The sequence below is a fragment of the Haliotis rubra genome, unplaced genomic scaffold (assembly GCF_003918875.1).
Source record: "Haliotis rubra isolate DU_JTF1 unplaced genomic scaffold, ASM391887v1 Scf249, whole genome shotgun sequence".
NCBI classification, from domain to species: Eukaryota; Metazoa; Mollusca; class Gastropoda; order Lepetellida; family Haliotidae; genus Haliotis; species Haliotis rubra.
This window is the reverse complement of record NW_025766547.1, coordinates 565,400-637,488: the sequence shown is the minus strand read 5'-3', so window position 1 is coordinate 637,488 and position 72,089 is coordinate 565,400. Positions and strand designations below refer to the sequence as shown.

The following is a 72,089-nucleotide window of genomic DNA, read 5'->3' as shown; positions in this document are numbered from 1 at the left end:
TGATTGTACATTTGTGTGACTATGTCAGGTGTATTACAGTTGTACGATGGTGTTTGTAAAAAATGGAGTCTGGGACCATGTGATACGATGACAGGGCATATGTTTCTGTGACATGCAGTATCGGCTAAGGTTAATGATTTACGCTTGCTTCTAACCTAACCTTATCGGCTATCTTTCAGACGCCACGATAATGAAGATGGGTGGTGTCAAGGTGCTCAATGGGATTTCCTTGGATCTTTGACTTCTCCAGCCCGGAAGCGCCTTTGTTGATACGTATTACTTACATAGACATGGAGGTGATGTGTCTACATTGACTGAAACACGGTGTCTCCCGAGGCACGTTTACAATCTCTGTATCTCTGATCCCGCTCTGTTTATACCTGTAGATATGTGTTTAGATCAGAAACACTGCCCTGACCACAAACCTTAATGCTGATGGGTTTAGAGACTAAACATTGAACTCATTCTAGAAAGCTTTAAAGAGGGCGCTCTTTCTTATACTCGCTTGCCTTTTAGGGCGAAATGGAGATATATACGTTCGGTTAATTGTGACAATTTGGAGGTCGAGAATAGAACTGAAATACTTTTAGATAATGGGAATACTGCTTTTAGGTTGCATGTAAACTGTGAGACATTAGCTATTTCATGTATTTAGGAGCCAAATTAAATGTATTAAGTTAATATTTCCCAATTTCGTTTTGTATTCCAAAACGTGTTTAGATCTGAACATATTTTGTATGTTTTTCTGACATTTTAAACGGAGTGTTACAGTGAAGGATAGATGATTAAGAGAAACTTGACATGTAAGAGGAGGTTCCCATCCTTCCACCAGCCCCGGCACCGCTGACCCGGTGGGGAAGAAATGTGTACAAATTCGCTCTGACTATTATACCCTGAAAGATATTCAAAATTTTCTTCGACAACAAAATCTTCTTGAAAACAAAACTAAAGTGTGAAATACAATCAGGATATAATCCTCCGTCGTATTTATTGTCAAGACGATGTTCGGTGAGACAAGCGTGATCTTCCTCCCCCTCGCAAGGCGTTGGTGGATCTGATACATAATGGTCACCATGCGGTCAAGGCAATCTGTGAACGTGACCCGGATGTCAGGGGAGGTTACTTTTGTCTCCAGCGCGGTCGATTGAGACGCTGTAGACGTTGTCACGGAAGGCGCCATCCACCGGGACAGTTTCACCAGTAGAGCTGCTGTACTGATATTCTACATGTACAAATGACAAAGACGTAACCTGATACATATCAAAATAATATCATGTTATTGTTTACTGTGTCATAATGTGCGTGCTTACCGGCTAACCAGGACCAAAAATAAAGTCATTTATATTCAAAGAACGCTCCTTTATTTAACAGACAAATAACGAGGTAACATTAAATGATAGACAAAGGCAACAAGTGATAACAACAACCCCAGATCAAGAATGATAACGCTCCACATGACAAGAAAGATCAGTAAAGCCTTCTGTTTGTGTCAGTGAATTGACTCCTTTTTCCGCACATGTCGGATCTTAACACACAAGTTACAGTCTTCAGCTGATAACAACGTACTTACACTCTGTACAACGTCACATTTCAAAACGTATACCGGTTTTATATTAGGCCAAACGGACCAGCCAGCTCAAGGCACATAATGCAAACTGCAAACCAAATTTGGTTAGGACTCAAATAAGGTTTTAATTTGTCAAACGATAACTATGCATCTGCTCATATGTTTGGGTAATGGAAAAGTCGTGTCTGGTTCCAACAAGCGTTCGACAAGATACTCATACAGGGACTGAACAAATTAGTGTTGCACTGAGTAAGAGTAGTATATTTGTGGCCGCTTATAGCAATATTCAATCAACCACGGTGGTTGACACGAGATATGGTTTCACTCATTGTATGAATGTGGAGAATCGAGACCAGGACTTCGTCGTGACGGGCGAACACTTTAACCACAAGGCTACTCTCGGTACTGGAGTCGTTTCACTCTGATAACAAAATTACAAATCTGCTATCATGTGAAAACTGAATGTTCACGAATGAATGTTTGCAGAAGCTTTTTAATTATTTGTTTTCACATACATAAGACATATAGATACCCAAGATTATGACAGAAACGATATCATGCTTTATTGAACATAAAACCGCACGGTTTGAACAGATAGGGACTTTGTTATGATTTATTATGGATTTTGAATGTTGGATAATATATATCTACATTTGCATCAGTGTTACTGGGTATCCCCATGTGTAACTGATAACAAATATAAATGAAACATTGTAATCTTAAAACACTCGGTCATTCATACATCCTGGATTCAATTCAGTGAAATATTAAATCAAATCAAACTTTTATTTTGAAGAATGATGATAAATATTAGTTTTATAGCAATATGCATTTATTTCCAGATTGAGGTTATTTCATCTCAATTTTATGAATTCAATTCAGCCTTGGAAAGCCTTCAGGGGTTTGGCGGGGGAGAATCAATAGTGAATATTTGAAATGTATCATCTGAAAGAATGTTTCTTTGACAAGTTGACACTGTGAAAATAAATACAAATAGATAGAGGATGAGATTCCATAATAAAATGTCAGACTTTTGTGATTGATACGATTGCTGTGGAAACTTGCGATTTCCGATACCAATCTCTTCTCATATAGAGTATCAAGATCACCCTATATATGATTGTCAGTGACAAATTCGATTTACGTCTACTTTCCCGCCATCTAACAAATGTACAAGGTTCAACAAACAACCGTTACATTTTTGTGATTTACTGTTACAAACATGATATAATCTTGTCCGCAGTTACTGGTATCAGATGATTGGTACAGATGAACTTATGAGTGGGTATTTACGACGCTGTTACTAATTCCCGGCCAATTTCTCAGTTGAGAAATAGCTCTCACCAGAAATTGATTTTAATTGTGGCACTCTTCTTGGGAATCGAATCGAGCGACACCTTTCATATTAATCCACACGTAATGGGAAGCCTACATTTAACTGTCATGACAACGCATGGCATACGTAACCAGAATCATTACATGTAACTTCGAATATGTATCTGCACTAAGAGTGTGACTGTCCTGTCACAGAATACATGGATATATGTCGCGTCTTACAAACAGTTCCAGAGAGTTCCAGAAACCACCAAAATGAGAATTATCTCTCCTAAACAGGCGAGGGGGTGTTGGGAATAGAAGCGACAAAACCTTTCCACATGCATAAGAAATCTCTTCTAAGAGGAGAGATGATTGTACATTTGTGTGACTATGTCAGGTGTATTACAGTTGTACGATTGGAGAGATGATTGTACATTTTTGTGACTATGTCAGGTGTATTACAGTTGTACGATGGTGTTTGTAAACAAATGGAGTCTGGACCAAGTGATACGATGACAGGGCATATGTGTTTGTGACATGCAGTATCGGCTAAGGTTAATGATTTACGCTTGGTTCTAACCTAACCTTATCGGCTATCTTTCAGACGCCACGATAATGAGGATGGGTGGTGACAAGGTGCTCAATGGGATTTCCTTGGATCTTTGACTTCTCCAGCCCGGAAACGCCTCTGTTGATACGTATTGCTTACATAGACATGGAGGTGATGTGTCTACATTGACTGAAACACGGTGTCTCCCGAGGCACGTTTACAATCTCTGTATCTCTGGTCCCGCTCTGTTTATACCTGTAGATATGTGTTTAGATCAGAAACTCTGCCCTGACCACAAACCTTAATGCTGATGGGTTTAGAGACTAAACATGGAACTCATTCTAGAAAGCTTTAGAGAGGGCGCTCTTTCTTATACTCGCTTGCCTTTTAGCGCTAAATGGAGATATATACGTACGGTTAATTGTGACAATTTGGAGGTCGAGAATAGAACTGAAACATTTTTAGATAATGGGAATACTGCTTTTAGGTTGCATGTAAACTGTGAGACATTAGCTATTTCGTGTATTTAATAGCCAAATGTATTAAGTTAATATTTCCCAATTTCGTTTTGTATTCCAAAACGTGTTTAGATCTGAACATATTTTGTATGTTTTTCTGACAGTTTAAACGGAGTGTTACAGTGGAGGATAGATGATTAAGAGAAACTTGACATGTAAGAGGAGGTTCCCATCCTTCCACCAGCCCCGGCACCGCTGACCCGGTGGGGTAGAAATGTGTACAAATTCGCTCTGACTATTATACCCTGAAAGATATTCAAAATTTTCTTCGACAACAAAATCTTCTTGAAAACAAAACTAAAGTGTGAAATACAATCAGGATATAATCCTCCGTCGTATTTATTGACAAGACGATGTTCGGTGACCCGAGCGTGATCTTCCTCCCCCTCGCAAGGAGTTGGTGGATCTGATACATAGTGGTCACCATGCGGTCAAGGCTATCTGTGAACGTGACCCGGATGTCAGGGGAGGTTACTTTTGTCTCCAGCGCGGTCGATTGAGATGCTGTAGACGTTGTCACGGAAGGCGCCATCCACCGGGGCAGTTTCACCAGTAGAGCTGCTGTACTGATATTCTACATGTACAAACTACAAAGACGTAACCTGACACATATCAAAATAATATCATGTTATTGCTTACTGTGTCATAATGTGCGTGCTTACCGGCTAACCAGGAAAAAATAAACTCATTTACATTCAAAGAACGATCCTTTATTTAACAGACAATTTTTTTATGAATTTCACAAAAAATGGAAGATTCCCTTCCACTCCAGTGCTATGAGGTAGCTGGAGGTGTTATTCCGATTGTACGATCACATCTCGATTAGGGCCGAAGTTTGTATTCGGAACCAATCGTAACCATATGCCTGCCATTATCAGAGAGCATGCCCTGTGTTTCCCCTCGTCGCTAAGGCCTCTTGACCACGTGATACACTTGATGAATGTAAAGATGATCATTCAGTGAAACTGAGTGACACGAGTGCTTCCGAATGAGATTCATATCCCATTTATCACGGATTACTGTAACCTTCCGACAAAATCTGAATGACCCGCCAATTACGACGAAAGGCGAGGATTGACGAACGACTTTTGTGTCACCGTGCTTAGCAATTATTACTCTGACGTCGTGCATGAAGTGCATTGCTACAACGTGGGCATCGTCATTACCGTCGTATGTAACCATATCCTGCACACATGCACCGCTTCACCAATCCAAGCATCCAAGTAATGGCTCCCAATGGGACAACTTTCAGTAGAAATATTTTTACAGAAGCCATTACAAAGTTTGAAGAGCTAATGTAATTTCAGAGGTACCTGATTATGAGAATTTGATGTCAACGCAAGGAAAAAACAAAAATACACTTGCAGATTAATGTCATTGGAACCATGTGTGTTTTATCAATTTCGTTTTATTTCCAAGTGTTTGCCTTAAATGTCATACTTTAATTACTGATTGACGAGACGTGAGATTCCACAGTAAGGGCAGTTGGTGCTAGATCACTGACAATAACACTTTAAAAGGAAACAACTGACGATTGAAACCTGGCAATTAAAGCACTGTGTCAAGCGCATTTGTCAGCTTCTTACTCATTTCTCTTGTTAATGTGGGTTTTGCAATCAGAATGTATATTTACATTTTTATTGTACTAAAATGAATTTTAAAGTTTGATTACAAATATCAGATATATCATGTTTGTCAGAGGACAAAAAGATGGCTAGAGTAGTGGTTGACGTGTCCGTTCGTCACACTGAAGAGCAGGATTCGATTTCCGTCAGGGTACAATGTGCGAAACCCATTCCTGGTTTCTCCGGCCGTAAGTTTCACGCACTCACCCACTCACCCACCAACCCAATTTCTCACTCACTCACATGTCTAAAGACATGAACTGTGCATTAATGTTCTCTTTCGAAACAACCTCTGTCAATTTAAAGATAGGTGATCTGTTTGACTGACTGACTGACTGAGTTTGGTTTTACGCCGCTTTTAGCAATATTCCAGCAATATAACGGCGGGGGACACCAGAAATGGGCTTCACACATTGTACCCATGTGGGGATTCGAACCCGGGTTGATCTGTTTGAAATGTAGCAGAGTTGTGTCTTTAGTTACTCACGTTTTGTATAATAAAGCCACTACCTGAGGTGATCTGAAATAGTGATTAACGTCACGTTCAAGGTCATTACACCCATTATAATGCATCTCAATACTGTTATGTACAGAAGGTTTGAGCTGCCTTATCGCGCGCGTGAGCATGCGTGCGTCAGCGTTCCTGTACCCATTCGACTGCCTAATTATTAGTAATTAATTAACATTACTTGGAGAATTACATTTTACAGTCATCCTGCTTTCATAGTTTAACGTGTGGTTTTATTTCCTTAATGAGTGAGTGAGTGAGTTTAGTTTCACGCCACTTTTAGCAATAGTCCAGCTATATCACGGCGGGGGACACCAGAAATGGGCTTCACATATTGTACCCATGTGGGGAATCGAACCCGGGTCTTCGGCGTGACGAACGGACGCTTTAACCACTACGCTACCCCACCGCCCCATTTCCTTAATGAAATGTTTAACAAATTGCACATATTATTTCTTAAACTATTTTGTCGATACTGCAATACAAATGACGTGTCTCTCGAGTGAAATACCACAACAATATGTACTTTCTTTTGTCTAACAGTTTACTGTCAGTCCGTCCCCACTGAAACTGTCACCAAGATCAGTAACTGAATACTATATAAGCATTATCTCGTCAATATCATGTACAATTCACCCGGCATCATCAACAGATCACTTGAAAACACACATACCTTTCTTCTATTGTATGACAATAAAATAGTTCCATGAGAGCAGTAAGCGTTCAGCCAGTAGTACATTGTGTTTCAAGACATTGGTGCCATGTCCTATCTCCGAGGCACCGCTGCAATCACGCTGTATGATGGATGGGATATTATGAAGGCTGAACATGCACAGAAATATGAAATCAGGATTTACTGTAACTACACCATGGCTGAATGGTTCCTGATACGGCTCTGACCATTATTCTTGTGTTCGTTACACCATCTTCCACTTGACTGCCGCGTGGGATGTCCCGTGATGATGAAGGATGGTACTGACATCAGTCCATCCGTCCTGGAATATACAGAGAGGGGGAAACTCAAACTAGGTTAGTTTAAATTTGATAACAGTGGGACTGTGGACCATGTTCGTGTGGATTCCGCTGGTACTGGGTTCGATCCCAGGTAGAACCTGACGTATGGTCTGCTGGCGCCATCTCGTTTGCTTCCCCAATTTGTTAGTGTCTAGGAAACGAGTCAACCCCAACCCCACACCCGCACCCCCACACACACCCCTCACTGAACAGCTGAGTGAGTGAGTGAGTGAGTATAATTTAGTAATTTAGTGGTGTTGGCATGTGTCTATGAATTAGTGATAACGTCGGGGGATCGTAATATGGTGCCCCGAAGGTGTCACTTATACACCAGGGGCGGTATTCATAGAGAAACTAAGATTTTTCCTAAGTCAAAACTTAAGTTTTTTAAAACTGACTTAGCTAAGTCTGAGACTTAAGATGCTATTCATAAAGCTACTAAGTCAGAAACTTAGCTAAGTTTCCAAAGACAAACTAAGTTTTTTTCGTAGTGCATACCCGCGTGATCACTAGGGTGAATCCGAGTTATTTTTAGACTTCCGGCGGAACTCTTTATATAAAAGGTGTGAAAATGGCTTTCGTTGGGATCTACCTAATTGGACTAAAGACGAGGTCCTGCTTTTGACAGAACTCGTGAAAACAAACGCCAGAGTGTTGGAAGGAAGTTTGGTCCGGGCGTGACGTCGGCGAAGCGGCAAGAGGCGTGGCAGGTAATGTAAACATTGGGTCCGACTGTCAAGGTGTAGTCAAGAATACAGAAATGTCTTAGACTACGTGCCACACATAGTTTTTATTTGTTTTGAATAAGTACGATTTTCTGTTCTCTTTTCTGAATTACATTGGTACGCCTATGAAACAGCCCAAAATGCATTAAACACTGGAAAAATGTAGTGAGTGTAGGCGATGATTAGCCGAGGTCACACGACGAAGGAAAGGAACATGTATGAACGAAAAAGTTTTTTTAAGCGAACGTGACCTCATACAAATAAATAGTTTGATGAGGCTACAGCATGTAGTGTCAGGAATATTTGTAAAATTTCCTGTGTTTTGTTTACTAACAATGGAAAATTTTAAAAAATAGGAAATCCTACTTTATAATATTTTATAGGAAATCCTAGTTTATAAATATGTGACTACATATGAAAGCTTTGAGTGATATCTATTAAAGGTATTATCATCATAAGTGTAATCAACTTTAGAACAACTGATTTCAAGAATATATGGGAAATTAAAAAAATAGGAAATCCTACTTTTTATAAAATAAAATAGGAAATCCTATTTTATAAAAATATCCTTTCTCCCAAATGCTGGCGACGAATCTAATGCCATTCCCATCTAGACGGTATCGCCGAATTAATTCTTCATCGCTGTATTCAACGAGATTTTGTCTTCTTTGGTGAAATGAACGACGCCTCAGCGCTACGGCAGCCATATTGTTTACTGACTTAAGTCAAACACCTTCCAGTTAAGCCTACCCCTGCCCAGTCTTAAGATTTAAGTCGGAAATCGCTAAAACTTAAGCCTAAGTTGCTTTATGAATATGACTTGAGTAAAATCTGAAAACTTAAGTCAGAAAAAGTGAAAAACTTAGTTTTTTCAAAAACTTAAGTCATATTTCAGACTTAAGTTCTTTTATGAATACCGCCCCAGTACACATGCGTGCATGTGCAGGTCCTCACCTTGAAAATTAACATAACTAACGTCACTTATAATGTCATCTTCAAGTAACTTTTGGGAAGCTTGTATGACGAAGACGTAGTTTTATGGATTGGCAACTTCTTTATAGCAATAAAAGCATCATTTCGGTGTAGAGGCTAATACTGTGGTGAAGCACTGCGTGTTTCATTCCGCTCGATACCGTTGCTAGCATCTACACCCAATCGTCGCATCTATTGGAATGAAGAAGTTGGTCTTCACTTATAATGATGATACTATATGATAGCCATGGAAATCGTAATTGGGTAACAGACATAAAACACTTGTTATCATCTGTCGGTTTTGACCACAAGGAATTATAGATAGTCACTGGCGAGATTCCGCTGCTCTGCGCATGATTCATATATTGAAACTGGAAGATACCAAGGAATTACGAAAGAAAATAGAATCTGTCAAATGTGCAACTTAATTGATGTCGAAGATGAATTTCATTTTTCATGTGTTTGCCCAGCATACTTATCGTTAAGAAATAGATATACGAAGAAGAAATAGTATAATGTACATCCTGAAACTCATGTAAGTTTATATCACTGATGAATACTTCCAGTAAAACACATTCAAAAAAGCTTTTATTCTCAGAAAGAATGTGATACTACCCACACATAAATTATTGTATTGTACTTCATGCATGTGGCCTTTCAGTGTGAAATAAAGATTGATTTGACGAACTTATGATGGTTTAAGTTCAGTCAGTGACAAGAGATAATACGACAGGTACAAAATGCTTTGAACAATGTGGACTTAACGTTCCTGTAATGATATCAACTATAAGATGTGTTTTGTTGATCGTTCACCTCTCTGATATGCTCATAATATCCTATTTCGGGGCCAGAAACGGTGGGTGCCGTTGTTTAAACGTCGCGTTGGACGTTGAATATACACAACCCATTGACATGTTGCACATCGACGTGGAGCTGATTCCCAGGGCTAACTGGTGGTATCATCAGAAATGACCTGTCTTTAACAGGTCCGACGCCGGGGCGCTTTGAAGCCCGATTTGACCCGATTTACGGGAGTAGTTCACGCTGCAGGTGCTTGTTATGTTTCGTACATCGACCACAGGGTTTTGTTGTTACTATGGATCGAAAGCTCTGTGTCTTGGCTTTCACGTCATGTGCAACACGTGCGGATGTCGTCACGTTTTCCCACCCTTAAAGCCCCCCGAAGCTAAGCCGCATGCATGTGACGGGAGCCAAAACAGCTCAGATTTGATATCACAAGGGGTTTGATCTCTGTATTCCGCTTGCACTAATTGTCTTACACCCGGAGAAAGAAACATATGCACGCATATCATATATGAAAATGTTGCCCGTGGCATGAAGCACCTCAGATTGTCACGGGGTCGACGTGGGGCACCTGGTTGGACGTCCACTTCCATTTGGCCATCTGTTATAGACACAATTGCTTACAGCAGTCTGAGAATGATTCAATCACAGAGATTGGCGTTTGATTTAATTAAATTTACAATTAGTGATATTTCCATTTCTTAAGTTCACTTCATTCATCACTTTCTAGGTTAAGTGATATCGGGAAACTCGGTCTACCAGGGCTGAATAAAATTAACATTTATCATCAACAGACACTTGACTGACCATCAAGAGCGTGGTTGACCTTGGACACGTGGATGTCGATTGTGACGTGTTGGAGTCCACCACTGACGGGAGATCAATCAGAGGTCACGGTGACCGGTCAGTCAGCTGGCATGGACACGAGACGCTACTTCAGTCCTGTGTTGGACACGTGGCGACTTAGCTACATAATGAATATCAATTACAACTATGTAAAAGATTAATTGAATAGTCATTTCAGTCAGGAAAAGACACTCACTCACTCAAACTCCACCCACCCAGCCATCCACTGACTCACTGACTCACTCTCTTACTCACGCCCTCACCTTAACACTACTTCGCTTGAGAATAGGCTAGGTCTTATATATGATCGATAAAATATCAAGTTAGTTTCAATATATAATATATATAGTTTTATACGTCGAAATACATAATTATTACATTTAAAACGTCAATCATGATCTTTATTTTATTAGCATACTCAGATTATTTTTCACATAATTACATGGATATAAGCATTAAATATTATTTAATAACTGCAGTGATATTATCGTTTAATTATGCGTTTTCCAAAGTAATGATAAGTAGCTATTACTATATCACCCTCTTGAATTCAGATTCATAGCGATCGAGACCATTTATTTTCATAATATTTTTAAATTTGATTTGAAAGTTCATCACAGATGCAGACTCACATGTTTAAATACCTTTTCCAGCAATATGTTTGATATATAAATACTTCTACTGCTGCAGCAACAGCAATCTTCCCGAGACAGCTACAAACATTTGTTTAAACCACCCCATGCATCTCATGCAGAATATCGCCCAACACACCTCCAAACTGTTGTACAAACACTTGTTTAAACCACCCCATGCATCTCATACAGAATATCGCACAACACACCTCCAAACTGTTGTACAAACACTTGTTTAAACCACCCCATGCATCTCATGCAGAATATCACACACCTCAAACTGTTGTACAAACACTTGTTTAAACCACCCCATGCATCTCATGCAGAATATCGCTTAACACACCTCCAAACTGTTGTAACCCCATGCATCTCATACAGAATATCGCCCAACACACCTCCAAACTGTTGTACAAACACTTGTTTAAACCACACCCATGCATCTCATGCAGAATATCGCCCAACACACCTCCAAACTGTTGTACAAACAAACACTGCATGATGATAGGCCTACCGATACTCCGCCCGATTCCAGTAACTCAACGAATGTTTGGATTAGGCAGATATTTGGAAAAATTCCACTCAATTTTCCGGAGGAAAATCATTTTCAAGTTACGAGAGACCTATTCACAAAAGAAGCAGTTTTCCGAACATGACTGATAAATGTTTTTATCACCCAGCTTTCGGCGTATAATCGATATGCTATTTTCCTGTTTAATGTAATGTAAATATCATAAAATTACTGCTGGTTGGTTGTCGTTTGGAAGGGTCGCTTTTGACTCGCCATCACTGCAAGGAGCACTTAACATTATTTGAAAACGATAGCTTTTGTGATAAAAAAGTGCTTTTGAATTGAAGTAGTGCGTATTTTGGCTTCAATGTAAAACCCATTCAGTAGTCTCACCGCAATGTTCATTATGATTCTATCACAACGATTGAAAAAGTCCTCAAAAGAAATATGTCCTTTTAATATTCCTAAAATGAAACTTATGAGTGCTATATTTCACGGTTCTATGAGTTTAGTGTGTTTCAACAGCGACACATTGCTCCCACAATTTAATAGATGTCGGTCTGCTGTTTGGGTTATTCAGACTGGGCAGGGAGCTCCTCGAGGGAAATGGTTCAGCTCTGTTGATTCCAAGTTCTGCAAGTCCCCAGAGATTTTACGTAGCGGTCGGTCTGTGGGTTGCTTTTGTGACTGTGTCTGTGCAACACGACAGATGGAAAGTTCTGTCCATATCTCACCCACGCTTACCCAACATCTTATATCAATTGTTACAAATACCTGATGCATGTCCATTCTGTTATTACAAATACCCTGATGCATGTCCATTCAGTTATTACAAATACTCTGATGTATGTCCATTCAGTTATTACAAATACTCTGATGTATGTCCATTCAGTTATTACAAATACTCTGATGTATGTCCATTCAGTTGTTACAAATACTCTGATGTATGTCCATTCTGTTGTTACAAATACCCTGATGTATGTCCATTCTGTTATTACAAATACTCTGATGTATGTCCATTCAGTTGTTACAAATACTATGTCCATGATGTATGTCCATTCAGTTGTTACAAATACTCTGATGTATGTCCATTCAGTTGTTACAAATACTCTGATGTATGTCCATTCAGTTATTACAAATACCCTGATGTATTCCATTCAGTTGTTACAAATACTCTGATGTATGTCCATTCAGTTGTTACAAATACTCTGATGTATGTCCATTCAGTTGTTACAAATATGTATTCTGATGTATGTCCATTCAGTTGTTACAAATACTCTGATGTATGTCCATTCAGTTGTTACAAATATGATGTATGTCCATTCAGTTATTATGTATGTATGTCATTCAGTTATTACAAATACTCTGATGTATGTCCATTCAGTTGTTACAAATACTCTGATGTATGTCCATTCAGTTGTTACAAATACTCTGATGTATGTCCATTCAGTTATTACAAATACTCTGATGTATGTCCATTCAGTTGTTACAAATATACTCTGATGTATGTCCATTCAGTTATTACAAATACTCTGATGTATGTCCATTCAGTTGTTACAAATACTTCAGTTATTACTGATGTATGTCCATTCAGTTGTTACAAATACTCCTGATGTATGTCCATTCAGTTATTACAAATACTCTGATGTATGTCCATTCAGTTGTTACAAATACTCTGATGTATGTCCATTCAGTTGTTACAAATACTCTGATGTATGTCCATTCAGTTATTACAAATACTCTGATGTATGTCCATTCAGTTTCATTTACAAATACAAATACCCTGATGTATGTCCATTCAGTTGTTACAAATACTCTGATGTATGTCCATTCAGTTGTTACAAATACTCTGATGTATGTCCATTCAGTTGTTACAAATACTCTGATGTATGTCCATTCAGTTGTTACAAATACTCTGATGTATGTCCATTCAGTTATTACAAATACTCTGATGTATGTCCATTCATTCAAATACTTATTCAGTACAAATACTCTGATGTATGTCCATTCAGTTATTACAAATACTCTGATGTATGTCCATTCAGTTGTTACAAATACTCTGATGTATGTCCATTCAGTTTATTACAAATACTCTGATGTATGTCCATTCAGTTGTTACAAATACTCTGATGTATGTCCATTCAGTTGTTACAAATACTCTGATGTATGTCCATTCAGTTGTTACAAATACTCTGATGTATGTCCATTCATACTCTGATGTATGTTATTACAAATACTCTGATGTATGTCCATTCAGTTATTACAAATACTCTGATGTATGTCCATTCAGTTGTTACAAATACTCTGATGTATGTCCATTCAGTTGTTACAAATACTCTGATGTATGTCCATTCAGTTATTACAAATACTCTGATGTATGTCCATTCAGTTGTTACAAATACTCTGATGTATGTCCATTCAGTTATTACAAATACTACTGATGTATGTCCATTCAGTTGTTACAAATACTCTGATGTATGTCCATTCAGTTGTTACAAATACTCTGATGTATGTCCATTCAGTTATTACAAATACTCTGATGTATGTCCATTCAGTTGTTACAAATACTCTGATGTATGTCCATTCAGTTGTTACAAATACTCTGATGTATGTCCATTCAGTTGTTACAAATACTCTGATGTATGTCCATTCAGTTGTTACAAATACTCTGATGTATGTCCATTCAGTTGTTACAAATACTCTGATGTATGTCCATTCAGTTGTTACAAATACTCTGATGTATGTCCATTCAGTTGTTACAAATACCTGATTGATGTATGTCCATTCAGTTGTTACAAATACTCTGATGTATGTCCATTCAGTTGTTACAAATACTCTGATGTATGTCCATTCAGTTATTACAAATACTCTGATGTATGTCCATTCAGTTGTTACAAATACTCTGATGTATGTCCATTCAGTTGTTACAAATACTCTGATGTATGTCCATTCAGTTGTTACAAATACTCTGATGTATGTCCATTCAGTTGTTACAAATACTCTGATGTATGTCCATTCAGTTGTTACAAATACTCTGATGTATGTCCATTCAGTTGTTACAAATATGTATATTCAGTCTGATGTATGTCCATTCAGTTATTACAAATACTCTGATGTATGTCCATTCAGTTGTTACAAATACTCTGATGTATGTCCATTCAGTTGTTACAAATTCTGATGTATGTCCATTCAAATAAATACTCTGATGTATGTCCATTCAGTTATTACAAATACTCTGATGTATGTCCATTCAGTTGTTACAAATTCAGTTGTTACTCTGATGTATGTCCATTCAGTTGTTACAAATACTCTGATGTATGTCCATTCAGTTATTACAAATACTCTGATGTATGTCCATTCAGTTGTTACAAATACTCTGATGTATGTCCATTCAGTTATTACAAATACTCTGATGTATGTCCATTCAGTTGTTACAAATACTACCCTGATGTATGTCCATTCAGTTGTTACAAATACTCTGATGTATGTCCATTCAGTTATTACAAATACTCTGATGTATGTCCATTCAGTTGTTACAAATACTCTGATGTATGTCCATTCAGTTGTTACAAATACCCTGATGTATGTCCATTCAGTTGTTACAAATACTCTGATGTATGTCCATTCAGTTGTTACAAATACCCTGATGTATGTCCATTCAGTTGTTACAAATACTCTGATGTATGTCCATTCAGTTGTTACAAATACTCTGATGTATGTCCATTCAGTTGTTACAAATACTCTGATGTATGTCCATTCAGTTGTTACAAATACTCTGATGTATGTCCATTCAGTTGTTACAAATACTCTGATGTATGTCCATTCAGTTGTTACAAATACTCTGATGTATGTCCATTCAGTTATTACAAATACTCTGATGTATGTCCATTCAGTTGTTACAAATACTCTGATGTATGTCCATTCAGTTGTTACAAATACTCTGATGTATGTCCATTCAGTTGTTACAAATACTCTGATGTATGTCCATTCTGTTATTACAAATACTCTGATGTATGTCCATTCAGTGTAATTACAAATACTCTGATGTATGTCCATTCAGTTGTTACAAATACTCTGATGTATGTCCATTCAGTTATTACAAATACTCTGATGTATGTCCATTCAGTTGTTACAAATACTCTGATGTATGTCCATTCAGTTGTTACAAATACTCTGATGTATGTCCATTCAGTTGTTACAAATACTCTGATGTATGTCCATTCAGTTGTTACAAATACTCTGATGTATGTCCATTCAGTTGTTACAAATACTCTGATGTATGTCCATTCTGTTATTACAAATACTCTGATGTATGTCCATTCAGTTGTTACAAATACTCTGATGTATGTCCATTCAGTTGTTACAAATACTCTGATGTATGTCCATTCAGTTGTTACAAATACTCTGATGTATGTCCATTCAGTTATTACAAATACCCTGATGTATGTCCATTCAGTTGTTACAAATACTCTGATGTATGTCCATTCAGTTATTACAAATACTCTGATGTATGTCCATTCAGTTATTACAAATACTCTGATGTATGTCCATTCAGTTGTTACAAATACTCTGATGTATGTCCATTCAGTTATTACAAATACTCTGATGTATGTCCATTCAGTTGTTACAAATACTCTGATGTATGTCCATTCAGTTGTTACAAATACTCTGATGTATGTCCATTCAGTTGTTACAAATACTCTGATGTATGTCCATTCAGTTGTTACAAATACTCTGATGTATGTCCATTCAGTTATTACAAATACTCTGATGTATGTCCATTCAGTTGTTACAAATACTCTGATGTATGTCCATTCAGTTGTTACAAATACTCTGATGTATGTCCATTCAGTTGTTACAAAATACTCTGATGTATGTCCATCCATTCAGTTGTTATGTCAAATACTCTCTGATGTATGTCCATTCAGTTATTACAAATACTCTGATGTATGTCCATTCAGTTATTACAAATACTCTGATGTATGTCCATTCAGTTGTTACAAATACTCTGATGTATGTCCATTCAGTTATTACAAATACTCTGATGTATGTCCATTCAGTTATTACAAATACTCTGATGTATGTCCATTCAGTTATTACAAATACTCTGATGTATGTCCATTCAGTTGTTACAAATACTCTGATGTATGTCCATTCAGTTGTTACAAATAGTCTGATGTATGTCCATTCAGTTATTACAAATACTCTGATGTATGTCCATTCATTTTATTACATGTTGGCAATATAAAGCCTGTTTTACCTTGCATTGTCACCTATTTAAACTGTTTTAGATTTAATACTCTGATGTATGTCCATTCAGTTGTTACAAATACTTATTGTATGTCCTTCGGTTATTACAGCTTTTACAATTTTCAGTTTAATTACTCTGTGTATAAAATTAATTGTTCTGTCATGTCCATATGGCTGAAATATCTGCCGATGTGACAATAGTTTAACTCACGTACTGTATGTCCATTCAGTTGTTACAAATATTCTGATGCTGTATGTCCATTCAGTTGTTACAAATACCCTGATGTATGTCCATTCAGTTATTACAAATACTCTGATGTATGTCCATTCTGTTGTTACAAATACTCTGATGTATGTCCATTCAGTTGTTACAAATACTCTGATGTATGTCCATTCAGTTGTTACAAATACCCTGATGTATGTCCATTCAGTTGTTACAAATACTCTGATGTATGTCCATTCTGTTATTACAAATACTCTGATGTATGTCCATTCAGTTGTTACAAATACTCTGATGTATGTCCATTCAGTTGTTACAAATACTCTGATGTATGTCCATTCAGTTGTTACAAATACCCTGATGTATGTCCATTCAGTTGTTACAAATACTCTGATGTATGTCCATTCAGTTATTACAAATACTCTGATGTATGTCCATTCAGTTATTACAAATACTCTGATGTATGTCCATTCAGTTGTTACAAATACTCTGATGTATGTCCATTCAGTTGTTACAAATACTCTGATGTATGTCCATTCAGTTGTTACACATAGTCTGATGTATGTCCATTCAGTTGTTACAAATACTCTGATGTATGTCCATTCAGTTGTTACAAATATCTCTGATGTATGTCCATTCAGTTGTTACAAATACTCTGATGTATGTCCATTCAGTTATTACAAATAGTCTGATGTATGTCCATTCAGTTGTTACAAATACTCTGATGTATGTCCATTCAGTTATTACAAATACTCTGATGTATGTCCATTCAGTTATTACAAATACTCTGATGTATGTCCATTCAGTTATTACAAATACTCTGATGTATGTCCATTCAGTTGTTACAAATACTCTGATGTATGTCCATTCAGTTATTACAAATACTCTGATGTATGTCCATTCAGTTGTTACAAATACTCTGATGTATGTCCATTCTGTTATTACAAATACTCTGATGTATGTCCATTCAGTTATTACAAATACTCTGATGTATGTCCATTCAGTTATTACAAATACTCTGATGTATGTCCATTCAGTTGTTACAAATACTCTGATGTATGTCCATTCTGTTGTTACAAATACTCTGATGTATGTCCATTCAGTTGTTACAAATTTTCTGATGTATGTCCATTCATTTATTACATGTTGGCAATATAAAGCCTGTTTTTACCTTGCATTGTCACCTATAGTTAAACTGTTTTAGATTTAATTGCTAGTTTTAAATTCGATTCTGTGATAATCTAGTTATTTTACTGTCCTTCGGTGACAGCTTTTTACAATTTACCCTTAATTACTCTGTATAAAATTAATTGTTCTCGTCACGATATGGCTGAAATATTGCCGATGTGACGATAGAGTTTAACTCACGTACTCACTAATTTATTACAAATATTCTGATACTGTATGTCCATTCATTTATTACAAATACCCTGATGTATGTCCATTCAGATATTACAAATACTCTGATGTATGTCCATTCAGTTATTACAAATACTCTGATGTATGTCCATTCAGTTATTACAAATACTCTGATGTATGTCCATTCAGTTGTTACAAATACCCTGATGTATGTCCATTCAGTTATTACAAATACTCTGATGTATGTCCATTCAGTTATTACAAATACTCTGATGTATGTCCATTCAGTTGTTACAAATACTCTGATGTATGTCCATTCAGTTATTACAAATACTCTGATGTATGTCCATTCAGTTGTTACAAATACTCTGATGTATGTCCATTCAGTTGTTACAAATACTCTGATGTATGTCCATTCTGTTGTTACAAATACCCTGATGCATGTCCATTCTGTTATTACAAATACTCTGATGTATGTCCATTCAGTTGTTACAAATACTCCTGATGTATGTCCATTCAGTTATTACAAATACTCTGATGTATGTCCATTCAGTTATTACAAATACTCTGATGTATGTCCATTCAGTTGTTACAAATACTCTGATGTATGTCCATTCAGTTATTACAAATACTCTGATGTATGTCCATTCAGTTGTTACAAATACTCTGATGTATGTCCATTCAGTTGTTACAAATACTCTGATGTATGTCCATTCAGTTATTACAAATACTCTGATGTGTATGTCCATTCAGTTGTTACAAATACTCTGATGTATGTCCATTCAGTTGTTACAAATACTCTGATGTATGTCCATTCAGTTATTACAAATACTCTGATGTATGTCCATTCAGTTATTACAAATACTCTGATGTATGTCCATTCAGTTATTACAAATACTCTGATGTATGTCCATTCAGTTATTACAAATATGTCCTGATGTATGTCCATTCAGTTATTACAAATACTCTGATGTATGTCCATTCAGTTGTTACAAATACTCTGATGTATGTCCATTCAGTTATTACAAATACTCTGATGTATGTCCATTCAGTTGTTACAAATACTCTGATGTATGTCCATTCAGTTATTACAAATACTCTGATGTATGTCCATTCAGTTGTTACAAATACTCTGATGTATGTCCATTCAGTTATTACAAATACTCTGATGTATGTCCATTCAGTTATTACAAATACTCTGATGTATGTCCATTCAGTTATTACAAATACCCTGATGTATGTCCATTCAGTTATTACAAATACTCTGATGTATGTCCATTCAGTTGTTACAAATATCCTGATGTATGTCCATTCAGTTATTACAAATATCTGATGTATGTCCATTCAGTTGTTACAAATACTCTGATGTATGTCCATTCAGTTGTTACAAATACTCTGATGTATGTCCATTCAGTTGTTACAAATACTCTGATGTATGTCCATTCTGTTGTCACAAATACCCTGATGCATGTCCATTCTGTTATTACAAATACCCTGATGTATGTCCATTCAGTTGTTACAAATACTCTGATGTATGTCCATTCAGTTATTACAAATACTCTGATGTATGTCCATTCAGTTGTTACAAATACTATGATGCTGTATGTCCATTCAGTTATTACAAATACTATAAACTATGATGCTGTATGTCCATTCAGTTATTACAAATACTATGATACTGTATGTCCATTCAGTTGTTACAAATACTCTGATGTATGTCCATTCAGTTATTACAGATACTATGATACTGTATGTCCATTCAGTTATTACAAATACTATGATACTGTATGTCCATTCAGTTATTACAAGCACCCTTATGTTATATCTCCAGTCAATTATTTCAAATACCTTGATGCTATATCTCTGTCCAAGTGTAATGAGTAAACTACCCGTACACATCTTCGTTTCATTAAAGTAAAAGCGCACGACTAGTCCAGTCGCGTGAGGTATAGACACTCCAGAGTTGCCTCCCTTGAGCACGCCTGGAGCCTATGGTGGTGTGTTCGAATCCTAGTTCGCCTCGTGTATGGTTCAGATTTTGTCAGCATGATACCAGTGCGTGTGGGTTCCCAAAAGTGGTAACAGCTTAGATCTGCATTACTCCGGGACTTCCTCCCCACTGAGCAGAGATGTGTTGTAAGTGGAATACTGATCGAAGCGGCGTAAATATCCTAAATCCAGTCAAATCACTCACAGTCTCCAATTCGACCATCTGGCTCAGCGTATTATTGCTAAATTTGCATGCACATTCGTCCTATTTGCTGCAACGTTAACGTTACACAAAACCAAACAAACAAACACAGTACCTTCCTGGCACCTCATGTTTTTGGAGAATGTAGAGATACCGGAAATCCTTCAATACCTGCCTCAGTCTAATGCCAAACATCCATAGAGCACGTTCACAATTGAGGTACACAGTTACAATTTCAATCGTTTGGATCTCACTCACTCGCTCCTAACATGCCATCCGTATCGTAATACGGCAATACATCAAAATATGTCGAATTCTTCGCTCGGGACAAGCTGATGTCTCCTCGAAACATCCTGGAATATTTGTCCTATGAATGATGTATCAAGAGAGTTTGGTGTATATGTGGAAAAAACATCAGTGAGAAGAAATCTGAAGATGTTCTCAAATTTCATATTGAACAGATTGGATTAGAGTAGTTCAACGTTACATAGAGCGTTTCGAATAATGTACAAATGGAAGATTATATCTGACACTTCTTCCGTTTAAAATTAGTATATTGGAGTACCAAAGTTACCATTCGAAATGAGCCTTTAGCCTTGTGTACACTGGTTTCGCTACTGATTGACTCCGCTGGTTCAGCGATTCGGCCGAACCAAGTCAACCAGCCGGGCAGGCTTCAGTGGTGCCGAGAAGCAGTGTAAGGGAGATAAATCTTACTTGACTCTCGAACTGACTTGTCCCTCATGCTGGATTCCATCGTGAGTGTGACTCGCACCATGACTTGTAACTGGGATGTTCTGTAACTACCTTGGATAGAACTGATTCTCGGACATACCGAATGTATAACTTATAACACAGTTCATTCACATGCTTGATTTACATTAGAACATGATAGCAACTCTTGCCCTTTTGTATCGTCCACACGTAACTGTAGTCTATCATACTCGCCCTGGTCGTAACACTAGATTTCCAACTTGTTAGATAATGAGTGAGTGAGTGAGTATGATTTTACGCCGCTTTTAGCAATATTCCAGCAATATCACGGCGGAGGACACCAGAAATAGGCTTCACACATTTTGCCCATGTGGGGATCTGAACCCGGGTCTTCGGCGGGACGAGTGGACGCTTTAACCACTAGGCTACCCCACCGCCCCTGTTAGATAATGTGGTGCATAGATAGGAGTCTAGATCTGTCAACAACATGCACACCTTCACCACAACAGGGTCCGATGACATATTTATTTTCTTAGTTGGTTCAGTAATGCAACTTCTTCCATTTAACTTAATTTGTATATGCAGATATATATCGTCATTACGTTTCCATTGATATCTGTGTATATGCAGATGAGGAGTTAGTGTACGTGCGTGTTGGTGATCACAACATACCCACTGTGTGACGGAGGTCTGTAAACTGGACCAGACAATCACCTGACTGGAATTTGGGGGACCAATTCTGACGAGGAATCTTACGACCAATGGATTCTCGATGTTGTGTGAACCGAGCTAATTAATGAGATAACATTCGCAGACGTATTTTGATAGTGCGTTCTAAAGACAAGGTAGTTTGGTTTGGTTGGTTTGTTGTTTAACGCCGCACTCAGCAATATTCCACCTATATGGCGGCGGTCTGTAAATAATCAAGTCTGGACCAGACAATCCAGGGATCAACAACAATGAGCATCGATCTACGCAACTGGGAACCGATGACATGTGTCAACCAAGTCAGCGAGCCTGACCACCCGATCATTTTAGTCGCCTCTTACGACCAGCATGGGTTGCTGAAGACAAATTCTAACCCGGATCTTCAGGGGTCAAGACGAGGAAGTGAAATGTACACGGTGAAACGTGTGTTTGTCGTGACAAAGTTTGCAGCGTGTCGGCAACAGCTGGAATATGTCAGTAGTAACGATACGTACATCGTGTGACACAATCAGTGGCGCTCGTTTATTTTTTATCAATAGATTTGATTTAGTTATGAACATCACTAGTGCTGTCATGCATTTGATGCAACACTGCGACGCAGGTGCAGCAGCTACCGTGAATGTCGTAAATGACGGCCACGCTCACCGAGTGGTGTTATTATCGTTGTGATCGATGTGTTCTGCGTCTGACGTTCTGACGTTAATGGAGCTGATGGGTATGACGTTCACTGTATCCAGAGTTGATGGGTATGACGTTTGATGTATCCAGAGTTGATGGGTATGACGTTTCCTGTATCCAGAGTTGATGGGTATGACGTTTGCTGTATCCAGAGTTGATGGGTATGACGTTCACTGTATCCAGAGTTGATGGGTATGACGTTTGCTGTAACCAGAGTTGATGGGTATGACGTTTACTGTATCCAGGGTTGATAGGTATGACGTTTGCTGTGTCCAGAGTTGATGGGTATGACGTTTTCTGTAACCAGAGTTAATGGTTTTGGACGTTCTCTATATCTGTTTGTGACGTCTTTGACGTATACAAGTACAACAAGTTCACATTTGGCAGGCATGATAACATAAGTAAAAACCAAAACTAGGTCGCACATGCATATGTAATCAGTTACGAAATCACTGCTACAGTGACCTTGACCTTGGCATGTAATCGTCTTCCGACGACCTGCCCGTATTCCATACAGACAGACCAGACATGCTGTTATCTACGTCAGGTCATCTTTGAACTCTCAACGTACACACGCGTCTGTCACTACTGTAGACAAAAGATCAACATATCTGTAGACAATAGATCAACAAATATGTAGACAATAACACGAGGGATATTGACACCTCCATCACAGGGTGTGCTAACGACCAAACCCCCTGTGTCACTCGCGTCCGCTTGTTATATAAAATCTACGGAAGAGGAAGCTTACAAAACTCACTATAGACAAATCTGAGTAACGAATTCCTGCCAGTATAATTCCTTTGTAATCAGTGCAGAGTGAGTGTTGTTTTACGCCGCAGTCAGTAATAGTCCACCTGTAAATCATGGAGTATTTTCGAGACAAATCGATAATGCGATGAGCTATGCAGGACGCCGATCACACACGATGACCATCCAATACTCATTTCCTGTACTCTTGTGGCGGAATTGACTTGTCGAGTGGTCCATGGGGCACCTAGTACTGTGAAACTATGTGGAACTATTGAACTGGCATTCACGACGTCCTCTACAGCAGTGACAAGGGAAATTGAGAAAATAGGAGAAAACATGTCTCAGTGGAAGGCTAAGGTGGAATGTGGACAGAAAGGGAAAGCACGTAATCTTTTATTGTCATTTGGTATGACGGGGCCGGGGATCGAACTACCGATCTCCTGGTGTCCGGGCAGTATCCACTAAACCACTAGAGTGAATGAGTGAGTTTAGTTTTACACTGCTTTAAGCAATATTCCACCAAGAACAGAACTGGGCTCCATATATTGTACCCATGTTGGGAATCGAACTCGGGTCTTCGGCGTGACGTGCGAACGCTTTAACACTAGGCTACCCCACCGCTCCTGAACCACTGGAAGGCGATCTGTAAATGTGTATGACTGTGTACGTGGGAGCGTCAGATGGGTGAGTTATGCAGGGAACTGGGATGGGGTACAAAACAATGAAGCAAACTAGTGGAAATCAGAAAAAGGGATTAGTGAGTGAGTGCTTAAGTGAGTTTAGTTTTACGCCGCACTCAGCAATATTCCAGCTATATGGCGGTGGTCTGTAAATAATCGAGTCTGGACCAGACAATCCAGTAGTCAACAGCATGAGCATCGATCTGCGCAATTGGGAACCAATGACATGTGTCAACCAAGTCAGCGAGTCTGACCACCCGATCCCGTTAGTCGCCTTTTACGACATGCATAGTCTCCTTTTGTGGCAAGCATGGGTTGCTGAAGACCTATTCTACCCCGGATCTTCACGGGTCAAAAGGGATTAGTAAACGTGGGGGTAGGGGTTTTGAGCGGTCGGGGTAGGGGTAGCAGATGCTGAAAAAAGATAACCAAGGGATACATTCAGATAAAAAAAAATGCCCAAGTCATTGTTTTCACAAAACTACAGTTGATGTACATATATTCACATAAAAAATATATAAACAATTCTTATTTAAACATTCACATAGTTTTCCATAACATCTGTGCCAGTTTCCATTCTGGGTCACATATAAAACCTTCAACAGATGTGTCTCACTCCGAGAACTGAATTGGGTCCAAAGGTTAGGATATACATTGTATGTACAGACTGCACAATATACCACGGTCCAGTTGTCATTTCCTTCCCTTGTCTCTTTCAGTCATATGATTCACATCTGGGTCAGCTATTCTTGATCGCTCTGTCTTACCTATCCGTGAGTTTAGTTTACGCCGCACTCAGCAATATTCCAGCTATATGGCGGCGGTATTCGAGTCTTATATAACAGAGTTGATCTGCACATAAATGACAACCAGTCAGGTACCGATCCCGTTAGTCGCCTAACGACAAGATAGTCGCCTTTTATATACTGACCTATTCTACCCCGGATCTTCACGGGTCTTAATATATGCACATAAAACAACCAGTGGGTAGGATATTAGGGATATTGGTATGATTGATATTTTATCGGTGTGTCAATAAGTAAATAGATCATTATTCATAATTTCAAAATGTACATATATCCCTAACTATTTTTGTCCAGTATATATAAATTCAAAGAAAAAAACGGGTTTGACGTATTTGTTGGAGAAATGTGTGGGTGTTCAATGCTTCACACACCTTGATTCATGTCTATTTCTGCGGTCTAAATCGTGTATATTTCACAATGACAGCGCGTATATTGACAAGTTAAAGAGATATTGTGCAATCGCCCGCGGCAAACATAAAGCAGTCACTCACTGCCATTTGGCAATCATCCACTTAGTCTCTGAAAATATATAATATTGATGGAAACAAATTACTTCATTTAAATTGAAAGGAGCCCCTGTCAGATAGGATATTTAGCACCCGATGAAAATCTAGATTTCACGCTTCATTTAGGGTTTCTAAAACACAGGAAAAGCTGTAAGGGGACGTGGTATGGTTGAGGAACTGTGAGACAGACTTTCCGCAGTCATATGCACTTAATCAGTACTCAATAACCCGACTCTAAATAAATAATAATAATAATAATTGGCTTGTATAGCGCCTAGTTTCCATCATAGATGCTCAACGGCGCTGCATACATCGTTAAAAACACAATAAGTGTGAAAAGAGTTCTATTCAGAAGCCATATTGAAGAAGTAGGTTTTGAGCAAGTTCTTGAATTGTGAATGGGACTCAGTTCGTCTGAGGGTGACTGGAAGATAAACCCTAATTTATCGAATTATCGCATTTCTATGTACTCTCCTATGGAGGAATAAAAGCGTATATAACTGCGGAGAGCGGAAGGTCGCGGGTTCCATTCCCGACCGCGTCATACCCAAAGACGTTAAAATATGGTACTTGTTGGTCCCTGCCTGGCGCTCGGCAGTAATGGGTACAAGGACTGGTCGCCTCGGAGTCAGTATAATGTGTCTGAGTGGGGTATTCATGCTTCACTGCGGCATGGTATCTCAGTGGGCTAGCACTATAAAACCAGCTTCAGTCTGGGCTAGTACAAGCAGCCGCACATACACATACACACGCATGCACGTCGTCATATGAGCGAAATATTCTCAAGCACGACGTTAAACCAAATTTCACCTCACCTCACCTCACCTCTTTACACAACTGCGCGTCACTTATACTCTGACCTCGTCTGGGTATACGGCAAAGTGCGTAACGTGTCACGTGACCGTTTTGGTCCAATTTATACACGATTACATCACGAAGCGCCCATTTAAAGGTGGTGTTGTCATTACACAGTGCTGTATTACAGCAACATCGCCGACGCGTTCAGTAATCCAGTAATTTCTCTGTGTTGTGAGGAATTCCGATACAAAACACCTGTTGCATAGAACTCTCAACAGCGCAGCTGACGTTCTCGTATGTGTTTACATTCTCAGGTAGATTGTGGTGGTAACACGCAGTGCCAAGAGCATGACCAGGCGTGGGCGCTTCGTGATATAATCGTGTATTTGAGGGCAAATTGGACAAAAACGGTCACGTGACACATTACGCACTTTCCCGTATACTTAGACGAGGTCAGAGTATAAGTGACGCGCAGTTGTGTAAAGAGGTGAGGTGAGGTGAAATTTGGTTTAACGTCGTGCTTGAGAATATTTCGCTCATATGACGACGTGCATGCGTGTGTATGTGTATGTGCTTGTACTAGCCCAGACTTAAGCTGGTTTAATAGTGTGTGAAGCTGTGCTTTCTTGTTCATTTCCTGAAGTTGTTGGACCATTGCATTGACCATTTTCACTCACTCACTCAACCACTTGACAAACAATTACGCATTAAGCATAATAATTATTGAATGATATACCGAGGAGTAAAAGAAACTATACGTATCAGCTGAGTGTAATGAATTTTACAACTCAACTGAAAAAAAACTTAAGTTAGCGATAATATATTTAAAACACGATTTAGTTAGTCATGATTTGATTTAAAACTTTCTCTAATTACAACAAAACATTTTCTTATACAGCGCACATATCCACGCAACTAGTACATGCTCAAGGCGCTGGTATTTTTTCCCTCGATCATTGGATGTCAATCTCAACGGCACATCGTATTATCAATCTCAACTCCCTGGGGATCATCTACCAACGGATTCGTGGGTTCTTTTAAGTGCACAGGGTTGTGTACTGTACGCTAGGGGTTGTGACAACACTGAAAGAGTCTGCACACAATGTTGACTCCAAGGTTTACACCCGGTGACAAATGCATAATACAGAATGATAATATGTCACATACTCACACATTCACACACTCACTCACTTCGTTAAGCCGAAAGCGTAAGTTATACACCTCGTATGTTTTCAGCGTGTGAAGCTAAATTCTAGTGTTTATTGCCGTAATATTGCGTGAATATGGAATATTCCTGAAAGCGCCATTGACCACTCTCATTGACTCCATAAACCACTCGATAAACAAGCCACCCAACCATCCAACTATCGTCGCCAATATAAGTACACAAGGACCCAGTGTGATATCTTATCACACTTCGTTTCAGGCCGCTTACATATACATAACGGCACATTAAGCACGGTATGATTGAATGTAGACATGCAAGTGACCTGTCGTTGACCACCAGTCACGTGACCCCAGACACACAGCAACCAGCGTCAGGTCAGTCAGTCATCGTCAACACGTGTGACCTCATTTGTAAGTCAATACATTCATAAACCTCATAGTACCTTCAACATTTATTTTATGATGAAACTGCACTAAAATATAATTACACTTAACGTTTTGACAGACTCTTCGACAAAAATCCAAGTTCTATATTACAGTGATATTTGAGAGCCCCAAAAGTATTGCTTTCCTTTTTAAAATTTTAATGCAATAAATTAGAATGAGTTGCTTTATTTAAAAAGAACTATGAATTTGATGGCACAATAAAAAATATTGTATACACTATTTCGCAATGCATAATTTTTGGGTTAATGTAGATCTATACGTATTTTGTTTGAAAAACACAAATGTAATGTTCTGTCTTATTTATCTAGATAAATAAAAATAACACTGAAAAAAATATTATTATCTACTTTTCAAATATGATGTGCTATTTGCCACTCCAAATGCTTGACATGTATGAGTTTCTGAATCTGTAACCTTCGTATCCCATGACCCGGAAGTGTGACGTCAGCGCACTGTAAACATGGCGTCGAACGGACCCGTTCAGCAGCCAGGAGCGAATGGAGATGTAAAGAACGCGGGTAAGATGATTTTTCAAGTGGAGAAGATTTTAGAAATGGAACGATAATACTTACATACATCAAATTACCATCATCAAGCAAGATTTGACCTAAAACTATCTTCCGGTAGTTAATAAATTGAAGGTAAACAATGAGCAGCGTGGCACAGAGTGTTCTAGTCCAAAGAACATGTGTTGCTGTCTGTCAATGTGTCTGTTGACAGTGGCGGTGTCACGTCTCTCACCTCTGCAGAATAGGATTCTCGTATATTAGAATATGTGTACATTATTGCATTGATGAGTGGCTTGCTGTGTAGCAGATGTGTCATGATTCATAAACCATATTGCCGATCATTGTTAAATCAGTAGTGTTGAATAGCTCATGTGTTATCACCTGTTATCACACAGGGGCCCTCACACAGTAGATCTATATTTTACGGTTATCATGGTGATTAGTGGTTTATCATGTTTATTAGCTTATTAGATTTTTATGAGTGACACATTTAGAACATTTGTTTTATTCTTCATTTAAGAATGACAGGTTAGGATGTGCAATATGGTTGGGCCGAGTTGATGGCATTGTGTATATATTTGTGAATGATGTATTTTGGACTGGAAAATTACAGAAATCTTTAACAAATTTAACATGTTTATACTGGTAGTATTAATCACAGAATTGGTTGTATTCAAACTTAACAAAGCATTCAAAGTGTCCAGGCCATGGGTGAGTAAGTTTAGTTTCACGCTGCTTTTAGCAATATTCCAACATTCTACCCTTGTAGGGAATCGAACCCGGGTCTTCGTCACGATGAGCGAATGCTTTAACCACTAGGCTACCCCTTCGTTCCTACCCCACCGCCCTGTTCTCCAAAAGACTTTGGAAGGTGGTGCTGATGGTGTTAACATGCCTGACGCTTGGCATAAATGATACAAGTTCAAAACAAATAGTCGATCTCAGATTGTTTCCGCAACTAGTATCTTAGTGGTGGTCCGATTAATTGAAATAATCGAAGATTGGTCGCAGTGACTAAACAACCAAGCAATCAATCATGTTTTCTCATAATCGAACACAAACAATTCTGGAACACTTTTTGCATTAACAATATTTTTCACAAGGTTGGTTTTGTCTGTTACATTTCATGAGCACTACAAGCTCGTTCCAAGTCATGATTGAATTTATCTTTAAGACCCCAAGAAATTTATGTTCCCAACATACTAGTCATCCTTTAAAGATGTGCAATTTGCAAAAAAAATAACCCAAAGAACTACATTGTTTTTTCTTTATGTTTTTGTGCAAAGAAAAATAACCAGGAAAATTTCATAAATGACGCTAACCAATTATTTTCGATGAATGATCGGTTGTAATAAACCAATCATCAATTATGAGATTTTCACCAATTCCCAACACTATAGTGTCTAGCATACTGACTCTGCTGTTCTCTTATCAGCAAATAACCATGTTCCATGCCTGTGAAGAGGGCATCTGTTTTAATAGTGTTTTGGTTCTTTCCCCAACATGAACAGAAATAAGTGATGAAATTCAGATAATATAAGGTTAAACAATGATCAGTATTTGAAGTAAAGTGGGCTCCTTAGACCTTTTAGACTTTCATCAGTGAATTTTTTAATCCTTCAGCCCTTGAAAAATAAGTTTTTATGTTTTGATTATAGCAAAGACCGTTTGACCTTCATGCTAACCTCAGATGATGATGAATCATGCTGTAAAGTGAGTCAGCGGGTGTTCGATATCAAGGACAATTATCATAATGACTGGTATGTTAGAAATACAAATGACACCACAACTTAACTAAAGTATTCAGTCATGCTCATCATGTTAATGTAAACAATTAATGCAGGAGAGGGACATCCTGATTCATTGTCACATGTACATTTCCACACAAGTTGGGGTTCTTTTTGGGGGTTGGGGGTGGGGGTTGATGCCGCACTCAGCAATATTCCAGCTATACGGCAGTGGTCTGTAAATAATCGAGTTCGGACCAGACAATCCAGTGATCAACATCATGAACATTGTTCTACACACTTTGGATATGATCACATGTGTCAGCAAGCCTGACCACCCAAACCCATTAGTCACCTCTTACATCAAGCATGGGTTACTGAAGACCAATTCTAACCCGGACCTTCACGGGTTGCATCACATTGATTCATGTGCAAGAGAGAAAGTTTTGAGCATGACCTATCTGGGTTGTTATTACAAAGATTTGTGTGACACATGCTAGTATTGATCTGATTGCTGAGTCATGGTTTTCAGTCTACCGTGCTTCACTGACGTGGTGATAACTGATTTCTGCTCTTAAGTTTCCTAGTCATTAGCACATTTAGCAATAAACAAAACTTTGAAAACATCAGTCTCAAATCCTGTTTCCTAATCAGAGTCACTGACTTGGTTGACACATCACTTCATCCTAACTGCGTAGATCATTGCTCATGATGTTGATCACTGGATTGTCTGATCCGGACTTGACTGTCCGCCACCATATTACAGCTGGAATATTGCTGAATGTGCCGTTAAACAAGCAAACATACAAAGCCTGTCAGGGGTGGACATAACCCATTGCCCGACGCCCGAGTCCAGTGGTTTTTTCTGTCGGGCAAGCAAATTTGTATATCACACTGTACTGGTGTCCAGTTGATATTCCAATATTAATTATGTTGTTTTTTTTAAAAAATCAACAAGAAAACGGCCGGTATAGTGGAAAAATTATCAGGGCAAGTGATTTTACATGTGCCACTGTACCGGAGTACACTAGCAATTTTAAAGTTATTTCCACCCCTGCCTGTACCCTAGAGGGTCAACCACTAAAGTTACTTGGCGAAGTATATTCACCATGCGACTGGGAATGTACAGAGTGACAGGGTCGGGTCACCATGACCTAAAACAGAACATCGACCCATCGACAACTAGGTGCTAACTACTGGCACACTATGTAATATGAATACAAGATCAAAGACTTATTGTATGGGTCAGGTTATAATTGATCTTCCGTAACCCATGCATGTCGTAAGAGGCGACTAACGGGATCCAGTGGTCAGACTCCCTGACATGGTTGACACATGTCATGGTATCCCAATTGTGTAGATCGATGTTCATGTTGTTGATCACTGGATTGTCTGGTCCAGACTCGATTATTTACAGACCACCGCCATATAGCTGGAATATTGCTAAAAGCGGCGTTAAACTAAACTCGCTGAACAGAATTTTAAGGCAACCAAATCTACGAGGGAAGTTCAAGGTCACCTTGTTTAAGGGCAGCAATGGCAAAATGCATATTGTCAGATTATTACCACAGAGATCAACTACGAAAGATGTATTTTATTGAAAGGGTTGTATTAGTCTGTCAACCTGGTCAAGGACTCCTGCAGGGGTGGAAATAACCCATTGCCCGACGTCCGAGTCAAGTGGTTTTTTTCTGTTGGGCAAGGACATTTGTATATCACGCTGTACCGATGTCCAGTTGACATTCCAATGTTAATTATGTTGTTTGTTTAAAAAATCAATCACAAAGAAAATCGTCCGGTATAGCGGAAAAATTATCAGGGCAAGTGATCTTACATGTGCCACTGTACCAGAGTACACTATCAATTTTAAAGTTATTTCCACCCCTGTCCTGCTGTGATAAACTCTGAGCTGGTGTTGTCCACCGTCAGGACAAGGTTCCAGTTTACACTGGTCATGTTGCCATAGCAGCGGTACTGGAATGTCGACATGACCTTCGACCTGTCAACCTTATTCACCAGATCTGGCCTTTACATTAGCAAGCACCTGTTCCACATTTGAAAACCCCACTCGCATATGTTTGGTCATTTGTTTATCAAGGACCAAGAATTGATACATGCTATGGCAGTCTGCTTGACCAGGACTTGACCTACAAAACTGACCAAGAGAGAAACTAGAACAAATTACGGAAGTGGGTGGTTGCATTGGAGGAAGGGTAACAATGGTTAAACCTCACTACAGTTCTGTCTGTGCAAAACTCAAACTCTTCAATACGATCTTGTATTTACTGTATCTACTGTTTCTGTTGGAATTTAACATGTGTAGTGAGCGAGTGAATATGGTTTTACGCCGCTGTTAGCAATATTCCAGCAATATCACGGTGGGGGACACCAGAACTGGGCTTCACACATTGTACCGATGTGGGGAATCAAACCCGGGTCTTCGGCGTGACGAGCTAACGCTTTAACCACTAGGCTGCCCCACCACCCCTATGAGTATTGTAACGTCACTAGATTTGATGTTAGCATGTCACAAATTGTTCAGTTTCATCGATGTCCACAGCAGTATGCACTTTGATGCAGTGGCATTTGTTTGCTGCACCAGCTGGCGGTTCTCGCCTCACATGCCACAGATTTAAATAGGGAATAGGTTTGGTTGAAGATTTTTTGTACTTTGAAACTGCATATAGCAATATTCCATTTATTATACGGCAGCAAGGAAAGAAACAAGTTTTGATCTGACAGTGATCTATAGTTTTAGCATCATCTTGTGTTGTAGCCAGGTCACAGAGCCTTGTAATCCAATCGTTAGCTGTTATGTTGCTTCTTACAAGAAACACGGGGAAATGTGTGATAGGCATCAATGGTCCGGGGAAATATGGACAGATGTAAATGTAGCAGTGAATACGTGGAATCACTATCCGTCAATACTTGTTATAAGATTAACACCACAAACATAACTGATGTCTTTAGTTAGGTTATTGTTACATATGTATTTCCAACATAGTCATAATCATTATCATCATAATGACAAGGATTAGGAGACAACTGTCTGTACCGCCTAGCACTGACTCATTGTGAAACAGCTTGTGAAACATATCACAGAGCTACAGATAACTTTTTGGGGTCATTGAGTTATGTACTCTCTTGTGTTCATCTCATTTGCGTATCCTAAGTTTCCTTTGAGTAACCAACTAAATTGTACCCACCTCACACAAAGTCAGTTGGTTATTTTGCCATTTTTCATTAATTGTAAAAATATAATAAAGTATAAATGTTTTTTATATTGGATCTGTAATATGAGAAACGATAAGAAAGACTGCAAGTTGTCAAGTTCATGTGTTGAAATAGAACCTCGGAATATACCTCAGCTATTTTATCTATCCAAGCTATGATTCGACATTTTTGTGTGTACGCATGTAAGATCAAATTTATTAAGTATTTACAAAAGTCAAGCGTACTTGCACGCAATAGACTTAATAAGAATTGAGTTTTCACATGAATATTTGCGTAATTTACGCAGATACGCAGAATCTGTACCTCAGATATAAGTGCCATTATAGAAAGACTCATCATCATCAGCAGCAGCATCATCATCATCATCATCACAAAGGTCAAGGATTTCCTATTAAAACCCCAATGTTTAGAGTTTAAATTTTTCGGAGGCGCTGAAACAGGAAAACACGAGAGAACAATTCAAAGAACTTTCAAACACTGAACATTACATATTAATATTAAGTATAGGTATATAATAGCTGTATATCATCACTTGTGATTGTTCATGTTTAGAGAACACACCAATAGTTGACTCTGACAGTTGAACCTGTCAGTTCTATATAAATAGTGTTGGAACACCAAAATCTCCATGTCTGTCTATCTTTGTTAAACCGACAAACGGCAGATTGTTTGCAAGTTGAAACTAATCGATATCCTTTCATTTTGGTTTTATGATACTATGAAACTTCATACATATATGTGTTGTAATAATGTCACAAACTTGCAGTTTTCATGTAACCATAGTAACAGTTATCTCTATTTTCTCCAGAAACCCCCACTACTGCTGCTCAGCGTCAAGTGAATCTCCAGAGAATCCGAGATCAGGCACAGGTCAACAGCAGTTTACTCAATTTGCAGCTCATTATTGTTCTCATGTCACTATCATGCTTGTCAGCAGTTTCCGAAACTCCGTCAAGTTAACTGAGAGACTTGTATGGAAAAAGTGTAGGCCCAAATATTTTAGCTGGATTTTGTTGGTTTGTTGTTTAACGCCACACTCAGCAATATTCCAGCAAAGTATATGGCGGCGGTCTGTAAAATAATCAAGTCTGGACCAGACAATCCAGTGATCAACAGCATGAGCATCTGGAGGGACATACTCTTGCAATATTAGTTACAAAACACAAGTATCTGTGTATATTAGAGCTGTGTATCGTGGCCTAAGTGGCAAGACGATATATCCCGATACCAGTTTAATGAGGCGAGACGATATATCATGAAAGTATTGGCAAGGAACATGCAGACGATTATCGTCACGATACAATGGTGGCGATACGACACGTATCCCGATACTTTACAATTTCTAATAATAGAACAGATATGATAGATAAAATGACTGAAACTTTTTTTGTTATACAGCAGAACATGTGTTCCATTCACACTCACTTAAAAAGCTGTTCATCTAATATAGTTTAAGCATTTAATGCTTAAGAAAGTCAAACATGTTCAGTAATCCTTGATCTAATATACATAAATTTGACAGTGAAGTTTCCTTTGGGAAGTTGTGTTTCAACACAAATGCTTTCAGAAACAACTCAATGTATTTATATCAGCATTCAGAATCACTGAAAAGTCCGCTTTCTAAATTTTATCTTCTCTTTGTTCTCCTTTTTAACAAGGCTAAAACATTGTTCATAGTTGTTGATAAATGGTGTTATTTGTCAAACAACTAAAACATATCTGCATATTTCAATTACTTGAAGACAAATATTCTACAGTTCACAGAGTATGTAAAATGTTCTGTGACTTATACACCAACTCCTTTGTTCATGTAACAGAGACAACAGACAAACAAATTCTTTTAAAGTTCAATTTGTTTTTCAAATTCAGAAGAATTTCAAAGAGACTCCTTTCCTATTCCTAATTCTATACTCCTTACAACTTAAGGTAGTATTTAAGTTGTATCGGGATATATTGTCTCTTGTGGCGATATATCGATGTATCATGGACCCTCGCGATATAAATATCCTGATCTATTGCCTAAATGTGTTTTGTATCGATGCACTTGTATCGCGTAGTTGACGATGTAAACTTCGATACTATCGACGAATCGTTCACTAGTGTATATCATGTAATCAACAGGTAGGTCAGCATGACATTGTCACTGAGATAATGGCTGAACAAGTACAGAACGTGTAAGTTGTAGGTTACAGGCATACACAGACTTTACATAATATACCCATGAAGGTCCGGGTTAGAATATTGGCCTTCAGTAACCCATGCTTGTCGTAAGAGGCAACTAACGGGATCGGGTGGTCAGGCTCGCAGACTTGGTTGACACATATCATCAGTTTCCAATTGTGCAGATCGATACTCATGCTGTTGATCACTGGATTGTCTGGTCCAGACTCGATTATTTACAAACCGCCGCCATATAGCTGGAAAATTGCTGAGTGCAGCGTGAAACTCAACTCACTGAACAGAATTGTAAGGCATAATACTGGTAGTTAGTGAGTGTTACATTGTCACAGGTGAGGAGTTGGCCCCTGCCTGGTGCTCGGCATTAATGGGTACAACAAGGACTGGTCGGCTCGGAGTCAGTATAATGTGTCTGATGGGGTATTCAAGCTTCACTGTGGCATGGTATCTCAGTGAGCTAGCGCTATAAAACTAGCTTAAGTCTGGGCTAGTACAAGAAGCCACACATACACATACACACGCATGCACGTCGTCATATGAGCGAAATATTCTCAAGCACGACGTTAAGGTTAAACCTCACCTCACCTCATGGCTACGATCAATATTCCAAGTTGGTAGTGACAGTAGCTGCAGACTTTGGGTTGAAAGTAGCATATATTTATAACCATCTTCTTGAAATCACTTTAGCTGATCTGATGTCCTTGCTATAATACTCTAAAATCAACTTCCTCTTCTCTAAATCATCCATACGGAGGATCACTGAAAATGTCGTCTGCTAGCAAGTAAACAAAGGGGAATAACTCTTCACAAACTAATGAAAAAGGATGAACAGAGTTGTCTCTCTTGAATGAAACCAAGCTCTGGATAGCTGGTCAAGGTTGTTTATACTAGAAATCCAATTAAACATATTCCTAAAATTCTCAATAATTTCTGGTCATACTATATTTATAACCATCCCAGCAAAACCCTTATAGATAAGAACTGGTGAGTAAAGATAGTCTTCCTGTAGTGTCGCGATATGAGATATGCTTGTGTCTGACATGTGTCCAACATGCAAGGTAAGTGTTTCTCATGGAGAAGACGAGGAGATGTGTTTTGCCATGTGACTGATAGAGTTATCTTGAAGATTAGGAAGACTGCACACACTAATCATGTTGACGCGTAAGTTGTGTACAAACTGTCTGCTGTCTTTGCCGAAATGAAGTCGTATCGTGTCCTTTGTGATGAGAAGAGATATTTGGTGTGTATCTATATTCTGTTTTAATGTCATCTTATTTTCCGAATATGTCAGTTAAGGGTTAGAAGACTAACAGATGATGCATTAACTAACTGAACTGTTTCATAAACAATTTCAAGGACTGGCAGTGACAGTCTTATCAGACTGGAATCGAAGCTTAGTAGAAGGTTATTACTAAACGCCAGGTACTCTTGCTCAAACATCTTCTTCAAATTGGTTACTCAAGTTTTGAATGAACAGTGTCTAGTGAGCGAGTTTGGTTTTATGCCGCTTTTAGCAATATTCCAGCAACATCACGGCGGGGGACACCAGAAATGGGCTTCACACATTGTACCCATGTGGGGAATCGGACCCACAATGTCTAGTGAGCGAGTTTGGTTTTACGCTGCTTTTAGCAATATTCCAGCAACATCACAGCGGGGGACACCAGAAATGGGCTTCACACATTGTACCCATTTGGGGAATCGAACCCACAATGTCTGGTAGTGCTGAATGCCTTTGATGACTTGAGTTTTGAAGACAGACAGATATTTTATTCACATCTCTTCGCTGTTCATCTTAAAGAAATATATACACACTCAAGACTTAGTACAATAAGAATATGCTACAGATAAAGAATACAACAAAAGACATGTACAGAAGTGGGGAGTACAACAGTTGTATCAGTGCCGACTAACTTCAGATCTCTCAGCTTATTGTGTTGACAAACCTAATGGATAAAAACTTCTATTATTTTGTAAGTGCACTCAGGAAATAAAACAAGTTGTTATCCATAAATTTTGTCAATATTGTTCTTCCAAACTTCTAAAATGCCTCTTACAGGCACAATGTCATGCTTTTTCGACAATATTTTGGTCTATAATATATATATATATATTATAGACCCCTATATTGGGGCATAGGCACTCACTTTAGCATCCTATTGATGCAATAAAAGACTTATTATCTCTTACTACTAGCCTGAAATTGATAATTGAAACTTCGAGGCGAGCAGCCTCCAAACAGACAGCGCTTGACATAAATGGAATGTAAATGATTGCTCCATACATCGAAAACTGTCGCATGCTGTGTTGTCGGTGTTTGCCTAACTGGTTTCAATCACAAGTTGCATTATAGAATATTCGTAAAGAGAGCTCCAAGGGACATAACTCTAAGGGGTTCGCTTGAAATAATGTTCGGTCAGTAGAGGGAGCAAGAGTCGATTTAGTGCATCATTGCATTAATTCATTTGAGAACCGAACTTCTTAATTTCATATTGTAATCTTAATGCATATTTTTTTTTGAGGAATACGTTATATGGTAGCTTTGCTGGGGGCTGATGCTTAGTACTAATGAGAGAAATGCAATATTGATTTCTAGAGAAGTGTGGCATGATAGTGCGCCTTTAAAAAAGTTCTCAGCTTCTTTCTTCCAGTACTTTCCATGAGAATATTTTATAGTTGTAGGGATTTTCAATTAGGTGTCAGTGTTTCGAAAATTCAACAATTTAAAGCGGCCTTTCTCATAACTCCAATATCAAAGACCGCCTCCGTGGTGTAGTGGTTAGAGCGTCCGCCCAGAGAGTGGAAGGTCGCGGGTTCAATCCCCGACCACGTCATACCAAAAGACGTTAAAATATGGTACTTGTTGGTCCCTGCCTGGCTCTCGGCATTTATGGGTACAACAAGGACTGGTCGGCTCGGAGTCAGTATAATGTGTCTGAGTGGGGTATTCATGCTTCACTGCGGCATGGTATCTCAGTGGGCTAGCACTATAAAACCAGCTTTAGTCTGGGCTAGTACAAGCAGCCGCACGTTACACACGCATGCACGACGTCATATGAGCGAAATATTCTCAAGCACGACATTAAACCCAATTTCACCTCACCTCACCTCCAATATCAAAAGTTAAAGATTTTATGTTATGGGTATTAAATAGTGAAGTTCTCAAGTACTTTGTTGCCCTTTAATACTATTTGTGTAACTGTTTTGAAGGGCGTAAAAGTTTCTCATTTTAGATGTAACATTTCCTCAGAATACCCTTTTCAAAATACTGCATGTGAATTATTCACAACATGAATTATTTTTTCAGCGGTTGAAAGGGGAGCTTCACGAGAATTTGAACAAGCATTTAGATGAATTGTTTGAGTCGTTCGTCGCGGAAGTTGAGCTTATTGAACAAGGCAGTACAAGCAATGGGTTTCCTGTCTCATCCAAAAGGTATTTATCTGCTCTCCATATTGAGGAAGTTGATGATCACAGATGATTAATGCATATTTGTTCACAAGCAATCTGCAAAGAATTAATGTTACTGCTTGTTAGTTATTTCATTGTATGGTATGCTTCATCTGTACAGCAATATAAATATGTCTGAGGATATTTGCAGAAACTTGATTCACAAATCCTTGCATTTAATTCGGTCTTTGCATGTATACTATTCTGAATCTGAATAACAATGCTTACATTTACAGACTATATTACAACTTACAAATATGTTAACAGCATAGGGGCGGTGGGGTAGCCTAATGGTTAAAGCGTTGGCTCGTCACGCCGAAGACCCGGGTTCAAATCCCCACATGGGTACAATGTGTGAAGCCCATTTCTGGTGTCCCCCGCCGTGATGTTGCTGGAATATTGCTAAAAGCGGAGTAAAACCAAACTCAGTCAGTCAGTCAGTGTTAACAGCATAACTACTATCATAGTCCTTTTGGACACTTTTATAGCAACTTAGATATGACACATATTACTATATGTTTCATATATATACAGATTATGTCAGTGCTCAATATTTACAGTAAAACGGGAAGTTTTGTCTTTACTGATAGCCCTGTAACTATGGAAACAAGAGTAACCATGGCAATGCAGATAATGTGATATTTCCTGTAGGTACAAATCAGAATTATGCTTCAATCTAACCGCACTTAATTTTGTAATTTCACCAATTTCTGAGTAAATATGTGAAGGTTTGAATTGCTTGATATATTTTTCGAAATCAAAATTTTGTCAATAGACTGTGAAACATCCGGTAGGGTTCTGGAATAGAATATGTCTCCAACAACCCATGATTGCTGTATAGGGAGACTACATGGAGTGAGGGGCGGTGGGGTAGCCTAATGGTTAAAGTGTTGGCTCGTCACGCCGAAGACCCAGGTTCAATCCCCACATGGGTACAATGTGTTAAGCCCATTTCTGGTGTCCCCCGCCGTGATGTTGCTGGAATATTGCTAAAAGCGGCGTAAAACCAAACTCAGTCAGTCAGTCAGTACATGGAGTGATGACGCTTATTGACTTGGTTGATAATGTTTCATTGTACACTAATGGACTCCGTCATTCTTCATAATATAGGGGCGGTGGGGTAGCCTAATGGTTAAAGCATTGGCTCGTCACGCCGAAGACCCGGGTTCGAATCCCCACATGGGTACAATGTGTGAAGCCCATTTCTGGTGTCCTTGCCGTGATATAGCTGGAATATTGCTAAAAGCGGCGTAAAATTAAACACACTCACTCAGTCACTCTTCGTAATATCAATCTCTGGATTTTCGGGTCCAGACTAGACTGTTTACAGACTTCCATCGTGTAGCTGGAATATTGCTGAGAGGACTTTCAACAACAAACAGCCAACGTACTAACCTCAGAGCTCCAGATAAGATTTAGCTCATGTGGGTACTGTACCCACTGTAATTTTTTGGAGTGGGTATTATGAATGTTGAGTGGGTATTTTTCATTTTCCGTTACCCACTGCTTTCAAATATGTGGGTATTTCAGTCATTTTACTCACCTAAGTATTATGTCATTGAGTAAGTTTACTAAGCAGGTATGTCCTGCCTTATATCATACCTAATCAAAACCAACTTAAATATAATGGAAATGATTTCATAAAAACATCACTTATCCAATACTGACAGTACAACACTTGTCCTATACTAACAGTACAACTTGATAGCAATCGATGTCTTTTTCATTACGCGAGCGATTTTTATAAATATATTCCGTACACATTTGTTTTAAACTTTTTGTGTATCTAACATTTTAAATGCGTAATTGGTACGCAACAATTATTTTTCAATGCGTAATTGGAAATTTTCTATGCGTATTTTACCCGGATCGCAGCTTATCTGGGCCTCTGTAACCTAACCTAACCTGTGCAGTTTTCTCTTTATCTCAGCGTCATAATTAAGGAAGAGTCTCTTAATAAGCAGTATGTATCACCGGGTGGCTTTGTATTTACCCAGGATGCTTCGGTAGTTTTGTTATAACCTAGTGAAGAGCCAAGAAACAACGCCATGAACGTGGCAGCGTCATGTTGCCGTAACAATGCCGTATACACAACGTCAGCTGTTTCCTGAATGATGCCACAGACATAATGTGATATTTGTTCTTCCCAGTAAATGTTGTATACACAATGAGATGGAGGGTTTTACCAGAATATACCTTATAGACTTGACGTGAGCTGTTCCACCAACAATGCCATTGACACGCGACGTAAGAATCTAAGATGCTCACAGAATAAGGCTGTATGCGCTTGACGTAGGGTGTTCACAGAATAAGGCTGTATACGCTTGACGTAGGGTTTCACAGAATAAGGCTGTATAAATGTGACGTAGGGTGTTCTGAGAACTCAAAGACTGTTTAATACTGATTACCATCAGAAAGTTGGCAACCACGAAGTGGAACTTGCCACCGTTTCTCAGCAGTTTCCATTTTTCTGCTTTAGACCAAGATCAATGGTTTATGTTTGAAGAGTCTTTTTGATCTTTTCACTAATGGACACACAGTCAACTGTATAAATTCTGAGGTTTCATTTTGTTTAAGTAATTTCGTGTTTTCATTACAAACAAGCATGACTCCATTTTGTAGAGAATGCTGATTTTGCAATTTCCAAACTTCATGTCTGCTGTGTAACTGATGTGTTTAGTAAACAGAGGTAGGATATTGTTGAACATGGTTGAACACATGTAGGACAGCTGTCGTTGTGACAGATCATGTTTTCATTGTATATTTATCTCAGTGGGTACAGGATACAGCCATCACAGAAAGGATGACCGTAGCTATTGAAAGGGCGAATTACTTAGCACAGATTACAGAATGACTTACTATTTGGAGTTCCTATTCATGGTTTTTCTTCTTTTGTAATTTTCAAATGAAAATTCTGTAGATCACCAAACAGTTTAAAACAGAACTAATAAAAGAAAACTGAATTAATGTGAAACGATCATTATACAATCAAACAAGATTGTAACCGAGAGACAATAATTGTTTTTAAAAGTTACGTCTCAGCTGTATTTGATGCATATGGGGAAAAAATCATCGTATCTCCGGAATTATTAAATTCAAATTGCATGATGCTTATTGCCCAGTGTCTTTTGAGGATTAGTTTCAGGGATATATGGTTGCAATATATCTGAGAAAAGGTCATTAGTATTTTAATTCTGTCACATCCAATAATGAGTCCACTTGCATTGCTTGTGTAGTGGGTTAATGGTTATGTTATGGAAGGTCTTGTATACTGGGTGAATATTGTGTACTTAGAAGGCATTTTGTATGAGGTAGAGACTATGTATTTAGAAAAGTCACTGTGTATTACGGGAATATTGGGTTTTGGAAACGTATTATGGGCTGGATGAATATTGTGTACTTAGAAGGCCTGTGTATTAGGTTAACACACCTTACTAAGCAAAGCATTGTGACTATTTTGCATTGGTATGGTATTGTGTATTTGATGAATATTATGTATTGGGTGGATATTGTGTACCAAGAAAGGCATGGTGTAATGGATGGATATCATGTATTGGAAAAGCATTGTGTATTGGATGGATAATGTGTATCAAGAATGTATAGTGTATTGGATGAATATAGTATATTGGAAAGCATTGTGTATTGGATGAATATTGTATATTCAAATTGTGTATTGATAATATTGTGTATTGGAAAGTCATTGTGTATTGGATGAATACTATATATTGTAAAGGCATTGTGTATTGATAATATTGTGTATTGGAAAGGCATTGTGTATTGGATGAACATCGTATATTGGAAAGGCATTGTGTATTGGATGAATATCGTATATTGGAAAGGCATTGTGTATTGGATGAATATCGTATATTGGAAAGGTATTGTGTATTGGATGAATATCGTATATTGGAAAGGTATTGTGTATTGGATGAATACTGTGTATAAGAACGGCATTGTTTCTTGGCTCTTCCACTGCATGACTAACATGACAGGGACCTGGCCCGGGTGTTTTCACTGCTGAACTTCTCTGCTCAGCATCCTCTAACTTTCCGTATACATACAGTTGTTTAGTTTGTGAAAACCATCAAGGGGAGGTAACTCAGACACTTTGTTATTTCATTATTTCTTTGCACAATTTATGGTATTTCAGAACCCTGTTTGCATCTCCCCTTTTTGCAATAATTTAACAAAACTCACTAAACTGAAATTATGGTTCATGTTTTCAAAGATTTAAGAAGTATTTTGAATTAAGAGTCATCAGTAGGCAGTTTGGGGAAACCAGCTGCGTTACATACATGCTCCCTCCTCAACATGTTCAAATATATGGCATGTGTGAATTCCAATGTGAATTTGAAAATTTGAATTTTATGGCCTGATGCAGATTTGGGACTGAATAATGGCCGCTGATGTGAGCAGAAAACCTTAGTGTTAAAGACACTGAGTAGCTTAGTTTGCATACAGACATAATAAATGGCTATTATTCAGCTTGAAACTGCTGAATTCTCTTGTGATGAAAGGCCATTTATGGTTATTCATCATTATTAAGTGAAGGGTTTGATGGTAAACAGCTGTGCACATTCCTTGACAAACCAACAACCTGCACGTCTGGGCACGTATCAAGTTTCTGTCAGCAGTGGATGTCACTATGTAATAGATGTGATATTTGGAATTACACTTTCTCAGTGAAGTAGAATTTAAGTACTTATATTAGGTGGGATACCATCCAAGAATCGAACCCACATTCTAAGAGTTCAGTGCCAAATCATGAGAACCTACTCAGCAACCAGAAAATGGTTCTCCTGGCAACACACCTTACCAATAAATAGCACCAATGTTCCAGGCAACATGGCATACCAATATCTGGCACCAGTTCTCCTGGCAACACACCTTACCAATAAATAGCACCAATGTTCCAGGCAACATGGCATACCAATATCTGGCACCAGTTCTCCAGGCAACACACCATACCAATATATCATATGGCACCAGTTCTCCAGGCAACATGGCATACCAATATCTGGCACCAGTTCTCCAGGCAACACACCTTACCAATAAATAGCACCAATGTTCCAGGCAACATGGCATACCAATATCTGGCACCAGTTGTCCTGGCAACACACCTTACCAATAAATAGCACCAGTTCTCCAGGCAACATGGCATACCAATATCTGGCACCAGTTCTCCAGGCAACATGGCATACCAATATATCATATGGCACCAGTTCTCCAGGCAACATGGCATACCAATATCTGGCACCAGTGCAAAAAGGGGCCCAAAACCTCAACACACCTTACCAATAAATGGCAGTCTAATAAAGGTAGTCTAGATCATATACATTGTGTTCCTCTCCAATAAGCCATTGCAGCAGTGGTGGCAAAAAACCATTTCCATTACTAAACAGCAGCACCAAATTTTTAAACTTAAACATTTTATTGTTAGTAGTGGGATTCAATATCTGGCTCTGAGCGAGCTGATCTTCGCCACACATGTTTCCCAAGTACGATGTCATCATAATTATTCTTCAGATAATTAGAGTTCTGTTATTTTGCTGAAATTGTTTGCCTTTCCCTGCTGACAATGACTCTTGTTACATGTGTTTCTTTGTTGATTGTCTAAACTGTTGACTACATATACAGGTGAGCTACAGTACAATGGTGCTATTCTTTATCAGAACACCACAACATGATTCAAACATACCTTTATTGTTTTATTATCTATTATTTTGTTCAAGGAAATTATGACAATGTAGCCTTAAGCTTATTCTATTATCATGTGCATCTGTGACATTAGGATCAGAACGGTCTTCATTTGTGTTTTCATGGGGGGCATCTGTTATTTATTTTTTAATATTCTGTTGAAGCTGTAACGACTTTGCACAGAGTTCATTGTTTTGCATCTTTTGTCCCTCAGAATGTTTAATTAGAGGTTCTCCTCCTTGCATGTTACCATGGTTACCTCGAGGTATTAGAGAGTTTTCCCATGCTCGTTGCTTTTGGAGAGGAAACGGTTGGCCTGGTGATTTCAGCAACATGGTCCTGTTTGATGAAGCTGACGTAGCACTACGGCTGTCGTAATTCAGGGACAAAGTAGCAGAGTTACGACAGTCGCAGTGCTACTATCATGCTGTGTTGCCATGGTAACCCAATCACATGGATTGTTGTATAGTGTTTGAAGTAGGGGTTGTCAGGCCTGGATTTAGGTCCCATCTGGTGTGATTTAGCCAGTTCTATATGCTGCACAAGACAACTCTCTGTCAGTCAAGCATGACCTGAATTCCTTGTGGTCGTAACAGAAGGCCCAATGGCCTGGGCCTAGATTTTCAAAGCTCTCTTAACGCTAAGATAGTCGTAAGTTCATGTTAATGTATGGCACTTACGAATATCTTATCACTAAGAGAGCCTCGAAAATCTAGGCCCTGGCTAGCTATTCTCGAACGTTCAAGTTCTAATTCTTAGGGCTTCTTTTGAAGCCCATTCTTAACACATTAGCTACTGCGATCAAAGTTAAAATTCTTAGGGCTACTCTGAACGCTTTGAGGAATAAGGGCCGTCTTATTTCATATGCAGAGTTGTGTCCCTTCAGCATGCCAGGAACCGGTGATCATGGGTTTAAATCCAACATTTGCTCTATTAAGCATCTGGGGCCTGCATCAATTCGGGCTCTCCTCCCACATGAAGCTGACCCACCGTGATATAACTGAAATACTGTTTAAAGTGGAGTTATACTTACCTCACTCACTCACTCCTCCCACATGAAGCTGACCCACCATGATATAACTGAAATACTAACTGAAATACTGTTTAAAGTGGAGTTATACTTACCTCACTCACTCACCTCCCACATGAAGCTGACCCACCATGATATAACTGAAATACTGTTTAAAGTGGAGTTATACTTACCTCACTCACTCACTCCTCCCACATGAAGCTGACCCACCATGATATAACTGAAATACTGTTTAAAGTGGAGTTATACTTACCTCACTCACTCACTCCTCCCACATGAAGCTGACCCACCATGATATAACTGAAATACTGTTTAAAGTGGAGTTATACTTACCTCACTCACTCACTCCTCCCACATGAAGCTGACCCACCATGATATAACTGAAATACTGTTTAAAGTGGAGTTATACTTACCTCACTCACTCCTCCCACATGAAGCTGACCCACCATGATATAACTGAAATACTGTTTAAAGTGGAGTTATACTTACCTCACTCACTCCCACTCCTCCCACATGAAATACTGCTGACCCACCATGATATATAACTGAAATACTGTTTAAAGTGGAGTTATACTTACCTCACTCACTCACTCCTCCCACATGAAGCTGACCCACCATGATATAACTGAAATACTGTTTAAAGTGGAGTTATACTTACCTCACTCACTCACTCCTCCCACATGAAGCTGACCCACCATGATATAACTGAAATACTGTTTAAAGTGGAGTTATACTTACCTCACTCACTCCTCACTCCTCCCACATGAAGCTGACCCACCATGATATAACTGAAATACTGTTTAAAGTGGAGTTATACTTACCTCACTCACTCACTCCTCCCACATGAAGCTGACCCACCATGATATAACTGAAATACTGTTTAAAGTGGAGTTATACTTACCTCACTCACTCCTCCTCCCATGAAGCTGATCCACCGTGATATAACTGAAATACTGTTTAAAGTGGAGTTATACTTACCTCACTCACACTGTAAGCCCCTCACCATGTGTCTATCATGAGTTTTATGTACCGGTAGTATACTGTTGTAATATACATTATGTCATATCATTTTCTTATAACTGCTTATGACCCAATACGCTTAACTTTCTCACACACACATGTATAATATGCAGACATGTAATCAATATGTTTCTGTTTCCAATAGCAACTGTAGCATTCCTGCCTTAAGAATGTTATCTGATAGGTTTGGTCTACTCTGTGGCAACTGGTTAACAAATACAACTAACTGGCTCTAATTCTAAAATGTCGAAGTTAATGTTAGTTATTTCCATTCATGTAATTGTTAATATGTACTTGTGTTACCATGGTGATACCAATTCCATAAACTTTTCAGCAAAAGTAGGAAAGATGGGGATCTTCCAGATAAAGTGTTCGTAAATCGTCGATCAGTATTAACGTGAGTATAAGAGTTGTTGGTTCATCACAGATTCCTCTCTTCTGCCTGGAGCGATGAACATTCAAATCAATTATTCGCCCTGATAAAGATTTTCATTCTCAGATACAATGTGTGAAGCCCAGTTCTGGTGTCCCCCGCCGTGATATTGCTAGAATATTGCTAAAAGTGGTGTAAAACCCAACTCACTCAATCCTTCTCTGATTCTTCACAGACCGCCACCATATAGCTGAAATATTGCTGAGTGGGGTGTTAAACAAAAAACAAACAAATGAAAGTACCTGTTGCCAACATGGTTGAGAATCTTCAGATTGACATCAACTAGTGATCTATACATGAGATTCTTAAATATAAAAGGACCTTTAAGATCTCATCATTTTTGTTGAATTTTGTTTTCAACAGCAAAAATTCACTTTGTTTTTGTATGTGAATTATGCATATGATACAGATAGGATTGCTAATGAATAAATGCTTAATTAATTACATACATTCATAATATTCACAGTGAGAATAAGACTAACAGTATTTTTATTATGGTTTGATTGTGTTCATGAACATCCTGATATACTCTATATTCATGGGCACAAAAATGCGTAGTCTGTTCAGATGTTAATCGACCGCCTCCATGGTGTAGTGGTTAGAGCGTCCGCCCGGATAGCAGAAGGTCGCGGGTTCGATCCCCGACCGCGTTAAAATATGGTACTTGTTGGTCCCTGCCTGGCGCTCGGCATTAATGGGTACAACAAGGACTGGTCGGCTCGGAATCAGTATAATGTGTCTGAGTGGGTATTCATGCTTCACTGCGGCATGGTATCTCAGTGGGCTAGAACTATAAAACCAGCTTAAGTCTGGGCTAGTACAAGCAGCTGCACATACACATGCACGTCATCATATGAGCGAAATATTCTCAAGCACGACGTAAAACCCAATTTCACCTCACCTCAGATGTTAATCATATGAATATATTTATGGTAATACATGGGTCCTGTTTCTGTTTTCAGGGAATTGTTCGAGATCAACCATATAAGAACAATCTACCATATATTTGTTGCAATACTCGTAGTTTTTAGTCTTAATACCATCATCTTCGACTGGGTGGAACAAGGCAGGTAAGCCACGGACATGTTTACTGCGCTATTGTAAAATACCTTTATAACCAACTCCAAGGGACCACTGAAATTAGTTCGTTATATCCGTAGTTCGCTATTCACTTTTTTATATGATAATATAACTTTTATTCAGGACATTTAAAACAGTTCGCTAAAGCTGTCAGTTCGTTATTTCCGTGTTCGTTATAAAAGTATTCTACTGTATTTTATGATGTGAAGTTTTCGGAACAAAGGTCAGGGAGAAAATTGAAATACTTTTTGGGTATAACAGTTTACTTCGAAACCTGAATAGAATATGTTCGCCAAACCCTCTACTGGTCAGATGCAACCAAAGGGATCTAGTGGTCAGTTTTAGTTGGTTGATTTCATCATTTCTGATGTCACAGGTCATTTCTCATGTCATCAGTCACTTGATTATCTGATTCATACAACTGGAATATTTCCATGTGTGAAGCAAAACAACAAACATTAAAAATATACATCTTCTCATCTCCCCTCCCTCTCGCTCTTTTTCCAAATTCACTCTCTCCATTAACCCATCAAGATCCAGGTCAGAATTGATCTTCAGCAATCCATGCTTCTCATAAGAGGCGACTAACGGGATTGGGTGGTCAGACTCACTGACTTGGTTGACACATGTCTGTCAAAATCATATCTGACCGTACTCACTACTTAAATTCGGAATACAACCTCCTCCCTTCAGGCCGCCGCTACAAAGTTCCAATTGTGAAAACTAAGAGAGCCCGTACATCCTTTATTCCAAGTACCATATCTCTCTTAAACAAATTTGAAGATACCTAAATCAAAGAATTTATGTAAATATGTTTGGTATCTCTCTAATGTGTCAGTAGCCCTGCAGATGTAACACAAATTCATGAAAAGGCATTGAAGTATTATTCTATTTTATTCTATCCCAATTGCATATATCAATGCTCATGCTGTTGATCACTGGATTGTCTGGTCCAGGCTTGATTATTTACGGGGCGGTGGGGTAGCCTAGTGGTTAAAGCGTTGGCTTGGTTCGAATCCCCACATGGGTACAATGTGTGAAGCCCATTTCTGGTGTCCTTGCCGTGATATTGCTGGAATATTGCTAAAAGCGGCGTTAAACTATACTCACTCACTCACTTGATAATTTACAACCTTCATATAGCTGGAATGTTGCTGGAATGTTGCTGAGTGCTGTGTTGAACAAACAAACAAACAGACACTCTCTCCATTATAGTCATATTATCACAGTTTTTTCTGCATTGTTTTCGACAGGCTCGTCCTTGACTTTGACCTCATACAATGGGGCCTTGGCAAGTTGCCCAAGGTCATGGCGTTGTGGGTGTGCATGAAGTTGAGTACGCTGCTGGTGGTGTACCCCGCCTTCTACTACTGGTCAAACAATCGAGTCCCTGGCAAACCACGTGAGTCGCACTACAGGGAGATAACTCCTCCACTTGCACCTTCTTGAGACTGTTATCTTAAGCAGTGACCTCATATTGGTATATGTTCTCTGTCTGGTGATTGAAAGTGATAACATAATTATGTGACAAATCCTTTTCGAAATGTTTCACAGTTTGTGAATCTGTTGACCCATAAGTTTTTTACATTTGCCATTTATCTTAAAGTTTATTTCACACTTTTCCTTGCCTTTTAAGTCTATTAATTAAGATCAAGACTTCTAATTATTTTCTTTTGATCTACTTGGCAGTGTCTTAACGTGATCATATAAACCTGAAGGGTGCTTCTCACTATATATTAGACATGGCTTCTTTTCCCGGAATTACCGCATTTTAGGTTTTTGTTTGCTCCCAGGTTTCCCCGTTTTACTTTTTGTAAGTAAGACTTCTTCCCAGGTTTTACTTTTCGTATGTAAGACCTATTTCCCAGTTTTACTTTTTGTAAGTAAGACTTCTTCCCAGGTTTTACTTTTTCCTAACTCTATATTAACATCAACATTCAAATTCAGATGATATGTTAGTGTTTGAAATCAATTGAAAAATATCGTCAAAGATCAACTTAAATGTGCAAATGTTTTCCCTAGCAGGATTGGAACTGTATATTTCACAACCACCGGGCCGACAAAGAACGAGGGTTGAATTATCTATTTATAGTTAGGCCTACTGTCATTCAATTGATTTTACTAGTGCTTCGGTTACTGTTATGTAGCTTCATTACATGATCATCTAATTATCCATCATTGACGGTTTATATGTATAATAAAGCACTCCTCCTCGGTTATGGTTGGGAAAGTAAGCCCTCGACCATCGGGTGGAGAGAAGTAAGACCTCGGAGTCATGCTTTATCCTACACATATAAAATAATTTTGAAAATGTTTTTCTAGCCTGTACAGTGAAACATTGCACCTGGTCTATGTTATACATGTGATTACTGATGTCAGTTCACACCCTGACAGGGTGTAATCACCTTTCTGCTGACAGGATATTATTAACCCAAGTGAAATATAGTTGGGATACTTTTTGCCTTCATTATGATAATATAGAAAATCAGCCATTTCCGACCACATCAAAGCAAGCCCCAATCATCAAATAGAGTGGTCTGACATCACCATTCTCTCTAACAAACAAACAGACTTCACTAAACGCCAAGCTCACCGAAGCCATCCACATCAAACGCCAAAAGCCCACCATCAACCGAGACCAAGGATACTTCATTCCATCCGCTTATGATGCACTCATCCACCAAGCCCAATCTACTGTATAAACTCTGCTGTATAAACATCTCATTATTATTTGTACATCATTGGCTTCCACGCCTGTCCTTTGTCTACTCTCTGGCTTCATCAGCTTTCTGCCTAGCCAATTATGTTAATTATGTTGTTTTCTTTGTTACATTGTTACATCCAGTATATATACACTTCCCCCTTCTTCATGTTCCATTATGCTTGACAACGGTACAAGAATCTGTATCGAAACGTCGCACTCACGAATAAAAAGAAGTTGTTATCCATAAAGTTTGTTCTATATTGTACTTCCCAACTTCTAAAATGCCACTCAAAGAAGTTCATTATGATAGTCGAAGGAGAGATAATTTTGAGAACGTCTCAGTTGTCTCCCCTTGATTGTCACCAGGAAGTAGTGTATAATACATATTGACTAATAATGATAAGTATGTAAGACTTCCAGTTGATATGATGATAAGAGACTACTGGAGTAGGTTGTGGTCTTTTTACAGTGTCATATTTCTCTCCTCCAACCATTTAGCATTTGTGAATTGTTTTAAAGGCATAACTTCTTTTTTTTTCCTTTAACACAATAGATGTCTTGTAAATACATTGATTCTTGAAGTATTGTTTGTTTGGTATATTTTGTAACCAGAGCAACAAGTAATGTTCTTGCTTGTGATTGGATAACACTGAGCATCATGGTCACTCGATGGGAAGAGCACCCCTACCAATATCACAATATCTGGAGCTTTTCTGATTGGAATTTGCCCAGATCTTTAATTCATGATCTCTTGGCAGTTCATAGCAGAGACTGACCGCCTCCGTGGTGTAGTGGTTAGAGCGTCGTCCGGAGAGCGGAAGGTCATGGGTTCGATCCCCCGACAGCCATACCAAAAGACGTTTAAATATGGTATTTGTTGGTCCCTGTCCTGCGCTGTTAATGGGTATTAACAAGGACTGGTCGGCTCGGATTCAGTATAATGTGTCTGAGTGGGGTATTCATGTTTCACTGCGGCATGGTATCTTAGTGGGCTAGCACTATAAAACCAGCTTCAGTCTGGGCTAGTACAAGCAGCCGCACATACACATACACATACACACGCTTGCACGTCGTCATATGAGCGAAATATTCTCAAGCACGACGTTAAACCCAATTTCACCTCACCTCACCTCATAGCAGAGACTAGAGGTCAAGGTCATTAAACCAGCAGTGTTCATAACTGGTTCCAAGTTAGAGGCATACTGCTTTGGCCATGTGTTTTGTAGAACCAGAAGTGATATTGTTTAAGTTCATGACTGTTTATAAGATATTTTAAAGTAGTACTGCATCAGGCATATCTCACCTGATGTGGACAAAATGATTCATCATATATGTTTCTGATGGGAAATTTTAGAAGCATTCAGGAAATGTTTGGAGTAGGACTCCTTCTGTTTTTACCTGTTAAATAACACCTGTGTATTTGACCTGTTGTTTCAGGTTTGATGGACTACATTTGGCTGGTGTTGTACATCCTGTACGAGTGCCTGTTCCTGGTGTTGCCGATCAAATACGTCACAGAGAATGAACTGCCACCTGCATCAACCCTCATTATCGCCTGTGAACAGGTAAGTGTTGTTACTGATTACTGAATGAAGTACTGTAAATCATGAAATTAATGCGTCACGAATTTAATGCGAGTGCGAGAGTCTAGTCTAAAATGCGTCACGAAATTAATGCGAGCTCAGGAATCTGTGTTGATGATAAAATGTGACACCCTGAATCTTTGGTGTTGTTCTTTTCTTTTCACACTTGTTATTTACCAAATAACCTGAATTGAGCTTGTTAAGCAATGAATGGAAATGAGCTGACTATGTTTTGATTACACTGCCATGTTTGATCACGTGATTGCTTGCTACTACTTGTCTTATGACAACATTTAAAAATATAATCCGACTTCAAAGACACAAGTCATCTACCAAGGTACAACAAACAAGTGGCTGGAGAATGTCCGGTCTGGCTGATGTGCTTGAGTGACTTTAAACAATGACCAGTGATTGTAACCAGTGATAATTACATGTGGTTTGAGATACCTGTAATGAGGAAGTGACCTGTATTGGTGTAATGTGTAGTGTCAACAGATTTACGTTTTCTGTCTTTTATTAAGCAGACATGGTCAGACTGAAATGTGTCATTATAATAATGCGAGAAGAGTACAGGCACATTTTTCGCATTAATAAAATGCTCGCATTAATTTCATGATTTACAGTACTCAATGACGGACAACAGTTTATGTCATGGCATTAACCGAATACTGGCCAATGATTCAACCAATGACATCATGGTTCGATCAAGAACCAGGTCCCTCATTTTAACCACCTGGTTTTCTTTAGGAGTGGCTGTACGTGGGTTATGTGTGAAGCAGAAATACAATTGCCATAAAATATGACCACAAGTCAGGATTTAGTTATGGAAAGCAGTTAATTATGTGACCCCTATTAGACCATCCTGTGGTCAGACTACCTGACCTTCTGGATTTAAGGGACCTGTGAAGATCCGGGGTAGAATAGGTCTTCCGCAACCCATTCTTGTCATAAAAGGCGACTATGCTTGTCGTAAAAGGCAGCTAACGGGATCGGGTGGTCAGGCTCGCTGACTTGGTTGACACATGTCATCGGTTCCCAATTGTGCAGATCGATGCTCATGCTGTTGATCACTGGATTGTCTGGTCCAGACTCGTTTATTTACAGACCGCCGCCATATAGCTGGAATATTGCTGAGTACGGCGTAAAACTAAACTCACTCACTCACTCAGTATTTAAGGTTACGTTGAAGATTATTGCACCGTAGAGTGATGTTGGTTGTGTGCTTGAAGTAGTCAGGACTATTGCCAATGTTTGTCTCTGCGACGATTAACAGCTTGAAGACATGTCAGTGTATTTCTCTTCCCTGCAGCTACGCCTATGCATGAAGACCCACGCCTTTGTCCGTACCAATATGGTACGATTACTGAACCACAAGAAAGATGACAGCAAGGATTCTGAGGTAACATCTGAAGGTAATAGAGGTTGACTGTTCCACTAGTCCTTGTAATAGCTGACTGACTGAGTATTGACCAAGTTTATGTTTTCTCATAATCGCTTTCTAGCAATATTCCAGCAACAATATATTTAGGGGACATTTCCAAAATGCATGCCACACATTTGAATACCTCTATTTATGTTTTACATACTTGTCATCCTCGGATATGAAATTTTTGCCAAAAACCCTTTAATTAACAAAATAACCAGGAACATTTCAGGCTGCTAACCAATTATTTTCGATGATTTGTTGTAATAGAGGTACTGTACATTGGCTGGTATGTTCTCTGCAAATTTTCAACAATATCTTATTGAGTATATTCAGAACACATTCAGCTACCCCTAGTGATCAGATTAATGCTACCAGCTATATAAAATAATATAGGAATACATAAAAGCTGTCAAAAATGATGCTGCAAGTAGATTAAAGTCCCAGACATTGTAAAGTACATGTGTATTGCAGACTTTGAATGTGTGGAACTAATCTTAGAACTGTATTAGAATTGTGGAAAGAGTTCTCTGTCAAAAATCCCATATCTTTCAAAGAACAGATTGTCTCTAATGACTTTCGAGATCCCTTGAAATCTTGTAATTATACTCTAACAACAAACTACATGTGTGTAAATGTTTTCAGAAAGGCAAGTAGTTCAACTGTGTACGTTGTTTCAGGGGACGAGATGCCGACAAGTGATAGTCGGTGCCCGGGTTTCTCCAAGTATCTGTACTTCCTGTTTGCCCCCACCCTCATCTACAGGGACTCCTACCCCAGGTATGTGGTTCATGGGGGTCAAATGTGTGTTTCAGAACCCTCATTATCAGGGAGATTTGTAATGATCAGATTATTATCCCCCACCATGAAGTGAGGGGGATATAGGTTTGAGCTCCGGCCGTCCTTCCGGCCGTCCAAGATGATGGGGACAGATTTTCTCAGAAACCATTATAGATAGGGAAACCAAATTTGGTATGTGTTTTCAGGACACATATGCCTTGATGGAGTTCGAAAATGGAAACTGTGTTACAATTCTTTACAGAGTTACGGCCCTTGTCATGCATTTCTTGACTTGATGCACGTTAGATCAATGGGAACAGATTTTCTCAGTAACCGTTACAGATAGTTAAAACTTATTTGGTATGTGTATTCAGGACATGAATGTCGTAGTGGAGTTAAAAAGCAGGAACCGTGTGGTGGGGATATTGATGACCATGTCTACTTGTTAGATGGTGATTTAAGATGATCAATTTGTGTTTGAACGTGTTTCAGTTCAAACCCAATATTGGGTTATGATGATTAAGTCTGTGTTTTAAGGTGTTTCTGTTCCCACAGTATCAGGGAGATGATCAGATTATTAGATGGTGATTCAAGATGATCAATTTGTATTTGAATGTGTTTTAGAACTCACAGTATTCGATGGAAATACGTGGTGAGCAACTTCACACAGGTGCTGGCCTGTCTCATGTACACATACTACATCTTCGAGAGATTCTGCATCCCATATTTCCGGAAGTTCAACAAGGATCATGTCACCCCCAAGGCCCTGATGCTGTCAGCTTTTGGCTGCATGCTGCCTGGAACTCTGGTGCTGTTTATTGGTAAGGTGTGTTGCCAGGAGAACTGGTGCCATATATTGGTATGCCATGTTGCCAGGACAACTGATGCCATATTTTGGTATGCTATGTTGCCAGGACAACTGGTGCCATATATTGGTATGCTATGTTGCCAGGACAACTGGTGCCATATATTGGTATGCTATCTTGCCAGGAGAACTGGTGCCATATATTGGTATGCCATGTTGCCAGGACAACTGGTGCCATATATTGGTATGCTATGTTGCCAGGACAACTGGTGCCATATATTGGTATGCTATGTTGCCAGGACAACTGGTGCCATATTTTGGTATGCCATGTTGCCAGGACAACTGGTGCCATATTTTGGTATGCCATGTTGCCTGAAATACTGGTTGTATTTATTGGTAAGGTGTGAAGCCTATAACATTGGTATTATGTCATTGTATGGCATGTTGCCTGAAGGTGCCATGTTCTGTTCCAATCATGGTTACTTGGTATGAAACCATGTCTTTGTATTCTCCGCTGTGATACAGTCTGAGTATTGCCAGAAACAGTTGTAAACCCAAACACACTCAAGTTCCACAGCACGTGTTTGTTTCTTGTTTGGTGGCAAGCCTCTGTCATCCTGGCTCGGATTCAAGTACTGATCACCATGATATGGCTGCAATGCAGTGCTGGGGTGGGGTAGCCTAATGGTTAAAGGGTTAGTGTGGTTTATAACAACATTCAGTGACTGGCATTTGGCTGGGAAGTTGAGGTTGGGTGGTTGTTGCTCATAATAGTTTTCCCCTGGTTTGCATGATCTAAGTCATTTTCAGCCCACTATGACACAGCTAAATTATTGCTGACTCGCCTAAAACAACATGCACTCACTAGTTTCTGACTGACATGTCTTTCTTTCTCAGGTTTCTTTGCCATCCTGCACTCCTGGTTGAATGCATTTGCTGAGATGCTTCGCTTCGGGGACCGCCTCTTCTACAAGGACTGGTGGAACTCAACCACCTTCTCCAACTACTACCGCACCTGGAACGTCGTCGTACATGACTGGCTCTACACCTACATCTACAAGGACTTCTGCAGGGTAGGTACAGCTGGCCATGCATCCTATGGTAACAATGAATAACACTATTTGCTGCCCACAGTTACCGAGGCCGTACATCCCTACTGGAGTTGTGCATTAGGAGCTCTGTGGAGGTTTATAGTCAGAACAGGCCATGTAGTTACTGTCAGGGTTGTGGTGATGGTGGCCATGGTTCTCGGTAGTGATGGAGGACACTTCTGGGAGCCCCTTGGAGATGACAAGCACAAATACTTACTCAACCATTCGATCAAATAACCACACACTCCTCCACACACACACTCCCCTCACTCAATCTTGTAAGTTGCTTTATCACTTCAAGGCCGGACTACTGAATTCAGATTTTCTTTGGTCTCCCTCTTGATGAGATCGCTCTCGTCTCAGTACAGCACAGCAGCAGAACGGTGATGAAGAGACAGAGTACAATCATGTGACTCCCATGCTGCAGCATCTATATTGGCTGCTTATCATGCTCCGGTGCAAATACAAGATCGCAACACTTATGTTTCGCCATTTTGATGGTTCACTACCACCATACCTGTTCAGAGAGCTCTCTATTTACAAAGCGCTACAAACTCTCCCCTGTTCCAGTGAAACCGCCTCCGTGGTGTAGTGGTTAGAGCGTCCGCCCGGAGATCGGAAGGTCGCAGGTTCGATCCCCGACCGCGTCATACCAAAAGACGTTAAAATATGGTACTTGTTGGTCCCTGCCTGGCGCTCGGCATTAATGGGTACAACAAGGACTGGTCGGCTTGGAGTCAGTATAATGTGTCTGAGTGGGGTATTCATGCTTCACTGCGGCATGGTATCTCACTAATCTCAGTGAGCTGGCACTATAAAACCAGCTTAAGTCTGGGCTAGTACAAGCAGCCGCACATACACATACACACGCATGCACGTCGTCATATGAGCGAAATATTCTCAAGCACGACGTTAAACCCAATTTCACCTCACCTCACCTCTTCCAGTGAGAAAATGTTAAAAATCCCTAAGTACAACTTAAAGTCAGCAGGACAGTGCTCTCTCAAATACAGTGCGCCCTCCGTTTGAAATGCTCTCCCAAATGAACTCCGCAGTTCCCCTTCTCTAAGTTCATTCAAGACCGGTTTAAAAACATTCTGTTTTAAACAAACTTTCCTTTCAGAAAATCCTTTCGGAGATTAGCGCTATATAAATGCTATCCATTATTATTATTACTCAACCATCTACTAAAACACTCACCTATAAACAGTGTCATGATGTTCTGGACTATGTTGCAGTTGTTCGGCCACCAGAACCGAGCTGCAGCAATGGCCCTGGTGTTCCTCATCTCCGCCGTCTTCCATGAATATGTCCTCATCATCTCCTTCGGCTTCTTCTACCCAGTCCTCTTTGTCATGTTTGCTGGAGCAGGATGTGAGTAGGCCCGGAAACATCCAATGGCATTGCCTGAGTTAAAGATGATTAGTACAATCCTGGGTTAAAGATGATTAGTGTACTACCCGGGTTAAAGATAATTGGTAAACTGCCTGGGTTAGAGACGATTTGTGCACTGCCTGGATTAAAGATAATTTGTGCACAGCATGGATTAAAGGCGATTAGTGCACTGCATGGATTAAAGGCGATTTGTGCACTGGTTGGATTAAAGGCGATTAGTGCACTGCCATCAGTTAAAGACAATTAGTACACTGCTATCAGTTAAAGATGATCATACACTGTCTGTGTTAAAGACGAATAGTACACTGAGTTAAAGACGATTAGTACACTGTCTGGGTTAAAGACGAATGGTACACTGTCTGAGTTAAAGACGATTAGTACACTGTCTGAGTTAAAGACAAATGGTACATTGCCTGAGTTAAAGACAAATGGTACATTGCCTGAGTTAAAGATGACTGTCTACTGTGGTAAATACCTGCACTGCCTTTAAAGATCAAGTTAAGATGCAAAGTGCACTGCTTTTGAAACTAACAAGCTTTGAATATCTGCAATACTGCTGATGTGTCTTTAAGCAATATTTACTCACTCACTCACTTAATAAAGTAGGCGGTCATTAAAAGATGTGTACTTACCCTTAACCATTCTGTTAAAGATGACTATGGAGGATTCTCTGAAATTTTATCCTTTCAACATTCTGTCAGTTTGGTCATGATGAAAAGAAACCTTAACTTTGTTGCAGTTGGTTTTATTTTCCTGACGGACAAGGGGTCATCTCGGAGCTGGAATGTGTTTCTGTGGGTAGCGCTGTTCATTGGCAATGGTCTGCTGATGTGTCTGTACAGCATGGAGTGGTATGCCAGGAAAAACTGCCCTGTCAACTCAGTAAGTACACGTCTGCTGTCCTGTCAACTCTGTAATTACACGTCTGCTGCCCTGTCAACTCAGTAAGTACACATCTACTGTCCTGTCAACTCTGTAATTACACGTCTACTGTCCTGTCAACTCAGTAAGTACTCATCTACTGCCCTGTCAACTCTGTAAGTACACATCTTCTGCCCTGTCAACTCAGTATGTACATGTCTACTGTCCTGTCAACTCAGTAAGTACACATCTACTGTCCTGTCAACTCAGTAAGTACACATCTGCTGCCCTGTCAACTCAGTAAGTACACGTCTGCTGCCCTGTCAACTCAGTAAGTACACGTCTGCTGCCCTGTCAACTCAGTAAGTACACGTCTGCTGCCCTGTCAACTCAGTAAGTACACGTCTACTGCCCTGTCAACTCAGTAAGTACACATCTACTGCCCTGTCAACTCAGTAAGTACTCATCTACTGTCCTGTCAACTCAGTAAGTACACGTCTGCTGCCCTGTCAACTCTGTAATAACATGTCTGCTGCCCTGTCAACTCAGTAAGTACACATCTACTGCCCTGTCAACTCTGTAATTACACTCATCTACTGTCCTGTCAACTCAGTAAGTACACATCTACTGTCCTGTCAACTCTGTAATAACACGTCTACTGCCCTGTCAACTCAGTAAGTACACATCTACTGTCCTGTCAACTCAGTAAGTACACATCTACTGTCCTGTCAACTCTGTAATAACATGTCTGCTGCCCTGTCAACTCAGTAAGTACACATCTACTGTCCTGTCAACTCAGTAAGTACACATCTACTGTCCTGTCAACTCTGTAATAACGCTGCCCTGTCAACTCTGTAATTACACGCCTACTGTCCTGTCAACTCAGTAAGTACACATCTACTGCCCTGTCAACTCAGTAAGTACTCATCTACTGTCCCTGTCAACTCTGTAAGTACTCATCTACTGTCCCTGTCAACTCAGTAAATACTCATCTACTGCCCTCCAGTCAACTGCCCTGTCAACTCAGTAAGTACACGTCTGCTGCCCTGTCAACTCAGTAAGTACACATCTACTGTCCTGTCAACTCTGTAAGTACACGCCTGCTGTCAACTCAGTAAGTACACATCTGCTGCCCTGTCAACTCTGTAATTACTCTACTGCCCTGTCAACTCAGTAAGTACTCATCTACTGCCCTGTCAACTCAGTAAGTACTGCCCTGTCAACTCAGTAAGTACTCATCTACTGCCCTGTCAACTCTGTAAGTACATCGCCTACTGCCCTGTCAACTCAGTAAGTACACATCTACTGCCCTGTCAACTCTGTAAGTACACGCTTTTCTGCCTTGTCAACTCAGTAAGTACACATCTACTGCCCTGTCAACTCTGTAAGTACACATCTACTGCCCTGTCAACTCAGTAAGTACACATCTACTGCCCTGTCAACTCAGTAAGTACACATCTACTGCCCTGTCAACTCTGTAAGTACACATCTACTGCCCTGTCAACTCAGTAAAGTACACATCTACTGCCCTGTCAACTCTGTAAGTACACGTTTTCTGCCCTGTCAACTCAGTAAGTACACATCTACTGCCCTGTCAACTCAGTAAGTACACATCTACTGCCCTGTCAACTCTGTAAGTACACATCTACTGCCCTGTCAACTCTGTAAGTACACATCTACTGCCCTGTCAACTCTGTAAGTACACGTCTACTGCCCTGTCAACTCAGTAAGTACACATCTACTGCCCTGTCAACTCTGTAAGTACACGTCTGCTGCCTTGTCAACTCTGTAATTACACGTCTACTGTCCTGTCAACTCAGTAAGTACACATCTGCTGCCCTGTCAACTCAGTAAGTACACATCTACTGCCCTGTCAACTCAGTAAGTACACATCTACTGCCCTGTCAACTCAGTAAGTACACATCTACTGCCCTGTCAACTCTGTAAGTACACATCTACTGCCCTGTCAACTCAGTAAGTACACATCTACTGCCCTGTCAACTCAGCAAGTACACATCTACTGCCCTGTCAACTCTGTAAGTACACGTCTTCTGCCCTGTCAACTCAGTAAGTACACATCTACTGCCCTGTCAACTCAGTAAGTACACATCTACTGCCCTGTCAACTCTGTAAGTACACATCTACTGCCCTGTCAACTCAGTAAGTACACATCTACTGCCCTGTCAACTCTGTAAGTACACGTCTACTGCCCTGTCAACTCAGTAAGTACACATCTACTGCCCTGTCAACTCTGTAAGTACACATCTACTGCCCTGTCAACTCAGTAAGTACTCATCTACTGCCCTGTCAACTCTGTAAGTACACGTCTACTGCCCTGTCAACTCAGTAAGTACATGTCTGCTGCCCTGTCAACACTGTAAGTACACGTCTGCTGCCCTGTCAACACTGTAAGTACACATCTACTGCCCTGTCAACTCAGTAAGTACTCATCTACTGCCCTGTCAACTCTGTAGTACACGTCTGCTGCTCTGTCAACTCAGTAAGTACACGTCTGCTGCCCTGTCAACTCAGTAAGTACACATCTACTGCCCTGTCAACTCAGTAAGTACTCATCTACTGCCCTGTCAACTCAGTAAGTACTCATCTACTGCCCTGTCAACTCTGTAAGTACACATCTACTGCCCTGTCAACTCAGTAAGTACACATCTACTGCCCTGTCAACTCTGTAAGTACACATCTACTGCCCTGTCAACTCAGTAAGTACACATCTACTGCCCTGTCAACTCTGTAAGTACACATCTACTGCCCTGTCAACTCAGTAAGTACACATCTACTGCCCTGTCAACTCTGTAAGTACACATCTACTGCCCTGTCAACTCAGTAAGTACACGTCTACTGCCCTGTCAACTCAATAAGTACACATCTACTGCCCTGTCAACTCAGTAAGTACACGTCTACTGCCCTGTCAACTCAATAAGTACATGTCTCTGCCCTGTCAAATCATAGTTGCGGCAGGTGCACCCAAATGAATCACATGGCTTGGTTTTCTGTCACTGTACTCTCTAGTATGGATCTATATTTACAGGATGCTGTTATGTAGGTGAATTATGGCTGAGTGAAGTGTTACACAATATACTGAGTAGGACTTTGTGAAGGCACAATGTGACTTGTAGTGTTCGTTGTTGTTTCAGGATAGTTTCGTCGACTACTTGATCCCAAGGTCATGGACGTGCATGATATGAGTATCGTCCGCACAAGAGGCGCAGCTTCATCAGCGCAATGTGTCGACGACATTCACATCATCATCAACGTGTCCCTCAACGAACCCCCATCCCATTGTAATACAATATTGCTCATTGATGCCTATATTGATGTTTTGACAAGATGTCAGACCGTACCTTTGTGATAGAAACATTCATTTCAATCAAGTCTTTCTTGCCGGAATCAACATGTTTGTCTCAGTCATGTTCATGTGATTGTTTTGTCATTATCAATGTGATTGTATCATAACATCATAATTCACTGTGTAAATACCTTGTCTTAATTATTTATGTCACAGATTTTAGTTTACAAGAATTAGGTCATCAAAATGTGACATTTTTTTTCATTAATCATTCATCATTAAACACTGGGCACAGGCTGCTCAGTTGTCTTCGGCAAAACAACTGGCTGTGCAGAGATGTGTCCTTGGTTTCCAGAAACTTAGCGTCGTTGGTTCCAATCACAGTGCACCGTTTTTGTGTTTCAAATGTCAGCTCGATATCTGTTCTGTGGGTTACACCAACTGGTAAACAAATAAACCTACTTCACCTCGGTCTTTTGTCCAGCATTAAGCTGACTTGCCGTGATATAACTGGAATACACTTTAAAGTGGCAAAAGCACAATCACACACTCACTCACTCACTCACTCACTCTCACGCACTGATTAATGTCAGCTCCTTGTAAAATGGTGGTGGGGTAGCCTAGTGGTTAAGACGTTCGCTCGTCACGCCGTTGACCCAGGGTCAATTCCCCACATGGGTACAATGTGTGAAGCCCATTTCTGGTGTTCCCCGCCATGATATTGCTTGAATATTGCTAAAAGCGGCGTAAAACCATATTCACTCACTCACTCACTCACTCACTCACTCACTCACTCACTCACTCACTCACTCACTCCTTGTAAATATCAATTCACATCTACTTTCATACATTTACCAACAAGGGCATTTTTATTGTGATCACAATGTTTAATATGTTTCAGGAATATATTGATTATTTTCTTTTAATCCAATGGGTTGGAGTTGAAATGAAAGTAATTGCAAATATATATTTGTTTTAACATTAAAACATTCATATAACCTATCTTGATTGGAATTGAAGTTCAAAGATTCTCCAGATTTATTCAAATGTTAGTCAGAAGACCCATCATTCACACAGAAAGATGTTCCTATAGGCACATAAATTGAATACTTCAGTTCGTGTATGAAACTTGGCCAGTAGATAATGGGATCACTTGTCATCTGTCTACCAATGCTGTGTGTCCATCTATCATCCAGACCTGATATTGTCACAATTTGAGAAACCTTAACACAGTTACTTCATACAAGTTCAAGTCCTAAATTAACCTCTTGTATGGGGCGGTGGGGTAGCCTAGTGGTTAAAGCGTTCGCTTGTCACACCGAAGACCCGGGTTCGATTCCCCACATGGGTACAATGTGTGAAGCCAATTTCTGGTGTCCCCTGCCATGATATTGCTGGAATATTTTAAAGCGGCATTAAACCATACTCACTCACTCACTCACTCACCTCTTGTATTGACAGTGTTGCTATTAATTGACTTAGAATAAAAACCAGATTCGTCGAGAACAAACTGGCTGTGTATTTAACATACTTCAGTAGACAGTCCATTATCTATTACCTCCCCTTACCTGCAAGACTTAAGTACATCAATTAAGAATGTGTTGATTAACGTTAAATTTCCTTGTAAATTTATGCAAGTAGTAACTTTAAAAAATGTTGAGTTAGTTTGATGTTCTGAAAATTAGTCTTGTGATGTATGCATTTCATTATTTATGTTATATATGTCATGTTTTGTGGTTTTATGCAGATATTCAAAAGGGCAGGGGATGACTTGTCATCTTGGTATTATTGCATTTGTGTTTTTAGGATTTCTGTGGTATTGTCACCTGAATGAACATAAAGAACATCAACAATGGATGCTGTGGTTTTATTTGATATTTACTCAGTTGATTTCAATTGATTCTGTTGGTAATAGTTCCATTCCATGCTCTTCACATCAGTGAGTCATAATATTCATCAAGTGCAATGTCATCTCACTGCTGAAAAACAAACTGAAGACAATCCTTGACCTGCCCTTGACCTACCCTTGATCTACCCTTGACCTGCCCTTGACCTACCCTCGACCTGCCCATCACCTACTCTTCACCTGCCCCCAACCTGCCTTCACCTGCCCTTCACCTACCCTTCGCCTGTCCCTAGCCTGTCCCCAACCTGCCCTTCACCTACCCTTTGCCTGTCCCCAACCTGCCCTTGACCTACCCTTCACCTTCCCCAGATCTGGTCAATACTTACCTTTGACCCAACCCTTGACCTAGACCTGACCTTGACCTACCCTTCCCCTACCCTCGACCTGCCCTTCACCTACTCTTCACCTGTCCCCAACCTGCCCTTGACCTACCCTTCACCTTCCCCAGATCTGTTCAATACTTACCTTTGACCCAACCCTTGACCTAGACCTGACCTTGACCCACTCATGCCCGTCCCCTATTCAGAATACGTGTATTTAAAGTCAGGAATATATTTTTCTGGTTGCTGTTGTTTTTTTCTAACAATAAGACCAGACTATATCACCCAAACGACCACTCCAGAAATAAACTTAGTCCGAGCTCCATGTGTGTATAGCGTGTGATATCCTCCATGCAGCTGATATATGTGTCATGTTACTGTGTATATAGAACTGTGTATATAGAACTGTGTGTATAGAACTGATACAATGTCAGTTTGTACTGACCGTGTGTGGTATATGATGACATTAATTGTGTCTACATATGCATGGATAGTCAGGTACCTTGTATAGTATAATCTATATATCATGTTGTATTGCAGCATGCAGTATAATGCATAAAGCCCACTTTCATGACTAATAGAAAACAAAGGCATTTCTTTATGCAATATTTGTGTCTACATGTGACCACACCAGTATTTCTACAAACAGTCCTAGTTTTGGTACAAGCATTTAATGAACTCTCCACTTTATGGGATCAAGAACAAGTAAGTGGGAACAATGATGCTCTTGTAATGACTCATCTCTGTTCTATTAATAGACCTTCTTAGCTACAGTGTTTCCGTTGTAATAAGGAATTAAAAGTGTATTTGCAACCCTATGGTGAACATAATACCTTTATTCAAATTGTTGAAGGTTAAGAAAAAATTTAGTCTGAAATACAGACCCTGAAACAAACATATCCAAGAAAGCCCACGCAAGTCTAGATTATGTGGCAAGTCTAGATTTCCATAGTTCTGAAAATGAAGAAAGTCTCAGGGCTCCTTTTCGTTATATTTTGGTTTTTATTACAAACTGGGTTTTTTCTATACAATATGTTAGTTGATAGTCTAGAAACAATTTTGCTTGTGATCTTACTTTAGAAACCATGTGTGCAGGAATCTTACCAAGTCACGACTAGCCATTTCACACAAGCTTGCAGACACTGTTTCCTTGAGGTAATTTAGATAATGTTGCTTTTTAATGCAGCTATTTGTGGTTAGAAAATCAATTATTTCCTTTCAAAACAAATGTATAGTAAAAGCGATGACGGAATCACTAAAACTTCAGTCCATTATCACAGTAAACAGTAAAAAACTGACATTCCACAGAGCCAGGCTGTTGACAACAGAGACAGGGATTCGTCATGTCCAACGTGATAGTTGCATTGGTTATAGGTCCAGGGTGTTTGACCTAATGGAGTGGTGACATAATACCTGGATTATCGGAGATGATGAAGACTTTCAGCAATAGGGATGTTTCTGTTTTAAGAGACGTGCATTTTTGTCGTTACTATTCTAGGGCTTATGTAGATAACACATTGATGTTTGTGTAAAGGTTGCTTAATTTGTCCATTATTTGTCAACAAATGTTCAATCTCTCTCTAAACACTCTTCAATCTTTGATAAATTTATATATTTTTGATGTAGTTAATTTTTGTGATAATTTTAGACATACATTTTCTATGCATATCTAGGAAAGTCATGCTCAAGTTGATTCTAGTCAGTCCCAAGACTTTCTTTGTCTACAAATTTATATCTGTCAAAGTTCAAATTATGAATTAATCTGCAATTATATGTAGAATATTATATATCAACAGAATTAATGTTGTACACGTCCTGTTGCTGTATCAGCGAGCATCCTAAGACCAACTTCGAGACCAATCACTAGGCACTGAATCTATAAGCGCCCCTACTGAAAATTGATTTTTACATCTATATTTCTTGTGTATGTTACTGAGTTTTTTTATGAAAACGACCTGGAACAGGAACAGGAACATGATTGTAAGTGTCAATCATGTTGGAGCTAAGTTTGTTTGCTAACTTACGATTTCAGAAAACAAATCAAACAGGCACATATATTTAATATTTAATACCCAACCCTGTCAGTCCTCTAAACCTCCATATATTACTATGCACGATTACTATGGAATTTTATTACTGAGTGTGGCATTACATAACATCAGACACACATATAATATGCCAAATTTGTGGGAAGAATTTCAAACTACGAAGATAGTTTGTGTACAATTTAACCCGAGATGTTCCAGGGTGGTCTTCCTTGCCAGTTGGCGCCAATCACAGGTTTCAAATCCCAGACTATCAGCACAGTTCAAGCCTAACTCAGAAAACATCATCTGTAAATGCTGTGGCCGTGTTTGCGCTTCTGTTGTGGAAGTAATATTGTATGTGTAAATAAGATATACAGCTCACAAGATGGCCAAGAATAACTTATTCTTTCATATGGCGAGAGATTATCTGTCATAATGGTAAACTCTAGCAGTAGGAAAGAATTGGGTGATCTCTACCTTCTCTGGAGTAGTACCAGTATCATATTGGTCTGTTGGTGACGTGTGTCAACAATGATTGTGTGTAACTCATACCAAAGACTGTTCTCGTCCTAATCTTGTAAAGTGATTTACTTCTTGTATCAGTCTCGGAGCCCTGTATTATTTATACTTTGTCAATTTACAAATTGTACTGCATTGAGTGGAATTTGTTGTGTTTTTTTGTGTCTTATCACCTTGTAAGCATTTAAAGAAGCATTTATTTTCAAATGCCAAAATTTTTAGCAAAACATAATAATTTCATGCTCTGCTTTTGCTCACAGAAATATTCTTATTAAAGTTTAATTGATGCTGACATCATATCTTTAATGACTTAGGGATATGTTGTCATTAGTGTTTGTAAATTCAGGAGTTCAAGTATTCTGTAAGTTTTAAATTTGTTTACATGTATTTCAGAAAACATTGGGGCCGGTGGGGTAGCCTAGTGGTTAAAGCGTTGGCTCGTCACGCCGAAAACCCGGGTTCGAATCCCCACATGGGTACAATGTGTGAAGCCCATTTCTGGTGTCCCCCGCCGTGATGTTGCTGGAATATTGCTAAAAGCGGCGTAAAACCAAACTCAGTCAGTCAGTCAGAAAACATTCAATTTGATAAGCACAAGGATAAGATTGTCTCTCTAATGTTGAACATAGCAGCAGTTGGGGTCAACCTGAACCTTGATATTATTGAACAAATAATTACTTGTAGGGAGACCATGGATTCCTTAGGGGCACATGTGGCCCACTGTCAAACTGCTTATCTTTGAGAATTATCTCCCTTGATTTTCTCATTTTGTTTTATTATTTATTGTGAGTTGAAATTTGTATGTACAAAAAAATATCGAGGCGGTTTAATACACCATAACTGACATATGTCTGTCTGTTGTCCTTGTAGAATTTATTTTTTTGTCTTGTATATAAATAATTTTGTACTAATTATGATGTGAGTTGTATGATTCAACATTAATGTATTCATCTCATGTGCAGCTACTCAGTGTCCATCTGTGTGTATCTTCATCGTCAACTAAAAGCCGCTGTGTGGTGCAGTCAATAGTTTGAACCAGCGAGTCCTCAGACCAATGAAATGTTCGGTTATACAAGCACCTGTCATGTAACATGTGTCATGACATTCTGTCATGTAATCTACACGTGGTTTCAAGGTCACAAACTGATCAAATATTCACAGCAAGTTCATACACTAAGTGAGGGTAACTTGACCATGGACAGTGATGAATGGCTGCTTTTCAACTTGTCTCCAAGAAAAACATGGCTACAGCTTATGTCAGCACACATTGATATATTGGTGTGGACACAGTATATGTTAGGGACGTTCATAATGTATGGCTAGTCGGGTGATGGTGATTTTTATGGAAAAGCATGTACAATTTGAATGAGCCCCCTGTAATTTATGTACAAAGTAAGAAAGTGTGCCCCTCCTCCTCCTCCTCCCCTGCATGTCATGTACAAAATATATGACACCAGACTCCACCCCATCCCCTACAATAATTTATAGGGTTAATTTTTTAATATTTTTATGTACAAAATTGCTGACGCCCCTAGTACATGTGTACACAATGGGTGACACACACACACATACACACACACACACCCCTCTCTAAACCATCATCACCCCCCTATCCATAAATTATAAGCAGTCCCTTAGGCTGAAGTCTGCAGTATGAGCCTTCTCACGACAAACAGTTGAGATGTTCAGGGTCATCCTTGATGGGTGCTTGTTGACGATGTTTAATGTTGAGGATGTAGACTCTCATGGATGAGGGATGCATTATGATCGGGTACTGTTTCTCAGATGTGAGATATTCAGCGATGACTGCTGGTATAGACTAAGACACATTACGGGCCTTTGTTTATCTGGACACCCTTGATTTAGACAATTACTGTAGTATTCTTCATTACCCTCCCGGGGGCGGTGGGGTAGCTTAGTGGTTAAAGCGTTCGCTCGTCACGCCGAAGGCCCGGGTTCGATTCCCCACATGGGTACAACTTGTGAAGCCCATTTCTGGTGTCCCCCGCTGTGATATTGCTGGAATATTGCTAAAAACGGCGTAAAACCATACTCAGCCAGTCATTACCCTCCCCTAGCAATTACCAGATTTTCAGGATACCTTTCGCAGACTCTTTCAGCAGCCCACCATTTTATAAATGACCCATTACATATTTGTTAAAAGAGAAAATTTGTTAATCTAGACAATATCTTCACTGATCGTTAAATGTTCCAACAATCCTCTCATTAGGTCTATAAAGCTTTACAGTGATCTTATTGGTGTGTTTGGTTGAGTTTGTTCCAATAATTTGAAATATTGCTAATCATGTGATATTGCTGGAATGTTGGTAAAAACCGTGTAAAACCATACTCAGCCAGCTAATCAATAAGAACAAGGCCTTCAGAGACTTGACAGTATTGTCTGAGTAAATGTGTCTGTTGTGTATGAGAGGTCCCTAAATGGTCTGATACTTGCAGAAGAGTGTAGGGAAATCCTGAAGGTGACGGTTACAGAGCACCACACAGAGCTGACCTACGTGTTCCTGTAATATAGTTGTATGTATGTACAGAGAAGTGTCTGAACACAGGCGGATTGTAGCGCAAATAGGGTTGCGCAACAAAGATAAAATGACCAGTCAATATGCGAGGCTCGCATTTTCTCTTTGATCATTTTCTCTTTTACGCAACCCTATTTGCGCGAAAATTGTCTGTGGTCTGAACAAAGCCGGCAGGACCAGAACAGGGGCTGTCACCTTAACCTGTTCAGTAAGTGTCAACATTCCCTGCCTCTGCAGTGAATTAATTAAACAATCCTAAATATTAGTAACACTGGTTTTTGCTGTATATCTCCAGAGCCTTTGGAATAAATATTTTAGAAGTATGTTCTTGGCTTCCTTTATGTAATGATCTTTTTAAAGTTTCCAAACGATTGCAGGATTAGGATTTTGGCATTTTTCTTATCTGTGGTGAATGTGTGTTTTAGCCAAACTAAGCTTTTAGGCCATTTGGGATAATTTGTTCCAGTGTTTTGTTGCCCAGGTACAGGTGAACTGGACCAGCTCACTGTGAACCACTTCATCCCAATGAGCTGTTAATAAAAGCGACCCGTGAAAATCTCTGTTAGAATTGGTCTTCAGCAACCCATGCTTGTCGTAAGAGGTGACTGACGTGATCGATGGTGAGGCTCGCTGACTTTTGACACATGTCATCGTATTCCCATTGCATAGATCGCAGCTTACGATGCTGATCACTTGATTGTCTGGTCCAGACTAGATTTTTAAAGACCGCCGCAGTAAAGCTGAAATATTGCTGAGTGCGACATTAAACAACAAACCAACTGTTAAAACCTTTCTTCTTGAGAAATGGTTCCTGGAACAACCTCCCTGGATGAATAACGAGCATTCACCTCCCCTTTCAAGTACCTGACGGTCAGGTGGTCAGGCTCACTGACATGCTGGTGCAGGTCAACGTGTCCCAGTTCCGTAGATCCATGCTCATAATGTCAGTCACTGGACTGTCTGTCCAGACGAAAAGGCCAGTCGTCATACAGCTGGAATATTGCTAAATGCCGCTTATAAGATGAGAAAAACAGCTATATTCAGTATGAAGCAAGAACACGACTTGTACTCTGCAGTCGGAGGAGTTTTAAGTGCCACAGACATCAACAGATGTTCAGAATGTAAAATCTAAATGTCAGTTTAATGACATATGTTTCTCGACTTAACTTTGACGGGAGAAAGGTTGTTTGTTAACTTATTTGGTTGCATCCACGAGATGTATAAATTCAAAGGCAAAACATTATTCCATTGAATACCAGAGGGCGTTCCCTTCCTATATGACGGGACTATCTACTCTGAGCCAAGGTTGACACATTTGCACGAGCTACACATGCGCTTGTCACGCGCGAGGTCGTGAACTTGTAGTCATGCATATTCAAAAGATAGATGTGGCGAACTCGACCTTTCTTATGTATGTATGTATGATCTACTGTTTAATAAAACATGTATGTGTGTATATATTTGCTGACCCGCTCACACGACTTGTACCATGTACGAATGGGTTAACAAGACAGGAGAGACGGTCAAAACGTACGTACACACTTGCTCAGCTGTTTGTACAGGAATAATCGCATTGTGGGACGGACTAGTTCATACAGACAGATGGGATATAGGGTGTGGGTTCAAGTGGGTATTCTGTGCCTTTACAGTACTTTCTCTTCTTGGTTCGGTTCCTACAAACAATATTGTAGGACACTATGTCCGAGTTTCGGACGTCTTTCTCCTCGGGATTCTACATTAGGTGAGGTGAGGTGAAATTGGGTTTAACGTCGTGCTTGAGAATATTTCGCTCATATGACGACGTGCATGCGTGTGTATGTGTATGTGCGGCTGCTTGCACTAGCTGTACTTAAGCTGGTTTTATAGTGCTAGCTCACTGAGATACCATGCCGCAGTGAAGCATGAATACCCCACTCAGACACAGTATACTGACTCCGAGCCGACCAGTCCTTGTTGTACCCAATAATGCCGAGCGCCAGGCAGGGACCAACAAGTACCATATTTTAACGTCTTTTGGTATGACGCGGTCGGAGATCGAACCCGCGACCTTCCGCTCTCCGGGCGGACGCTCTAACCACTACACCACGGAGGCGGTCAGATTCTACATTAAAGATGATCATTCAAAAAAATATTGCGTATATAAATCGTGGGTTGGTGTAGGCTATGTATGTGTGTATGATGTTTGTGAACATGCGTGTTTTTATGTGGGACAAGCGCGTGCGTGTGCGTACGTGCGTGTGTGTGTTTAAGTACGAGTCCACTGAAATACCATTCGGCAGTTAAACATTGATACGTCCCCAACCCATAGACAGTATAGCGACACCATATCCTTGTCATATCCCCTCGATGCCCAGCACTTGGCACGGTAGCAACAAGTACCGTCTTATAACGCCACTTGGACTAACGCGACTAGAGATCCAACCGCGGATCTCCCGCCCTGCCAGTGAACACTCGACCCACGGACCACAGAGCTGGACAATTGGTTCGAAAGTACGTTATTTGTGTCAGGCGGGTCTGGGTTTTTAAAACATGTTGGTTTTAACATTTGGTGTCTGTGCCAACGTTACAATATATACGAGAATAGGTAACCCGAGAATATACACGATAATTGCTCCA

General features: G+C 39.5%; 1 protein-coding gene across 3 annotated transcripts; it reads left to right on the top strand.

Moving 5' to 3' along the window:
* The first annotated feature begins 28,293 nt into the window (after positions 1-28,293).
* LOC124279265 (sterol O-acyltransferase 1-like) lies at positions 28,294-62,634 on the top strand. 3 transcript variants are annotated; one of them, XM_046715086.1, is made up of 15 exons: positions 28,294-28,381; positions 34,142-34,203; positions 38,819-38,946; positions 40,892-40,924; positions 47,040-47,102; positions 48,101-48,208; positions 49,472-49,620; positions 52,360-52,487; positions 53,815-53,903; positions 54,607-54,708; positions 55,333-55,529; positions 56,411-56,586; positions 57,843-57,978; positions 58,739-58,881; positions 62,013-62,634. In XM_046715086.1, exons 1-15 carry the CDS (start codon positions 28,324-28,326, stop codon positions 62,061-62,063), a joined length of 1,623 nt encoding a protein of 540 aa, XP_046571042.1. In that variant the 5' UTR covers positions 28,294-28,323; the 3' UTR covers positions 62,064-62,634. The 3 variants fall into 3 exon arrangements, with proteins under 3 accessions (XP_046571042.1, XP_046571043.1, XP_046571044.1); XM_046715087.1 differs by lacking the exon at positions 40,892-40,924; XM_046715088.1 differs by lacking the exons at positions 28,294-28,381; positions 34,142-34,203; positions 40,892-40,924 and adding an exon at positions 36,632-36,751.
* The last annotated feature ends 9,455 nt before the right edge of the window (positions 62,635-72,089 follow it).

Coding starts and splice junctions, on each gene's coding strand:
- LOC124279265 (XM_046715086.1), top strand. CDS start 28,324: ATGGCGTCGAACGGACCCGTTCAGCAGCCAGGAGCGAATGGAGATGTA. Junction 48,209..49,471: donor GACTGGGTGGAACAAGGCAG/GTAAGCCACGGA, acceptor TGTTTTCGACAG/GCTCGTCCTTGACTTTGACC. Junction 56,587..57,842: donor TCTACAAGGACTTCTGCAGG/GTAGGTACAGCT, acceptor ACTATGTTGCAG/TTGTTCGGCCACCAGAACCG.